At 36.5% G+C, this 72089-nt stretch overlaps 1 protein-coding gene and 1 pseudogene across 1 annotated transcript; both read right to left on the bottom strand.

Moving 5' to 3' along the window:
• Window positions 1-24856: 24856 nt before the first annotated feature.
• LOC149024410 (putative polygalacturonase) lies at window positions 24857-40068 on the bottom strand (annotated as a pseudogene).
• Window positions 40069-54260: 14192 nt separating this feature from the next.
• On the bottom strand, window positions 54261-56531 carry LOC149024409 (putative polygalacturonase). Its single transcript, XM_089143473.1, is given in 7 exon segments — window positions 54261-54698; window positions 54700-54947; window positions 55077-55147; window positions 55254-55428; window positions 55519-55645; window positions 55731-56074; window positions 56507-56531. Coding segments are annotated over 7 exon segments (1428 nt in total).
• Window positions 56532-72089: the final 15558 nt, after the last annotated feature.

Here is a 72089-nt window from a genome sequence, read left to right as displayed (position 1 = left end):
AGATTTTACAGCCATTGAATGTTAATGTTTGATAAAACTCATTTTTCTTGTTGGATTAGATTAGTTGTTCTTCACATTATTGTTCTAGGAATGTGATTTTAAAATATAGATATAATTATTTGAATGGAATGGATGAACACCAATGAGATCGAAACTCCCATGAAATTCTTCTCAGGGTTGGGAAGGTTCGCATTGGGGAATCTTCCCTTTTATTCATGCTTAGGACTCTATTAATAAATAACTATCATAAAATAGGAATAATAGGAATTATCTAAGAACTGCTTGTAGTTCCTTTTTTCATCAACATTGGGATTTGACGAAGACCAATTCCCTGTAGTATTTTCAAATCCACTCAAGCTCCTATTATGCAGTGAGTATAGACATCACATACTTAATGTAATGTTGATTTCATAAATTTGGCCGACCATAGGATAGATGAGCAGTATGAATCAATTGATTGTAGAGGACATGGCGATTGATTTGTGTATTCATCTAATCCATTTAGGCTTATTTTAGTCTGGTTCTTTTGTTATTAGTTGTTTATTTTTTGGCTCCTAGGTTAAATGAAATCATTTTATCATTCAAATATTGTAAAAAAGTGTGTCGTTGAATACTAATAAATTAGTAATCACAGTGGGAGTAGACTACAATTGTGAGAACACAAATATGTGTAGTGGCATAGAATCTAATTATAATTAATCCAATAGGTAATACTGCAAGTAGCAATGGAAGGAATAAATATATGTCATCTTGACCTTATACTTGAGGGAACACTTCTCATGATAGTACTAACTCTTATTATTTGAATGAGATGCATCAATGATGAAGTTATAGGGACTTATCTAGGAATGCATAATTATTGGATTTAAGTGGGGCTAGTTAAAAAATGCATGTCGCTCTTTGTGCAAATGTTGGAGCCATAAGAAAAGCATTTGAATGGGGGGGGGGGTTGGGGGTTAAAAGGTATCCTCCGGAGCTAGAAGAATTTGGAACACCTGAAATTAGTAAAGAAAAGGTTTAACATCTTGATCAATGGAAAAGTAACTTTGTGAATTCCACTTCAAACCAAATATAAAAAGACTCGAGTCTCTCACTGTGATCACTTCATATTGCGTCTGTACCTTAGGGACAATGCCATTAGAATAAATAGTTCATCTAAATAGAGTGTTTTTTGAGCCTTTCACCCCCCCTAATGTGTGCATGATAAGAAAAATGTCAAACATCACTAAGTTCCGTTTTTCAAATGAGAAAATAATTACATAGTAAGCCGTATCGGTGCCTGTAGAATTCCTAGGTACTAATTTGATTAGCATTTTTGTACTTCCAAGGAGGTAAGCTTGATCGGTCATTGCTGATCAAAACAAAAGAAGGAAGGGCGAACTCAGTGCCAAAGGCTTCATGAAAAGAAAAAAGTCAAAACCAATTTTTCATTGGAGGTTGTTTTGATGAATCAAACCTAGAGCGGTTAAAAAATATTGTCTCTATTTCTTCCAAGGTCTCATGAGTAATAGATTCATAACAATGACCAAAACAATATTGTTTCAAGTGGTAACTATATGAGCACATAACTTTTATTACAAGAGCAAAAAATCATAGTGAGTTTACTTTAGGGGGAAATTAATCTATGTTCTTACCTTCCCTTTGATGGATCTTCCGAGATAATCCATCCTAAGGGATTTACAATGCCATCTAAATCACAATAGGAATAGACAACTCCTAAATATCTACCCCAAGCTCTTCCCATTTAGATACTCCCCATCCCCTTAACATTTATGAAGAGAAAAACGTTGTCTCATTCTCAAAATTGTATTGCAAAGCTACAATGTCTCCAAATTGTTCAGCTGTTGAATGCAAAGCAAAATCCTAATCAAGAAATACAACATTATTGTATCAGAATCGTGATTAACTTAATAAGATAAACATGTTAGCTATATTAGTTTGAGGAGTTTGGAAATACGTTAAAACAATGTATAAAGAGATAGAGGAAGAGATGAAAAGGAAAAACAAAATTTAACATGGTTCAGTTGCTCAACACAACTTACATCCATGGTTGAATGATTTCATCTATGTGATTCTTGCAATAATATAATCCTTGAATAGGGATAATCTATTTGCTAATCAAAGGAATGGCTTCTGTATTTAAGGAAACAATTTCTTCAATAGTTGGTATCCTTATCAATATTTTTTGATTACGCAATGAACTACCTGTCGCAATATTCTTGGCTTTATCCAAAATCATCTCCTTATGAATATTCCCTTGATTATGCAATAACCTAGTTGTTGCATTATTCTTGGGATTATTAAAAATCTTCTCAACATGTTGTTCCGTGGTCAAACTAGCCGTTAGTGCAAGTTCCTCTTATATGCCTCATCAAACTCAAGGGGGGTGAAGCCACCTTAAGGTTGGATAACAAGGAATTGAACTAGATGATGGATAGTGGCTTGGTGAAGATGTTGGCTGGTTGGTCTTTTGTGGAGATGAAAAAACATGAGGACACCTTTTGAGACATCATCCTTGACAAAATGGAAGTTTATTTCAACATGTTTTGTTCAAGCATGGAAAGTCGGGTTGGCAGTTAGATATGTAGCCTCGATGTTGTCGCACGAAAAAATTGGAGCACTTCGTAGAAAAATATGCAATTCCTTGAGTAGTAACTGAAGCCATGTTATTTCAGCAGCTATATTGGCAAGGGCTCTATTTTCCAATTCTATACTTGATCGAGCAACAGTAGCTTGTTTGCAAGAGCTCCATGAGATCCAATTATTACCAACAAAGATTGCAACACCACTAGTTGACTTTCTATCATCTGGGCAACCTGCCCAATTTGCATCAGAATAGGTAGATAGATGCATATCATTTCTATGACTTTAAAGTAGACCAAGTGAAATGTACTTTTTAGATAACGTAGAATTCACTTAATAGCCAACCACTGCTCAACTGTTGGATTTTGCATAAATTGACAAACTTGTTAACAACAAATTGGATGTTTGGTCTAATCAATGTTGCTTATTGGAGAGCACCGATTGTGTTAAAAGTATAGAGTTGGATCTTCCATGGGAGTACCAACAAAATTTGCTTAGTTGAGTTGACACTGACATTAACGGTATTGAGATGGGCTCACATTCAACCATTTTAGTCATTGATGGTAGATCAATTATATATTGGCATTGGGAGAGATAGCGCCCTTGTTGCAATTGTGTAACACTAATTCCCAAAAAATAATGCGATGGCCCTAGATAAAAGAATGGCAAATGCAACACCAGTTTTGGTAAGAAAGCCAGTGAGTAGAGCATCATTGCTGCTGGTGATGATGATGTCATCCATGTAAATGAGTGTGTAGATAGTCCCATCCTCTTTGTGACATATAAACAAGGAGGTCTCCGTCACATCCATCCAGCTGGTATCCATCTACCCAAATACTTGAGGGAGTGATCTACAGTCACAAGATTAGGTTGCATGTATTCACACACACCACACCACATAATAACATAATCATAAGCAAGAATCAATAAAAGAATCAAGTGTTAAAACTATATTAAGAATCAAGAATATTCGCAGATCTCAGGTGCATCTCAAAATAATGCGGAAGCGAAGTCAAAACTAAAAAGGGAAAAAAGAAAATCATAGTCTATTTCTTCCAAAATTTAAATTTCTTCTTCAAGCGCTTATACACTCGCGTCTTTGAATCTATATCTAACTCATAAGCCCAATGGTGAACTAAGTGAGTCCTATCACTGTTGATCGGGGCTGTAAGAGTACTCCAGACTGGCACTTGGATTGTACCACGAGTCACAATCAGCTACCATCGATTCCTCAATTGTACAACCAAGGGGAAATATCTATGAACTCGGGGTCTCTTCTTCACCTTTGTAGACATTTCAAAAAAAAACAACATAGTATGAGGGATGATTTCAAAAGAACTCAATGATAAAATTCAAGCATATATATATTCACCATTCACAACATGAGAAACTTACAATAATATGATATGATATGCAATGCAGAGAGATAATGCTCCTATACTCTAACCAATGCAAGTCTCTATCTAGATAGACATGCATTAAGATACGACACTAGCCTCCTCTAGGAAGCTTCACACAAACCCCAAAGGCACCAAACCGACTGCGCATCACAATCGAGGTATATGGATAATAGTCTCTCATCAACCATGGTTGGGATCAGGGCCACACTCTCTCACCACAACCATTGGCATTAATACTAGTGCATGCCAAGGTAATACCTAGCATAATGCAAATCACCTACTTAATCATATCATTCTAGGTTTAGATACCTCACCCCTTACACCATACACTCGATTCAGTATCCTTAATGTATCTGATGAGCACATTTATGTGTGAAATCTTAGGGCATAAAGCATGCATTTTACACACTTTGAGTGGAGCTACCTTGGGTTTTATGTTGTTTTTGCAGATTTTATGAATTTGTAGGACTTAAGCGAATATCTGGAGTTTTGGGTATTCAACATGCGATTTTTACATGTCAAGAGGTCCGTTCAAATTCTCAAGTGTGCAAAAGTGGGCCTGATTTGGAGCATGATGGGCTAGAGATGCAATTATGGGCCAACTCCAGAATATCTTGTAAAATTAGAGATTATGATTTTCATTTATTTTTTTCTTTATTGTAATTGAGAGTTGTATGGGCCCACAAGTAGTCAAAGACTAGGATTTTCTATTTTTTTAGAAGATTTTATTTATTTCTCTAATTATTTTTTCTCTCTCTTCCCACTTTCTATTATTTTCACTATTTTATTTTATTCTTTTTCCTTAATTAACCCAAAATCTTTTTTCTATAAGTATATTTTTTTTTCCTTCTTCCACTCTTTCTCTTTCTTCTCCACCTTCTCTACGTGTAACTCAATCTTAAGTTTTATTTTTTTTAATTTATTCTTTTTCTCCACTTTCCCTCTTAACGTATTTCTATTTTTTTATTTTATTTTATTTCTCCCCACATTCTCTCTCTCTCTCTCTCTCTATTTCTAACGAATTTTGCTCTTTCTTTAATTTGTTTTGTTTTTCTATTTTACTCTTTTGTTATTATTATTATTAGTAGTATTATTATTAGTAGTATTATTATTAGGTATTATTATTTTATTTCTTTGTTTGTAAATTATTCTCCTTCTTCTATAAATATTACCTCCCTCTTAGGTCTAGGGAACACTTGATTTTTTCTTTAGTTTACTTTAGTTTTACACTTTACTTTCTCTTTAGTTTTACTTTAGTTTTGCACTTTCTATTCTCTTTAGTTTTCTCTAGGTTTTCTCTAGTTCTTTGATTAATTTGTGGGTTCTAGTTTTTTTAGATTGAATGTTTAGGAATATTGAAGTTGTGTAATTTTAACTTTGTGCAAGTGTAATTCCTTTAGTTTTATCAATGCAATTTCAAGTTCAAATTCAAGTTCAAGTTTCAAGAAGATTCGCTTTCTCTCTGGGTCTAGCAATTGCAGATCTAGTTATTCTAGATCTGGTTGTTAGGGTTGGTTGAGATTCGAATCGTTTATTCAAGTTTTGTTTGGAAGATGCAAGTAAGTAAGATTCTTCAATAATCTTCTCTCCCTCCTCCATTCCCGCTACTATCTACCCCTCCATATTCTTAATTTAGGATTTAAATTTCAGCATTTACTTACTGTTCTCCCTTCCCCTGGGTCCTTAATCAAAGATGCCTACAGTCGTGCCTCTCTTTGGTTAAGGTTTCCCTTTTGCTATTATTGCTTTGTTTATTGCTTTGTTATTTCTTTCTGCAATTTCTTTGTTCGCATTATTTTTCCTGTCTTTTATTTATGCATTGGTTATGTTTGCTTTATTTTTCGTTTCAATTCGATTGCATTAGATGTATGGATTAGGATCGTTTGTTTAGTTTAAGTAATTAGTTAACAAAAATTGAATCATTCCACTCTCGCATTACTATTAAGAAGTTGAATTCTAGGTGGCATATATCCCTGAGATCGACCCATTAGCTACACGATACTGTGCGCTTGCAGTTATTTTATTTTGCAAACATGTATCCTGCCAACCAACTTGGACTATGCCTTCTCTTAACCCTATTGGTCATCCACATATAATATGCAGGAAACTCTCATGTCCTCTTATGGGTTGGTTAACAATCTTGAGCGCCCATGAGCCCAAGCCTATTATATGCAACTCTACCAATGAATGCCCCCCACAATGTGGTTGTGTCCTCTCACAGGTTGGTTACCGGTCTTGAGTGCCCACCTGCCATGAGTCACTCGACATCAATTCCCTTGCCGATAGGGTAATGACATGATGGGGTTACCTAACCATGTTCATCTAGACATCCTAGAAGTGCATCTTAAGCTATATGTCCATACTAGGGTTCCTAGGGCAATGGTTGTACCACAACCCCAGGTCAAGTCCATTTTTATTTCTAACTTAACCACACCATTTACAAACCGACAAGATAATAATCAAACATGATTCTAGCAATTTCATATTAGAAAATGAATGTAAAAGTCATAAAACAGTAGCATACAAATCAATATGCAAGTTCGATATCATTCTATAATTTAAACCCAAACATATATAAACGAATGTCCTCACCTTTCAATTAGACTATAACATTTTCAAGGTGAAACAAAAGACGGCTTACTACATCCCAATGAGTCCTATTTAAATGTTGGTTCAATTTTAGAAAAACCCTAAAAGTCAAATATAGAAAGTATAATGGAAAACCAAAATAGTAGGGGGATGGGTTGTTTGAAGGGGGGTTGCTCAAGGGACCCTGCCAAGAGACTCATAGGGTAGGGTCGCTTGAACAGTACTAGCATGGGTCACTTAGGAGACCCATGCCAGGAAACCCATGGGGTAGGGTGTCACATCCACCCAGCCGGTATCCTATCTAGCATACCCGGGATGTGATCCACAGCCCGAAGATCTAGATTGAGCGGCCATGCCTCCCACATACACAATAACATAATCATGAACAATATAATCAATGTTTAAAGTAAGCAATAAACAGATCAAATGATTAAGAAAAGATAATCAATCAAAGTGCGGAATTATCAAGTATCAACTTCACATAAAAATATTCTCAAGGAGAAAGAGTGATCAGGAGTCACTCCTTCAATAATAGCGGAAAAGTGGTTAATTAAACTTAATTACAATCAGTATTAAGAGTAAATCCATAAGAGTTAAAGACAATATAACCAAGTGTTTACAGTCATCCAGAGAAATGGGGCACTATGCAAAGGTCTCTTCTATCCTAATGATTGTTTCTTCATAAGTGTGGATGAAGTGAACCCAGCGCGGCCGCTCCCTCACCAAGGTGGGGCTAACCCTGGTACGAACCATAATCCTCCTCGGCACAACAATCCTGACTCTCATCGTAGCCATCACCAGAAGGGTAGTATGCGGGATCATAGCTCGAGTCGTAGAGTGCGCCATCAGAGTCGTCTACACCTGTAGGATAATCTAACAAATTGTACGAAAGGAATGAGTTCAAAAGAACTCAGCAAGGCAAGTCGTTTCATAATACACAGTTCATCCGATACAAATCACGATATAATGCAATATGATATGAGACAATGATGATATATGATTCTAACCCTAAGTATGCTAGTCTCTAAGGTAGACATGCTTTAAGCCATAGCACCATACTTCTTTGGGTCGTCTGTCACTCCCCCTCAATCATACAAGATATCTTCGGTCTGCCGGGGTAATTGGGTAAGGTCCTCATCAAACCATGGCTGGGGGTTAAGTCACCACTCTCTCACATCACCATTGGTATAAGTATTGGCGCATGTCACAGTATAGCCTAGCCCAATGCAAGTCATCTACTCAGTTGTATCATGTCAGATCCGGATACTTTCCCTATGGCACCGACCAACTCGGACTACGGACTCATCAACCCTATTGGTCATCCACAAATGGTAAACGAGAAGCTCTCACGTCCTCTCACGGGTTGGTTACCGGTCTTGAGCGCCCGTGAGCCCAGGTCTATCCATTTGCAATCCTACCAATAAATGGCCCCTTTCGGGTATCCGCAGTATGGTTTAAGTCCTCTCGCGGAGTGGTTACCGGTCTTGAGCGCCCTTCAACCATACTCTACCACGGGTCATTCGGTCTCAATACCCTTCCGATTCATGTTTGATATGACAAGGAAATATCCTAACCATACACCTAGACAATCCTATGTATGTCATCCAATAACCCGGGAAAGCGTCGATGGACACCTTCGGAGAATATCCCATACTATTCCCTCCGATGTCCAAGGACAGAAGTGTCGGAAGGACACTCCTCAATCCCAAGTCATACGTAGTCATCCACAAGTTCAATCTCATCATATCATATCAATTCAACAATTCATCATATAATTAAAGACATGTCATAACATGATTAATCATATACATAATCATGAAGTATAATTAAGCATGATATTCCGAATGACATATAACATACTATTACTTGATAAGAATGTATATAAAAGTCATGCATGGTAAAGATGTACACATAGGAAATATATTTACTGAGTTCTTAAAGCATAAGCATGATTACATAATCAATGTACTTGAGTTAACGACCGTCCTTACCTTAATTGAGTCGTAAATAAAATCAATGATCACCAAGGATAGTCCCAAAAATCAGTGTTGGTACCCTAGACAACATACAAGTAACATCAAAGAAGGAAACAATCGAATCGGAGGTCAAACGAAGCAATTCGGCCAAGTACAGGGATGTTACCATCTCTTGGTTGGTGGCTTGGTCAATCGTCACCAACCAAGGCAGTCGACCAAGACTTGTTAACCTTGGGTAGAATTGAAGACTTGATCCAAAACTGACCTTCCGGTGCTCCGATCAACACGAAATTTGGAGGGCATGATTATAACAATATGAGGATACTACACACTAAATTTCATGACGATCCAACGGTCCAATTATGAATACCCAAATCGAAGCCTTATGTTCTATATGATAAATATCACAAATCGAATTGGAATTGATTGGAATTGTAAAGAATGATGGGAATCAATTAAGTGAATGGTAATAATCAAGTTAGAATCATGAATTCATAGTAATCTAAACCTAACATGTATTTACATATCAGTTTTGAATCAAGACAGGGTTGAAATGGAGAGAATCAAAGTAATGAAATGTAAGCAATTCTAATTGAATCATAACATAACAAGAATGGGGTGCTAATCATGGGATTGAATAGGGAAAACTCATGGTTAAGTGTTTACAAGGTTGCAGCACTTCAACCATGGTCTTAAGATCATAATTTGGTAGAAAATGAATAGATTAGAAGAAGAATAGAAGGAATCATACCTTGAGTTGATGATTGATGTGCAATACTAATGATTGGAGTCAAAGATCCTCACAAACATCAAGAAAAGCCCAAGAGAGTGTCTAACTTCGTGCTCTGGAGTGCAAATGATTAGTTTAGGTCCTCATTCACGAGTTCCAAAAAGGTAGGGGCAAATGGGAAGTGATTTTGTAAAATTTCAAAATCCATTACTACTGGTCGACTAGCTGGTCGACTGTCAGTAGACCAAGCAGTCGACCAAGGCATGACAGCAACTTCAGGAGTGGATTTGGAAGGCCAGACAGATCCGAATTGAGTTGGATTTTCTCCTACAAGTCAATCAACAAGTCTAGTTTCAAGAAACACCTTCGGATTGATCATGGGGGTCCAATAAGTGCTTCAACTAATTTAGTCTTCATCGATGCGCAGATTTTCACTCAACACTGACAATGTGCTCAAGTAAGGGACATCATTGTCAATGTCCATAGGTTCTGGATCAAGCATTGAATTCAACTACGAGGGCCCACAAGTCTCTTCTACCACCACTTCGGGTCTTCGGACCTGCAACGATATAAAATCCGGGCCGGGTCAGGGTTAGGATAAGGCCGGATTTTACATAGGGTCCCTTGGGTAAAGCGAGGGTGAGTCACTCGAGAGACCAGTGCAAGAAGATCCATGTCCGAGTACGAACAACAAACAATGAAAAACTCAGACAACTATGAATTTGGGTTCCAAACTACTTCCAAAATGAAGAAGATATTCTAAAAGCTTTGAAGGACAAGATCTACCACAACAAGCATTCAAAAACATGAATCTAAACAATAATCCATCAAATCATAATTTAGGTCTCTCTGAAATCGATCCCGTGAAGAAATCGGTTAATTAGAGTGATTGTGGAATCACTCTAGAAGTAATGTAAAATAGGGTTTAGGTTCGCCATAATTATAGCTTTCTCTACAAAGCTCTTCGAAACAAGCTATTACTAAAGGATGAAGCGACTAACCTTAAGATTCGCGATTGGAACACGAACAATTCTCCAGACGATCTCTACAAAGTTTTCATCCTTTGCAATGCTCTCACTGACGTGGTCTGACGTTCTTTGATGCCTTAAGGATCATAATAATGTGTTTTAGGTCGAAAACCTCATTAAATAGGGTCCGAAACATCAAATCCCAAAATTACCCTTTTATTTCTTGCGGGCACCAAGCTGGGTTGCTCGAGAGACCCATACCCAAGAGACCCCTAGGAAAATTTTCCCAAGAGTGAGTTTCAAGGGAGTTTTTTTGAGGTTCTTCTTCCACACTATTTTACATACTAGGGAGTTTTTACCTGTTCTTTAGGACCTTCCAAAAGTGCTGGCCATGAACTCTTAATCCATTTTCTTAGTTTGTCAGTGTTCGAGTCGGCTTCTTCTTTCAAAACTTTGCAAAGTTCCAAATTCACCATCTTCACCATCCACTTTCATTGGTTCATGTTCCAATCCAACGATCTCAATCCGGTGGTCCACAGTTGTCTTCTACTTGCATTGTGAGTTCTTGGACCTACAAAACAGGTTTTCGAGTTAGGATTATCGGGGATTTCATAGTATTGACTTTGGAGCTTTCAAAATCATGCTTAGGTAGGATTATAGGAAGGAACTCAAGTGTTCAAATCAAGCCTATGGTGCTTGCTTTAGCCCATATAAAGACATGAAATTTGCATACATGATGGGTAGTTGAGAATTAATGAACCCTTGAGGCTGTTCATAAATACTTCCTCTTTACACATTTGATGAAAAAAAACATTTTGAACGTCAAATTGCCTAATGGGCCATGATCAATTTAGTGCAATAGAGAAGATGAGATGTATCGTTGTGGGTTTCACAATTGGGCTGAAATTTTCATTATAATTAGGGCCCTCTTGCTGATTGAGACCTTTAGCAACAAGGCGAGCCATATATTATTTTATGGAGCCATCAGCCTTGCGCTTAATGCAGTATACCCATTTGCAACTGACCACATTTTGGGGTGGATCTGGTGGACAAGTGTCCAGGTCCCATTCTATTTTAAGGCTATGAATTCAGTATCCATTGTAGCTCGCCATAGTGAGAATTTGTTGGCCATTGTAAAATTATTAGGTTCACTAGTGGTTTGGAGTTTGAGGCAGTTTGAACATTGTAGGTTTTTGGGCGTCGTGTCCCATCTTTGGTTATGATTATCATTGGGTGGGTGTTTGTAGTAGGGACGGGAATAAGATGGCCAATACCAATGGGAACATGGACATCCACAATGGATGGTGATGGTGGAGGAGTTATATTAGATGTGGCAATGGGTGTGGTGGGTGAATCAATTGGATGTATAGAGGGTGAGAGGATAGTTGGGGTTGTATTAGGAATGGGAGATTGGGAATTAAGGAAGGTGATGATGGATTGTGGCATAGGTAGAATCCCATCTTGCCATTGTGGTGGAACCCAAGGGATAAGTTGTGGAGGTCCAAAGATTGAAGGAGAGGTTACTGGTGATTGGGAAGTGATGGGTTTGGGTTTTTTGTATGGAAATCTTTCTTCATCAAAGACAACACGTTTCCCAGTGGTTTCATGGTAACATTTGTATTCACAATGGCATGAACTATATCCCAAGAAGAATATGTGGAAACTAGACCTGCAGTCCAACTTGTGGTGATTGTATGGCTCTAATAGTGGGTAACAAGTTCATCCAAAAACCTTCAAATGATCATATGTCGGATGAGCCCATAAAGCTTAAAAATTGGTGAGACATTGTTGACAACCATTGTTGGCAACATATTTATGAGAAACATTGTTGTACCCAAAGCATGATTCTAAAATTGTTGGGGAACTGAAGCTTGAGCAATAAGTGATAACCCTATTCCTACAATATGGAAATGTCATCTTTCAACCATCCCATTTTGTTCATGGGTATGAGGACAAGAAATGCAATGCTCAATACCAGATTATTGGAAAAAAAAATTGAAACGAGGACAAGAAATGCAATGCTCAATACCAGATTATTGGAAAAAAAATTGAAACTGTTTGGTGATCACCACCCCAATCATTGTGAAGTCTTCTAATTTTATTGTCAAATAGATTTTCCACGAGAATTTTGAATTTCTAGAAAATAACCACCACCTCAGATTTAATAGTTAGTGGGGGTAATACTGCACAAATTTACTAAAGTCATCTACAAATATAACATAATAACAATAGCCTCACTAGACGGGATGGGGGATAGTCCCCAAACATTTGAAAATAGTAAATCCAATAGATTTTGAAATAGAATAACCATATGGAATTCTATGAATTTTTCCTTGTTGAAATGCATTACAATTTAAAAAAAAAAGAAAAAGAAAAAAAAAAGCTCTCTTTGTAGAAATTGGTAACTGAAAATCATGAGCTATGCAACGAACAATTCTAAGAGCAGGATGGCCAAGTCTATTATGCCAAGTGTTAATGGATGCCCTTTCACCATCGCTTTTGGAGAGTCCTTATTTGGAGATATAAATTTATTTAGATTCAACGAATAAAATCCTTCCTTAAGCTCGCCTTGAAGAAGACATTTCCCTGACGACCAATCCTTCACATAGAAAGTGTCAGACGAAACTCAAGAAATGTATTATTATCACAAGTAAACTGAGAAATAGAAAGTAGACTTTTAGATATATCAGGCACATGGAAAATATTTTTAAGATTTAATGGCAAAGATGAATTAGATAATGAAGTAGTACCAATGTTGGATATATGAAAACCTGTGAGATTTGGAGGTTCTCAATATTAGATGTAATGTTATTAGAAAGAGAGAGAGAGGAGGAGATGAAGAAGAAGAAAGGAAGATACACAATTTATCGTGGTCCACCTCGGGGATTCTTGCAATAGTACAATCCTTAAATAGGGATAATCTATTTGCTAAACAAAAGAGTGGATTTTGTATTAGGAAACATAATTTCTTCAATAGTTGGTATCCTTATCAATATTTCTTTGACTATGCAATGAACTAGTCATTGGAATAGTCTTGGCTTTATCCAAAATCCTTTCCTCATGAATATTCCCTTGACTATGCAATAAATTAGCGTTGCATTATTCTTGGGATTACTCAAAATCTTCTTAACATGCTGTTCTTTGGTTAAACTAGCCGTTAGTGCAAGATTTCCTCTTATACAAGTACATGATTCAAAAGTTAAGCTAAAATGTAGTCATGAATGAATTACTTGACTACCATGATTTTAAGCTAAAATGTAGTCCTTGTTCATCAAAAGTTTAGTACTAATGCATTCTTGTACAATTCTATTTATACAAGTACTGTTAAGTACTAGAGTTTTACATTAATTGTGTTTCTTGTGTGTTTGAGATAAGATATAATTCTGAAAATGCTTTGGTTTTTGAGATGATGGAGAACTCTAAAGACTCTTTTGTGTTTGAGATAATGTTGACTTCTAAAGCTCCAACTTTGTTTGAGATAATGTAGGACTTTCGAGGAACCTCTTATGTTTTAGATAAGATAAAACTCGAATATTATTTGCTATTGAGGATAAGTTTTCAGCCAGGGTTATTGTGCATCCATGTGTCTTTCGAAAAACACCCTTCATGGCTTAAGGTGATGTGGCGGCCAGGGTTGTTGGTGAAGTGCCAAAAAATTCCTTAATTCACACCCTCAAACTCAAGGGTAGAGATGAGACCATGAGGTTGGATAGTAAAGTGGTGAACTATTGATGTTAGAGGGGTTTTATGAAAATATCAGCAAGCTAGTCCTCGTAGATAAATATCGAACTTGAAGATCTCCTTCGCAACTTAATCTCAAATAAAATGTAAATCAATCTCAACATGTTTCGTGCGAGTATGAATACTGGATTTGTAGTGAGGTAAGTGGCATCAACATTATCACACTAGAGAAGTGGAGTTTCACGCAGATAAACATATAACTCCTTTAGCAGAGACTAAAGCCAGGTGAGTTTAGCTGTTGCATTTGCCAAAGCTTGATATTCAGACTTCGTACTAGATGGAGCAACATCATTCTATTTTCAGGAACTCCAAAAGATCGTTATATAACCCAAAAATATAGCATATCCACAAGTAGATTTTCGATCATTAGCGCAACTAGCCTAATCAACATCCGAAAAGGCTAGTAAAATTTATTGGAGATTGAAGATTAATGACAGTACCATGACAAGAAGACCCTTTTTAAAACCTGAAAAAATGTTTCATAGTAGACCAATAATCAATAGTAAGATGCATAAATTGACAGAACTTCGTTGACAACGAATTGAATATCTGGGTGTGTCATAGTACCATAATGAAGAGCCCCAACAATGCTATGGTAGAGTGTAGGATCAATCAATAATTCCCCTATAAGCTTACTTAGTTTGTCAGTAGTACATATAGGAGTAGAAACTAGCTTACAATTTGACATGTTTGCTCTTTTGAGTAAATCCTAGATATATTGATGCTAGGAAGATGAATATCATCATGTGTTTTGGAGACAGACATGCCAAGCAAATAGCATAGAGGACCCTAAATCATTGAGGAAAAAAAAAAAAAAAAAAACCAAAAAACCAAGTTTGCATAGGAATTGGGCCAAGAGAGTAAGAATTGCCAGTCAAGATAATATCTTCAACATAAACCAGAAAATAACTAAGTCTGTCAAACCATGCATGAGGAGCTTCTTTAAGACCATAAACAAAACGATGAAGTCTCAGAACATAATCATGATAATTTGGAACCATAGAGGAGCCAAATACAAGATGTGAATTTTTTTTGACCAAATTTGACTTAAACCAAACCTCAGGGGGTCCAAATAAAAACTATCCAAAAATCTATATTACTACTTTGGTGGGTTATGTATAATCCTATCATAATGTTACGTAGTCCTTTCTGTAGCCATATATGGTGGGATTGTTTCATATAATATAATGAAACAACTATGCACATTTATACAATTTTCTTTCATAATGTTACATAATCCTTTCCACCAACCCCATTGAATATAATTTTTTTTTTTAATTTTCCTTTCTCAAGTTCTAAGTTTCTCAAAAAATAATAATAATAAATTTATTTGAATTTTAACGATTTCGTTAAGAGTCGCTTTGATTTAGACCGTTTCTATTGCTTGGCCGAACTAGTTTAAAAAAAATCCAGAATACTATATGTTTAGTATTTTTTAATTTCTAAGCAATCCGTATGGAATTTTGGAGCATTCTCTTGAGGTTCTATATTTTGGACCCTTCCGAACGCAATGAAACCATTTTCAAGACCCATATTTGCCCCTATGTATGTGAAATATAATAAAACATGTTTATGGGTTTGAAACTTCGCCGTTAAATAAGTCTTTGACATGATTCTTTTATTTAGTTTCATAGTCATATATTGTGAGCATATTTTGTATGAGTTTTTGTGCAAATGTATGATGTATTTTACACATGCTTTGATTGCCATTTGGTAATCCTGAATATTTTCCAAACAATGTACTAGCATTATTTGTTGGTAACATAAAGTATATTTCAATATGAGAATTTCATGAGTTTGATTGTGAGTGACTGCCAAAGTGGCATTCATGGTTGGATTTATGGAATGTCAACCATGTATAGTAATGGGATGTCTCTCAGTGTTAATGCGTTTTTATACACCCATAAGTGGTAATTATGTATTAGCATTAAGAGGGAGACACGAACAATATTTGGTTGGGAGTTGACTAATCTAAGAAGTTTATACACCCAAAGGTGGTAAATTTTCGAAGGTTGGAATACTCTCATGGCCGTTGACGTGTAAGGGAGTTTCACAACTGTATGTCATGAATTCTGCCCAAAGGTGTTTACATGATGATATATGTATACTCTCTAATGATGTATTGATAACGTTATCCACATTGTGCTAATAAAGTATACATTGTTTGTTTTTTCAAGTCACCTTTTCTCATCAACAATAACATGGTTATTATTGAGGTTCTTACGGGGTCAAATTTTAAGAAATGGAAGGAGGATATATTGTTTTCTATGGAAATGAAAAATGTCCACATATCTTTAGTTACCGAAAAACCAAGCAGATTTGATCGATAACAAGACACAAGAAGAAAAATTACTTCATGCTCGCTCTGGTGAAGTAAATCGTATATGCATACTGTCAAGAAGAGGTCTATCGAGAACACTTGAAAAGTGGTTTGCCCACAGAGTGCACTACTAAGGAGTTGTTGGAAGTAAAAGGGCACGAGGTACCATGTCTCATCTAATGCTGAAGTTGGTACATTTCTGCATGGACTTTTTACTATGAAATATGATGATTCTGGAGGAGTTAGGGATTATGTCATTATCATTTGGAGGAGTTAGGGATTATGTCATTAGGATGGTTGATTTTCAAACCAAACTCAAAGCCCTTGGTGTTTCACTTCCTTATCGTGTTATTGTCCATCAGGCCTTTAATACCCTCCCACCTGAGTTTAGCATCATAAAGACAAATTACATTTCCCACGATGAAGCTTGGTCCATCAATGACTGAATCTCTAGGGTTGTATCTGAAGAAGAGAAATTTAAAAAAGACAAAACCCATGTAGCATTGTTTGCATCTAAACCCAACACCCATAAGGTAAAGAAGTTCAAAAAACCTACTCCTATGGTTGCTCAGGGTAAAGGTAAAGAAACCGGTTAGATTAACAATTTAGGACCCAAGAGAGCTCCTCTCAAAAAGGATGATGACGATTGTTTCTTTTGTAAGAAGAGAGGTCACAGGAAGGTTGACTGTACCAAATATAAAACTTGGTTAGCCAAACACGAGAATAAAGGTACTGACTCCTTGGCTCTTGTTTGTGAATCCAATATTTCTCTAGTTCCATCAACTTCTTGGTGGCTAGATAGTGGTGCAACTAATCATGTTACTTCCACTTTACAGGGGTTCATAAACAAGAGGAAGTCAAAGCTTGTTGTGGGGACACAACGAAGAAGACATAGAATTAGTGGGAGACATTATTTTAACATTAGACACTGGTTTTAAGTTACTGTTAATGAACACTTTTTATGTACCCACATTTAGAAGAAACTTGATTTCTATTTCAGTTTTAGACTTATGTGGTTATTCCCTTGAAGTGAAAGATAGTAAAATATCTTTGTTTTTTAATTCAAATAAAGTTGGATGTTGCACAATGTCATACGGATTATATAGAATCATAGATTATATCTGACTTCAAATGAAGATATCTATGTCTCCTCTAATGTTGAAACTGTTGCTCCTAAATGACCCTGCCTAAGGAACAATCTTACACGTTATGGCATAAAAGACTTGGCCACATATCTAAATAAAGAGTAGGAAGGTTGATAAATTCAAACATCCTGCCTACACTTGTTGGTGGCCTAGATTCTTGGGTAGACTTTTGTAGGGGTAAGTTGATCAAAACCAAAAAGAAATCTACACAATCCGTAGTTCTGACCTATTAGAAGTTATTCATACTGATATTAGTGGTCCCTACTGTAAAACCCACATTGTGTAGAAACTATTATTTTATCACATTTATAGATGATCATTCATGATATGGTTATCTGTACTTGATTAAAGAAAAGTCTGAATCTCTTGAGATGTTTAAGATTTTTAAGACCGAAGTTGAAAATCAGTTGGGAAAAATCATAAAAATTGTTAGATCGATCACGGGGAGGAGAGTACTATGGCAGACATGGGGATGCTGGACATCTTAAAGGCCCATTTTCCAAGTACTTAGAGGAATCTGGTATAGTTGGTCGCGGTTTACTATGCCCGGTAGTCCCGAGCAAAATGGTGTAGCTAAAAGGCGTAATCGCACCCTTATGGATATGGTTAGGAGCATGGTTAGTAGAACTAATTTACCTAATTTTTTATGGGGTGAAGCCTTGAAAATAACTTTTATATCCTTAATCGTGTCCCTTTCAAATCTGTTCTTTGACTCTTTTTGAGCTGTGGACTGGTCGTAAACCTAGCTTGAACCATCTTAAAGTTTGGGGTTGTCCCGCAGAAGTATGATTGTATAATCTAGCATTGGGAAAATTGGAACCTAGAACCACTCGTTGCTAATTTGTTTCCTACCCCGATCATTCTAAGGGATATCTTTTTTACAACCCTTGTGGAGGTACCAGAATTATTGATTCTCAAACAGCCAAGTTTCTGGAATTTGATGTAGCTGAGAAGGGTAGCTTGTGTTCCCAAAATGTGGAGGATAACAATGATATTGGAACATCTATATCTTTCTCTCTCCCCAATCAGATGGATATAGCATACTACATTAGATGTTGCACCCGTTGAGGTTTAGGAACTTGTTGTTGCCAATACTCCTATTCAGGATCCTCAAATTCATGATGCAGTTATTGAAGCTCCACCAAGGAGATCCACAAGAGAAAGGAGATCTGCTATACCACCAGACTACGTGGTTTACTTAGGTGAGCACGACTATGATATTGGTATTTTGATTGATCCAGCCACCTATCGTAGAAGCTCGTCTCTAGCCCACAAAGTGAGTTTTGTGGATGGATGCAATGAAGGATGAGATGCAGTCAATGAGACATAATGGGGTTTGGGAGCTTCTTGAGTTGCCCGAAGGTTGTAAACCCATTGGTTGCAAGTGGGTGTACAAAACTAAAAAGGACTCACAAGGAAAGATAGAGAGGTTCAAGGCTAGGCTAGTAGCTAAGGGATTTACTCAAAAAGAAGGAATTGACTATAATGAGACTTTCTCACCTATTTCCTTTAAAGAGTCTTTCAGGGTAATTATGGCATTAGTGGCTCATTTTGATATGGAATTTGCATCAGATGGATGTGAAAACTGCTTTTCTTAATGGGAACCTTGATGAGGAGGTCTATATGGTTCAGCTAGAGGGTTTTGCAATGGATGGTTCTGATCATCTTGTGTGTAAACTCAAGAAGTCTATTTATGGTCTCAAGCAAGCTTCTAGATAATGGTACTTAAAGTTTGATAATGTTGTCACTTCATTTGGTTTTGTTGAGAACCTAGTAGATCAGTGTATATATAGCAAGGTCAGTGGGAGGAATTTCATCTTCCTCATTCTTTATGTTGATGATATTTTGCTTGCTAGTAGTGACATTGGTTTACTGCATCAGACCAAGAAAATGTTGTTTGAGAACTTTGATATGAAGGACCTTGGTGAGGCAAGTTTTATCTTAGGCATTGAGATCCATTGTGATCGTTCGCGCCACTTATTGGGTCTCTCACGAGAGGGCATATGTTGATCGTGTTTTGAAGAGATACTACATTGTAAACCTAGGAATGTTCCAGCTTGTGAAGGGAGATAAACCGAGCCAACCACAATGTCCTAGAAATAATGCCGAGAGAGAACAAATGAAGAATGTACCATATTCTAGTGAACTTGGTAGCGCCATGTATGCCCAAGTCCAGTACTAGGCCAGATATTGCATTTGCTGTAGGACTTCTAGGCAGATATTAGATGAACCCTGGTTTCGATCATTGGGTTGTTGTAAAGAAGGTTTTGAGGTACTTGAAGAGGACAAGAGATTATATGTTGATCTATAGACGTGTTTCAGACCTACAACTAGTAGGGTATACAGATTCTGATTTTGCTGGTTGTGAGGATGATAGGAAGTCTACATCCGGATACATTTTCATGATGGCTGGAGGGGCAATATAATGGAATAGTTCAAAGCAAAGTATAATCACTTCTTCTACTATGTAGACAAAGTTTGTAGCTTGTTATGCTGTAGCTACTCAAGCTATTTGGTTAAGGAACTTCATTAGACAGCTTGATAATTTTTGATTTTGTGGATAAACCTTTCCAGCTTGTATTGTGATAGCAGCTTCATTGTATTGTTTATTTACAACAATAAGGGTATCACAAGGTCTAAACACATGGAAATTAAATATTTGAGTATTAAATAAAAGGTTAAAGGAGGTGACATCACAATAGCGCATATTGGTACAGATGATATGGTTGTAGATCCCGTAACTAAGGGTCTCTCCCCTAACGTCTTTGATATGGTAACTATGGGCTTGGAAGCATCCTTAGATGCGGTTGCTTTGTGGGAGTTTTTCATATTTTTCTCTATTGTGTAATAAATTTTTTTCATCTCGTACTGTTTTTTGACATTTTTTATGCACTAATAATTTATTATTTGAATTCAATAAAGTTCATTGGTGACATATTGATGTTCACATTATTATCATGTTGCATGTTATGAAAGTCTTAAGGTATGTATTAACCTTAAGCAAAGGCTAAGGCATTTCTATATTAGCCTTTAGGTGTGACATGTAACACATAATAAAGATAACAGGTTCATGGGAATCATAATGTACATACTTTTGTGGCATTGAGTCACAGGTTCTTGAGAACCATAATGTCATACTTTCATGGCATTGTCACAGGTTCGTGGGAACCATAATTTACATACTTTTGTGGCATTGAGTCATAGGTTCATGGGAATCGTTAAGTATATTCTCTTGTGGCATTGAGTCACATAAAGTGAGAGATTTGGACTGATAACAAAATGACACATGAGGATTTCTTTAAAGTGTCATTAGTTGTCACACTACCCTATTGCATCCATTTTCAGTAGAGTTAAGAGTATTTGTGACCATGGATAGTCCTGTGTCGCTTAAAAGATACAATCACTGCCCTGATTCGGTACTTAAGGCTCTATGTGAAGGGATTGAGTTTTATGATTATTCTCGGATCAATATAAAGTTGTGCACATAAAGGTCAAAACGTTTTTTAACTTTTTTTTTCAATTGTTTACTTAAAACTAAAGAGATGTTTTGTGGTGTTTTGTTTTGCTCGACTGTGTCACAAATAATATAGCCCAAGTGGAAGAATGTTAGAATATTAATAAAATATTCCACATAAGATGGGCTTCATTGATTGTGTTACACTTTGATTTAGTTTACTTATTGGTTTGATAGAGTAATACAAAGTTACTAAAACTCTTTTATGGGACTGGCTAGTGTGGGCTAATAGGGACCGTTAGATCTTGATGGACGATCTAATGGGGTTGCCTATATAAAGGATGTTAGGTCCCTCCTTCATTGATTAGCCCACACTAGCCAGTTCCATAAAAGAGTTTTAGTAACTTTATATTACCCTATCAGACCAATAAGGAAACAAAATCAAAGTGTAACATAATCAATGAAGCTCATCTTATGTGGAATATTTTATTCTCTGCGTTAGTTAGAGAGGTTATACCGTAGGGAGGAGTCTGGAGGAGAAGATCCAACATCAAGTTGATCATAGAATCAACTTCAAGTTCCATGCAAAAGCGTTTCATTTCATTTTAATTTGGAGACATTAAATTTCATTTGGGAGCATTTCATTTCATTGAGCTTAACTCTCATGTGGGTGAAGTGTTTCATTTCATTTCACTTGAGTTTAGCTCTCATGTAGAGCGTCTAACTCTCATTTCATTTCATTCAAATGTTTCTAGTTAGAGTTTATGAGGGCTTAGAGTTTACAAGAGCTCCACCCAGATGAGGGTTCCTGTTTTCTCTAGTCACTAGGGTTTTGGAGATTGATTATGCGGAGGTTTTAAGCACTTTTGAAAGTTTGTAACTTTAAGAGTAACATTGTTGTTGGCGTTCATCCATAGCAGCTGAAAAGCTCAGGATTTAGTCGCTTGTTCATTGTGGTTGCATTTGATGCTATCTGTTGCAGCGTTTTATGGAATGGGATCTAAGGAGGAGGTGAGATAGTTTGGTTTTAATTTTTTGTTAACAGGGTTTTGTGGGTTCATGCTTTGTTTCCGAATTTCCCTTCTCTGTTCTCTTTCATTGGCTTTTGAGGCTTTTGCTTCTCTCTTGTTCTTTGCAGTTTTCTCTCTCTTGTTGCTGGGTTACAAGGCCGTGTTGAATCATGGTTCATTTGCAAATTTGGGGATGTTTGATTGAGTTGTTAATAGATCCATCAATGTTGCTAATCTCTGGTCTTGAGCATTGCTCTCAAAATTGGATTTTCATTTTCATCTTCTTAGGCTCTTTTTGGTATCAATTCTCATTCTCTATTTATGTCTATTTAAAAGAAATAATTACAAGAATTCATTATTGGTCAAGAATGAAAAATGGTTCGGTGAATTTTGTCAAACATAAATTATGGAATAAAAAAAATAAGTTTGGTGTTAAAAAAAAAAAAATTGTTAGAAAATGATAGTGAGCAAGTGAGGAAAAAGGGGGGAAAAAATATGGTTTTTATAAAAGAATGTGTATTCACTATTTTACTCTCATTTTAACTATAAAATTTTAAGTAAATCTGTGCATAAATGAAGAGAATGAAATTCTCACCATAATCCATATTAGATAAAAAGTCTATTGCGAATTTTGAAGGTTTTTCTATTATTTTAAATAAAAATAAAAATGATAATAGATGCCAAATAATTTAAAAGAATAAAAATTCTCATAATTGAGAATGATAATTGATGCCAAAAAGAGCCTTAATCTAGTATTTTTCTATTTTTCTTCTTGTTTCTTGTCCCGATCTCTCTTCTTCAGCAATGGCTTTTGCAGACATTGAGTTTCTTTCTTGTCCTACACAGTTTTCTCATTCTTGTTGCCTAGTTTACAAGGCCCGTGTTGGATCATGGTTCATTTACAGATTCAGAGATGTTTGATTGAGTTGTTAATAGATCCATCAATGTTGCTACTCTCTCTTAATTGGTCTTGAGTGCTGTTCTCAACGTTGGATTATTGTTTTTATCTTCTTGATCTAGTTACTTTTATTTTTCTTCTTGTTTCTTGTTTCAACTCTCTTCTTCAGCAATGACTTTTGTAGATGTTAAGTTTTGATACTTCGTTGGTGGTCTTGCTTGGGGTTTTGTTGTTTCATGAACTGTTTCTCGATTTCCTGTCTTCTCTTTCAATTGTTTTTAGGAGGGTTTATTGGAGGTGAGCAATAATCCGAGCTAGCTTAAGCACACCTCGACTACATTCTTAGGAGAGCTTTTATATAATTAATACAGACGGAGCTTTTATGCCAAAATAAACTATATTTCACACGAAATGGATTATTTTACAATATCATTATTTTTGTTTTGTTATCAAATTAAAACCATACTACCTAATAGTCTTAAAGACATGGGTATTGAATATGCATGTATTCGGCTACCATTGTCTCTCTACACCAATTTATGGGTTTTGTAACTATTGGTTATGCTTGTTATGGTGCATGAGACTTGTTGGTTGGATCCTTACAAAGGTGAGATCTACATTTGCCTAAGTTCACATAGTGCACACAAAGCTTGGTGGTGCTTACTTTGGTAGACATGACCCAAATAAAATGATCATAAGCTTTATGAGTTTCATGACCCAATTTTATGAGCTTGGTAGTTGAAAAATGTTCTTTTATGCATAAGCTTATATGGACATTAAATTAGAACTTCAAAAACTCTTTATTAAGATTAAGGTGAACACAAGTTTTTTATATGAATTATCGATTACTTTGAAAAATGGTATATATACTTAATGAGATAATTATATTCGTGATACTTTAAAAAATAAATTAGAATATCTTGCTCCATACGAAATTAAGTGACACTTAACATAAGCGTCTTGGTTTTCAAGTCGATTGTGAGTCTAATATGGGTAGAGTTGAGAGTCTATGGGCATAAACAAGATTTTCCAAGGAAAAAAGGAGTATTAGTGCTAATTAGGCTATCAATACTTTTCATGGTTCTATTCAAAAAAATAGAAAAGAAAAAAGGAACTCTAATAGTCACATGGAGTGTCGAATATGCACATATTAATGCATTATCCATAAGCACATCAATGAAGATATAAGGAGTTTTAAAGTCCAAAATCTATGGAAGATAAGGAGAATATATATAATCGCATTGAATACTTCCATTCTTGAATTTTTCTTTGGGAAGGTAGCAAGACATCAAGATGTTTGTAATTTCAACCATTGGTAAATGAGACGTTCGTAAATAATGAGGAAGGCGTAGGAGAACTGGTAAATGATACGGTACTAGTGAATATACAAAGGGAAAGATCAAAAGCCGGGGGGGGGGGAGCCATCTATGCCTGGGCTCTTTGTTGGTTTCATAGCGAACAATGCAACTTTAATTTCCTCTTTGCTTGGTTGTTCAGCTGTCACCATAGGATCAATATCATGAAGTACTTTATCAAGGTCTCCATTAGTAACATCATCGGAGGCAAACAATGTAGCATAATAGTCTGAGAAGGTGTCCTAAATCTCTGCTTCTGACGAGCTCCATTCCCTTGCTGTGTTATGAATTTTTAGCCCTTCGTTTCTTCTCCTTCGCATCAACAACGATGCACGAAAAAAAGAAGTGTTCCTCTCCCCTTCCCGCAGCCATTGTACTATGGATTTCTGTTTTTAGAAGTCCTCTTCACACCTCGCAATTGTGCAAATTTTCAAATGGAAAAGAGCAAAGTAAGAAGGATTCCGTGTACTTTTCCTCAATTATGTTTTATAGAAAATCTTTGTATTACCAATGATTAAATGTGTTAACAAAGAAATTTTAGTAGAATTACAAGTAATATGCTTGCTATTTCTTATTATTTTCAACTCTTTGGTCTTAATTAGGACCAATAATGCCCTCGACAGCAGACTTCAAAACTAGATAAACTAACACACATAAACAGTAAAAGACTACAGATCAACTGTTGACTTAGACATTACAAGTTTGGAATTTGACATTCTCTATTGGTAGCTTGTCAGTTGGGAATGGGCAAGGGTAAGCGCCTTGATCCGGCAACAAAGCACAAGCGTGGAGGGCTCACATTACTCGTTACTCCGCTGATATCGTGCAGCTCCACCGGATTTTCTTGGGTTTTGGCGATGGCTTAACTCGTGACGTTAGAGATGCAAATTCCGTAATAAATATCATCATTAATACCAGCTAAATTTGCTGCCATGGTGACATTCTCGGCAACCATATCACCGTAATTGATATCTTTAACAACAGAAGTGCTTTAGGATCCCAACCATCATCCGGGTGAGACCCATATGCTCCCGTCATCCGTAAGACATACTTCATGGTATGCATAACAAACCTTCTTGCAAAGATGTTTTTCACATATCCACCTCGCCCGGAGCGCTTTTGATCCCGATTACGCACTCGAGTTAATGGCAAGAACATCCTCAGCCCCCGACATTCTCGATGCCACCGGACATCTCACTCCCAAGAGCGATAACAAATCGTGTCTGGGGAAATGCAGGTGAACCTTCCGATTATGACATTCTTTGTGGGCATCCCAAATTTTATCCCGTATTGATCCCAACCACTTTTCACCGCAATGCAGCCATCCCCGTAAACTACATAACAGCCTTCAATTCTAACATTTGTGCATGAATCGAATAGCAGAGGAGAACCCAAGAGAGAGAGAGAGAGAGAGGGGAAAAAAAAGAAGAAGCTCAATTTAGTTTCTAGCTGTTCACTAAAATGAATCAATAATTGAATTCCTCTATATTTCTAGACAAACCTGGGTCAATCCCATCGTTGTTCGGGGAATCAATTGGTGCGAGGATGGTCGTGCCTAATACCAACACGTCATCGGAATTGAAGACAACAGCTTTGATCACAAACCAGAAATCTTCTTCACGAGGAAGATGAGGAAGATGGAGAATGGTGTAGTGTTTATGAATGGGAAGGGACGAACCTGCAAGGAAGTAGGATGAACGAACCAACTTGGAGAATTGAGTAGAGTCGGATTGGAAATCTGGACCTTGTCGGAGAACAAGATTTCAATCATGTAAGGTCGGGTATGGTTGGTCTGGTTATTGTGAAATTTATCCCACCAAGAGACACCTTGCCCATCAATCGTCCCATTGTTACCCGAGATCCAAGAACCCATCAAAGTCGATCAACGAGACAAGAGAACCCCGAAATAGAGAACCTTGAAATTGCAACCGATGAATAGAAATACCCGTAATGACCACATCAGTTAGGTTTGTGCCATAAATGAGCGCTTGATATCTTGGACCCTTGTCTACATTATCTCTTCCTTTCCCATAGGAAGGCAAAGGAGGGATAAGTGGATACTCACTTCATCCTATCAAGTTCATATCAAGTTAAGCTAATCACATACAGTAACCAAAGAATTGAAGGTCAAGAACCAAATAGAATTAAATAGAAACCCGAGAACCGAGAATAATGGCATCTTTGGGTAGAAAGAGAGTGAAATTGCTTGTGAGATTGAAGCTCCCGGTAAGCCATTTTCCTGGAGGAACGATCAACACGGAACCACCGTCACTTGAGAATTTGCTTAGATGTGTGATAGCCTCGCGGAAGGCATTGGTATTTGACGTTTCCCCATCTCCCACACCTCCAAAATCCGTGATGGATGCAATGTGTTTTCTGCAAGTTACGGCTTCATAGCTAAATCCGGCGTTCAGGTGCGAAACATTGAAGCATTCGGCCTCCCTTAAGCCCACCAATCCAAGCAATACTATCACGGCAACTAACTCAATTATCTGTGAATTTTCAGTTTTAGAGGCATAAAAAGGTAAGATATTAGACACAAAGGGAACAAACCCAAATACAAATTCAACATAAAAACGAAAAATAGGAGACTGAGTACGAAGAACGAATCTGAAAGTGACGATCGAAGTTACCATATATGTGATGTTATGGATTTATGTTTGTGAATGATTAAATATGGTTTGGAAAGGAGAGGTGTCCTTTTGACACTTCTGTCCTTGGACAACTACGGGAATATTATGGGATGTTTCCGGAAATGCCCTTTGGACACCTTCCTAAACTGTTGGATGACATATTTAGGGTTGTCTAGTAGTGTTTGGCTAGGGTGTCCCGTTATGTCAGACCCTAATCGGAGGGGTATTGAGACCGAATGACCCGTGGTAGCAATGGGGATTCATGGGCGCTCAAGACCGGTAACCAACCCGTGAGAGGACAGGAATCACATTGTGGGGGCCATTTATCGGTAGGGTTGCATATGGATAGACTTGGGCTCACGGGCGCTCAAGACCGGTAACCAACCCGTGAGGGGACGTGAGAGCTTCCCGTTTACCATATGTGGATGACCTATAGGGTTGATGAGTCCGTAGTCAGGGACTATGAGGACTCTAGTGTGAAGGATGCCGGAAAGGATCGCCGGGGGCGAGGAATGGACGTATCTGGATCCGACTTGATGTAACTAAGTAGGAGACTTGTATTTGGCTAGGCTTTGACCCTGACATGCGCCGGTACTTAGACCAATGGTGATTTGAGTGAGCGGTGACTCAACCCCCAGCCATGGAATGTTCCGAGGGATGCCGGACCCACTACCAAAAGGCGTTGTGTGATGAGACCTTCCTAAAGAGGTACGGTGTTATGACTTAAAGCATGTCTCGCCAATAGAGACCAAAGCATACATAGAGTTAGAATTATATTACATCATGTGTTTCATATCATATAGCATTTTACTCTGTTTTGAAATCCTGCTATTTATGTTATTATGGATTAACCGCCTTCTTTGGGTTTCTTTGAAACTCATTCCTTTTGTGCAAGAAGCGCAAGGAGAAGAGGCATATCTCTAGGAAGGTGATTGCGGTTACAACAATTACAATGAATATTCTGCGGGTGGTTATGTTGCGTACGATGCTTAGCCCGACCATAGAGTGGAAGCTCCCTTGCGCCATTTTTGAGATTTATACTTATAGAGATGTTGTCTATAAGATTGAAAACAATTTAGTTACTTATTGTACCTGCACTCTGGGATTAGTTTTCATCCCTTTTCCTTTTCTTTTTAGAACTACTTTTCCGCTATTTGTGGAGTGAGATTCCGCCTCACTTTACTTATTGATTTAGACATTTTGATTGTCTTTCGTATTCGATGATATATGATTTATTCTTTCCTTATTTGGATTTTTTGGATTATACTTTGTACATTGATTATTTATGTTCATGATTATGTTATTGTTTATGTGGGAGGTTGATTACCTTGATACTTGATCTTCGGGCTGTGGATCACACACTAAGGTATGCCGGGTAGGGTACCGCCGGGTGGGTGTGACACCATCACTTATCAAATTCATTTTTTTTTCCAAAAAAAAAAAAATACCAAACAAATTTCATTGGAAATCTAATGTCGGCAGATAGAGGAGATGACCTGTTTGGTTATTTGAATCTAGTGATTGTTATATAAAACTATAAGCCAACTTCCCCCTGCTATGATTGCTGTGGAATAATGAAAGATATTTTGGACCTCCAATAATACTTTTCCTTTTTGGGTGTGGGAGTGGGGAGATGACAATAATAATAACCTTAGATTCAGGGGTGTTTCTCAGTCCATTGTGAAAGATAACTTTCTCTCAAAATTAATGTCTTTTTTATTTTTATTTTTTTAATTATTTTATCTATTATAAAGAGGCCTTAAGATTTTACAGCCATTGAATGTTAATGTTTGATAAAACTCATTTTTCTTGTTGGATTAGATTAGTTGTTCTTCACATTATTGTTCTAGGAATGTGATTTTAAAATATAGATATAATTATTTGAAGGAATAATTACTATTGCCCCCTTGTACTTTGGTTTTATTACTAATCAAACCTCTTTCTTTATGAAATTACTATTGCCCCCCTCACTTCTAACGGTGTTAAGTGGTTGTTAACATCAAATATGTAATGTCTATTTTGCCCTTCATTAAAATTAAGAAATTAAAAATATGACATTACCCTCATTTTTAGAAACTATATTGAATATCAATTATATCTTTAAAATCTTATATTTTACAATAAATTTTAGCTTTGGTGGGACCACATACTTTGTACAATGGTTAGCATATATTAGGAGATTTTCAAATTTCAACTTTCAAATACATTTGATATTTCCTAATATTTTAGTTTCTATTTTAAGTTTTACTTAATCACATATTTTCTTTATTCGGTGAATTCTTTTTAGAGAAGAAAAATCAAGTCTTTTCTTTATTCGGTAGTTTCTTTTTAGAAAAGAAAAATTAATTTAAAGTTAATTTTTCTCCATAGTTAATTAGGCAGAGTATTATAACTTGCAAAAGAGTAAATAAGTAAAGAGATAATTGTAGGGTTATTTTTGGGTTTTTTAAAAAATATATAGATGCCACATCATCAGTAAACTAACTGAACTTAACGGAAGGGGGCATTAGTAATTTTAAACAAAGTTAAAGGTTGGATTAGTAATTTTAAAAAGTAGAGGGGTTAAATTAGTAATAAAATCAAAGTACAAGGGGGCAACAATAATTATCCCTTATTTGAATGGAATGGATGAACACCAATGAGATCGAAATTCCCATGAAATTCTTCTCTGACTGTGTTGCAGGTTCGCATTGGGGAATCTTCCCTTTTATTCATGCTTAGGACTCTATTAATAAATAACTATCATAAAATAGGAATAATAGGAATTATCTAAGAACTGCTTGTAGTTCCTTTTTTCATCAACATTGGGATTTGACGAAGACCAATTCCCTGTAGTATTTTCAAATCCACTCAAGCTCCTATTATGCAGTGAGTATAGACATCACATACTTAATGTAATGTTGATTTCATAAATTTGGCCGACCATAGGATAGATGAGCAGTATGAATCAATTGATTGTAGGGGACATGGCGATTGATTTGTGTATTCATCTAATCCATTTAGGCTTATTTTAGTCTGGTTCTTTTGTTATTAGTTGTTTATTTTTTGGCTCCTAGGTTAAATGAAATCATTTTATCATTCAAATATTGTAAAAAAGTGTGTCGTTGAATACTAATAAATTAGTAATCACAGTGGGAGTAGACTACAATTGTGAGAACACAAATATGTGTAGTGGCATAGAATCTAATTATAATTAATCCAATAGGTAATACTGCAAGTAGCAATGGAAGGAATAAATATATGTCATCTTGACCTTATACTTGAGGGAACACTTCTCATGATAGTACTAACTCTTATTATTTGAATGAGATGCATCAATGATGAAGTTATAGGGACTTATCTAGGAATGCATAATTATTGGATTTAAGTGGGGCTAGTTAAAAAGCATGCATGTCCCTCTTTGTGCAAATGTTGGAGCCATAAGAAAAAGCATTTGAATGGGGGGGGGGTTGGGGGTTAAAAGGTATCCTCCGGAGCTAGAAGAATTTGGAACACCTGAAATTAGTAAAGAAAAGGTATAACATCTTGATCAATGGAAAAGTAACTTTGTGAATTCCACTTCAAACCAAATATAAAAAGACTCACTTCTCACCAACAAATCACTTCATATTGCGTCGTACCTTAGGGACAATGCCATTAGAATAAATAGTTCATCTAAATAGAGTGTTTTTTGAGCCTTTCACCCCCCCCCTAATGTGTGCATGATAAGAAAAATGTCAAACATCACTAAGTTCCGTTTTTCAAATGAGAAAATAATTACATAGTAAGCCGATCGGTGTGCAGTAGAATTCCTAGGTACTAATTTGATTAGCATTTTTGTACTTCCAAGGAGGTAAGCTTGATCGGTCATTGCTGATCAAAACAAAAGAAGGAAGGGCGAACTCAGTGCCAAAGGCTTCATGAAAAGAAAAAGTCAAAACCAATTTTTCATTGGAGGTTGTTTTGATGAATCAAACCTAGAGCGGTTAAAAAATATTGTCTCTATTTCTTCCAAGGTCTCATGAGTAATAGATTCATAACAATGACCAAAACAATATTGTTTCAAGTGGTAACTATATGAGCACATAACTTTTATTACAAGAGCAAAAAATCATAGTGAGTTTACTTTAGGGGGAAATTAATCTATGTTCTTACCTTCCCTTTGATGGATCTTCCGAGATAATCCATCCTAAGGGATTTACAATGCCATCTAAATCACAATAGGAATAGACAACTCCTAAATATCTACCCCAAGCTCTTCCCATTTAGATACTCCCCATCCCCTTAACATTTATGAAGAGAAAAACGTTGTCTCATTCTCAAAATTGTATTGCAAAGCTACAATGTCTCCAAATTGTTCAGCTGTTGAATGCAAAGCAAAGTCCTAATCAAGAAATACAACATTATTGTATCAGAATCGTGATTAACTTAATAAGATAAACATGTTAGCTATATTAGTTTGAGGAGTTTGGAAATACGTTAAAACAATGTATAAAGAGATAGAGGAAGAGATGAAAAGGAAAAACAAAATTTAACATGGTTCAGCTTGCTCAACACAACTTACATCCATGGTTGAATGATTTCATCTATGTGATTCTTGCAATAATATAATCCTTGAATAGGGATAATCTATTTGCTAATCAAAGGAATGGCTTCGTATTTAAGGAAACAATTTCTTCAATAGTTGGTATCCTTATCAATATTTTTTGATTACGCAATGAACTACCTGTCGCAATATTCTTGGCTTTATCCAAAATCATCTCCTTATGAATATTCCCCTGATTATGCAATAACCTAGTTGTTGCATTATTCTTGGGATTATTAAAAATCTTCTCAACATGTTGTTCCGTGGTCAAACTAGCCGTTAGTGCAAGTTCCTCTTATATGCCTCATCAAACTCAAGGAGGGTGAAGCCACCTTAAGGTTGGATAACAAGGAATTGAACTAGATGATGGATAGTGGCTTGGTGAAGATGTTGGCTGGTTGGTCTTTTGTGGAGATGAAAAAACATGAGGACACCTTTTGAGACATCATCCTTGACAAAATGGAAGTTTATTTCAACATGTTTTGTTCAAGCATGGAAAGTCGGGTTGGCAGTTAGATATGTAGCCTCGATGTTGTCGCACGACAAAATTGGAGCACTTCGTAGAAAAATATGCAATTCCCTGAGTAGTAACTGAAGCCATGTTATTTCAGCAGCTATATTGGCAAGGGCTCTATTTTCCAATTCTATACTTGATCGAGCAACAGTAGCTTGTTTGCAAGAGCTCCATGAGATCCAATTATTACCAACAAAGATTGCAACACCACTAGTTGACTTTCTATCATCTGGGCAACCTGCCCAATTTGCATCAGAATAGGTAGATAGATGCATATCATTTCTATGACTTTAAAGTAGACCAAGTGAAATGTACTTTTTAGATAACTTAGAATTCACTTAATAGCCAACCACTGCTCAACTGTTGGATTTTGCATAAATTGACAAACTTGTTAACAACAAATTGGATGTTTGGTCTAATCAATGTTGCTTATTGGAGAGCACCGATTGTGTTGCAGTATAGAGTTGGATCTTCCATGGGAGTACCAACAAAATTTGCTTAGTTGAGTTGACACTGACATTAACGGTATTGAGATGGGCTCACATTCAACCATTTTAGTCATTGATGGTAGATCAATTATATATTGGCATTGGGAGAGATAGCGCCCTTGTTGCAATTGTGTAACACTAATTCCCAAAAAATAATGCGATGGCCCTAGATAAAAGAATGGCAAATGCAACACCAGTTTTGGTAAGAAAGCCAATGAGTAGAGCATCATTGCTGCTGGTGATGATGATGTCATCCATGTAAATGAGTGTGTAGATAGTCCCATCCTCTTTGTGACATATAAACAAGGAGGTCTCCGTCACATCCATCCAGCTGGTATCCATCTACCCAAATACTTGAGGGAGTGATCTACAGTCACAAGATTAGGTTGCATGTATTCACACACACCACACCACATAATAACATAATCATAAGCAAGAATCAATAAAAGAATCAAGTGTTAAAACTATATTAAGAATCAAGAATATTCGCAGATCTCAGGTGCATCTCAAAATAATGCGGAAGCGAAGTCAAAACTAAAAAGGGAAAAAAGAAAATCATAGTCTATTTCTTCCAAAATTTAAATTTCTTCTTCAAGCGCTTATACACTCGCGTCTTTGAATCTATATCTAACTCATAAGCCCAATGGTGAACTAAGTGAGTCCTATCACTGTTGATCGGGGCTGTAAGAGTACTCCAGACTGGCACTTGGATTGTACCACGAGTCACAATCAGCTACCATCGATTCCTCAATTGTACAACCAAGGGGAAATATCTCCGAACTCGGGGTCTCTTCTTCACCTTTGTAGACATTTAAAAAAAAACAACATAGTATGAGGGATGATTTCAAAAGAACTCAATGATAAAATTCAAGCATATATATATTCACCATTCACAACATGAGAAACTTACAATAATATGATATGATATGCAATGCAGAGAGATAATGCTCCTATACTCTAACCAATGCAAGTCTCTATCTAGATAGACATGCATTAAGATACGACACTAGCCTCCTCTAGGAAGCTTCACACAAACCCCAAAGGCACCAAACCGACTGCGCATCACAATCGAGGTATATGGATAATAGTCTCTCATCAACCATGGTTGGGATCAGGGCCACACTCTCTCACCACAACCATTGGCATTAATACTAGTGCATGCCAAGGTAATACCTAGCATAATGCAAATCACCTACTTAATCATATCATTCTAGGTTTAGATACCTCACCCCTTACACCATACACTCGATTCAGTATCCTTAATGTATCTGATGAGCACATTTATGTGTGAAATCTTAGGGCATAAAGCATGCATTTTACACACTTTGAGTGGAGCTACCTTGGGTTTTATGTTGTTTTTGCAGATTTTATGAATTTGTAGGACTTAAGCGAATATCTGGAGTTTTGGGTATTCAACATGCGATTTTTACATGTCAAGAGGTCCGTTCAAATTCTCAAGTGCAAAAGTGGGCCTGATTTGGAGCATGATGGGCTAGAGATGCAATTATGGGCCAACTCCAGAATATCTTGTAAAATTAGAGATTATGATTTTCATTTATTTTTTTCTTTATTGTAATTGAGAGTTGTATGGGCCCACAAGTAGTCAAAGACTAGGATTTTCTATTTTTTTAGAAGATTTTATTTATTTCTCTAATTATTTTTTCTCTCTCTTCCCACTTTCTATTATTTTCACTATTTTATTTTATTCTTTTTCCTTAATTAACCCAAAATCTTTTTTCTATAAGTATATTTTTTTTTCCTTCTTCCACTCTTTCTCTTTCTTCTCCACCTTCTCTACGTGTAACTCAATCTTAAGTTTTATTTTTTTTAATTTATTCTTTTTCTCCACTTTCCCTCTTAACGTATTTCTATTTTTTTATTTTATTTTATTTCTCCCCACATTTCTCTTCTCTCTCTCTCTCTCTCTCTCTCTCTCTCTCTCTCTCTCTCTCTCTCTCTCTCTTTATTTCTAACGAATTTTGCTCTTTCTTTAATTTGTTTTGTTTTTCTATTTTACTCTTTTGTTATTATTATTATTAGTAGTATTATTATTAGTAGTATTATTATTAGGTATTATTATTTTATTTCTTTGTTTGTAAATTATTCTCCTTCTTCTATAAATATTACCTCCCTCTTAGGTCTAGGGAACACTTGATTTTTTCTTTAGTTTACTTTAGTTTTACACTTTACTTTCTCTTTAGTTTTACTTTAGTTTTGCACTTTCTATTCTCTTTAGTTTTCTCTAGGTTTTCTCTAGTTCTTTGATTAATTTGTGGGTTCTAGTTTTTTTAGATTGAATGTTTAGGAATATTGAAGTTGTGTAATTTTAACTTTGTGCAAGTGTAATTCCTTTAGTTTTATCAATGCAATTTCAAGTTCAAGTTTCAAGAAGATTCGCTTTCTCTCTGGGTCTAGCAATTGCAGATCTAGTTATTCTAGATCTGGTTGTTAGGGTTGGTTGAGATTCGAATCGTTTATTCAAGTTTTGTTTGGAAGATGCAAGTAAGTAAGATTCTTCAATAATCTTCTCTCCCTCCTCCATTCCCGCTACTATCTACCCCTCCATATTCTTAATTTAGGATTTAAATTTCAGCATTTACTTACTGTTCTCCCTTCCCCTGGGTCCTTAATCAAAGATGCCTACAGTCGTGCCTCTCTTTGGTTAAGGTTTCCCTTTTGCTATTATTGCTTTGTTTATTGCTTTGTTATTTCTTTCTGCAATTTCTTTGTTCGCATTATTTTTCCTGTCTTTTATTTATGCATTGGTTATGTTTGCTTTATTTTTCGTTTCAATTCGATTGCATTAGATGTATGGATTAGGATCGTTTGTTTAGTTTAAGTAATTAGTTAACAAAAATTGAATCATTCCACTCTCGCATTACTATTAAGAAGTTGAATTCTAGGTGGCATATATCCCTGAGATCGACCCATTAGCTACACGATACTGTGCGCTTGCAGTTATTTTATTTTGCAAACATGTATCCTGCCAACCAACTTGGACTATGCCTTCTCTTAACCCTATTGGTCATCCACATATAATATGCAGGAAACTCTCATGTCCTCTCATGGGTTGGTTAACAATCTTGAGCGCCCATGAGCCCAAGCCTATTATATGCAACTCTACCAATGAATGCCCCCCACAATGTGGTTGTGTCCTCTCACAGGTTGGTTACCGGTCTTGAGTGCCCACCTGCCATGAGTCACTCGACATCAATTCCCTTGCCGATAGGGTAATGACATGATGGGGTTACCTAACCATGTTCATCTAGACATCCTAGAAGTGCATCTTAAGCTATATGTCCATACTAGGGTTCCTAGGGCAATGGTTGTACCACAACCCCAGGTCAAGTCCATTTTTATTTCTAACTTAACCACACCATTTACAAACCGACAAGATAATAATCAAACATGATTCTAGCAATTTCATATTAGAAAATGAATGTAAAAGTCATAAAACAGTAGCATACAAATCAATATGCAAGTTCGATATCATTCTATAATTTAAACCCAAACATATATAAATGAATGTCCTCACCTTTCAATTAGACTATAACATTTTCAAGGTGAAACAAAAGACGGCTTACTACATCCCAATGAGTCCTATTTAAATGTTGGTTCAATTTTAGAAAACCCTAAAAGTCAAATATAGAAAGTATAATGGAAAACCAAAATAGTAGGGGGATGGGTTGTTTGAAGGGGGGTTGCTCAAGGGACCCCGCCAAGAGACTCATAGGGTAGGGTCGCTTGAACAGACTAGCATGGGTCACTTAGGAGACCCATGCCGGAAAACCCATGGGGTAGGGTGTCACATCCACCCAGCCGGTATCCTATCTAGCATACCCGGGATGTGATCCACAGCCCGAAGATCTAGATTGAGCAGCCATGCCTCCCACATACACAATAACATAATCATGAACAATATAATCAATGTTTAAAGTAAGCAATAAACAGATCAAATGATTAAGAAAAGATAATCAATCGAGTGCGGAATTATCAAGTATCAACTTCACATAAAAATATTCTCAAGGAGAAAGAGTGATCAGGGGAGTCACTCCTTCAATAATAGCGGAAAAGTGGTTAATTAAACTTAATTACAATCAGTATTAAGAGTAAATCCATAAGAGTTAAAGACAATATAACCAAGTGTTTACAAGTCATCCGGAGAAATGGGGCACTACGCAAAGGTCTCTTCTATCCTAATGATTGTTTCTTCATAAGTGTGGATGAAGTGAACCCAGCGCGGCCGCTCCCTCACCAAGGTGGGGCTAACCCGGTACGAACCATAATCCTCCTCGGCACAACAATCCCGACTCTCATCGTAGCCATCACCAGAAGGGTAGTATGCGGGATCATAGCTCGAGTCGTAGAGTGCGCCATCAGAGTTGTCTACACCTGTAGGATAATCTAACAAATTGTACGAAAGGAATGAGTTCAAAAGAACTCAGCAAGGCAAGTCGTTTCATAATACACAGCTCATCCGATACAAATCACGATATAATGCAATATGATATGAGACAATGATGATATATGATTCTAACCCTAAGTATGATAGTCTCTAAGGTAGACATGCTTTAAGCCATAGCACCATACTTCTTTGGGTCGTCCGTCACTCCCCCTCAATCATACAAGATATCTTCGGTCTGCCGGGGTAATTGGGTAAGGTCCTCATCGAACCATGGCTGGGGGTTAAGTCACCACTCTCTCACATCACCATTGGTATAAGTATTGGCGCATGTCACAGATAGCCTAGCCCAATGCAAGTCATCTACTCGGTTGTATCATGTCGGATCCGGATACTTTCCCTATGGCACCGCACCAACTCGGACTACGGACTCATCAACCCTATTGGTCATCCACAAATGGTAAACGGAAGCTCTCACGTCCTCTCACGGGTTGGTTACCGGTCTTGAGCGCCCGTGAGCCCGGGTCTATCCATTTGCAATCCTACCAATAAATGGCCCCTTTCGGGTATCCGCAGTATGGTTTAAGTCCTCTCGCGGAGTGGTTACCGGTCTTGAGCGCCCTTCAACCATACTCTACCACGGGTCATTCGGTCTCAATACCCTTCCGATTCATGTTTGATATGACAAGGAAATATCCTAACCATACACCTAGACAATCCTATGTATGTCATCTAATAACCCGGGAAAGCGTCGATGGACACCTTCGGAGAATATCCCATACTATTCCCTCCGATGTCCAAGGACGAAGTGTCGGAAGGACACTCCTCAATCCCAAGTCATACGTAGTCATCCACAAGTTCAATCTCATCATATCATATCAATTCAACAATTCATCATATAATTAAAGACATGTCATAACATGATTAATCATATACATAATCATGAAGTATAATTAAGCATGATATTCCGAATGACATATAACATACTATTACTTGATAAGAATGTATATAAAAGTCATGCATGGTAAAGATGTACACATAGGAAATATATTTACTGAGTTCTTAAAGCATAAGCATGATTACATAATCAATGTACTTGAGTTAACGACCGTCCTTACCTTAATTGAGTCGTAAATAAAATCAATGATCACCAAGGATAGTCCCAAAAATCAGTGTTGGTACCCTAGACAACATACAAGTACCATCAAAGAAGGAAACAATCGAATCGGAGGTCAAACGAAGCAATTCGGCCAAGTACAGGGATGTTACCATCTCTTGGTTGACTGGCTTGGTCAACTGTCAGCCAACCAAGGCAGTCGACCAAGACTTGTTAACCTTGGGTAGAATTGAAGACTTGATCCAAAACTGACCTTCCGGTGCTCCGATCAACACGAAATTTGGAGGGCATGATTATAACAATATGAGGATACTACACACTAAATTTCATGACGATCCAACGGTCCAATTATGAATACCCAAATCGAAGCCTTATGTTCTATATGATAAATATCACAAATCGAATTGGAATTGATTGGAATTGTAAAGAATGATGGGAATCAATTAAGTGAATGGTAATAATCAAGTTAGAATCATGAATTCATAGTAATCTAAACCTAACATGTATTTACATATCAGTTTTGAATCAAGACAGGGTTGAAATGGAGAGAATCAAAGTAATGAAATGTAAGCAATTCTAATTGAATCATAACATAACAAGAATGGGGTGCTAATCATGGGATTGAATAGGGAAAACTCATGGTTAAGTGTTTACAAGGTTGCAGCACTTCAACCATGGTCTTAAGATCATAATTTGGTAGAAAATGAATAGATTAGAAGAAGAATAGAAGGAATCATACCTTGAGTTGATGATTGATGTGCAATACTAATGATTGGAGTCAAAGATCCTCACAAACATCAAGAAAAGCCCAAGAGAGTGTCTAACTTCGTGCTCTGGAGTGCAAATGATTAGTTTAGGTCCTCATTCACGAGTTCCAAAAAGGTAGGGGCAAAATGGGAAGTGATTTTGTAAAATTTCAAAATCCATTACTACTGGTCGACTAGCTGGTCGACTGTCAGTAGACCAAGCAGTCGACCAAGGCATGACAGCAACTTCAGGAGTGGATTTGGAAGGCCAGACAAATCCGAATTGAGTTGGATTTTCTCCTACAAGTCAATCAACAAGTCTAGTTTCAAGAAACACCTTCGGATTGATCATGGGGGTCCAATAAGTGCTTCAACTAATTTAGTCTTCATCGATGCGCAGATTTTCACTCAACACTGACAATATGCTCAAGTAAGGGACATCATTGTCAATGTCCATAGGTTCTGGATCAAGCATTGAATTCAACTACGAGGGCCCACAAGTCTCTTCTACCACCACTTCGGGTCTTCGGACCTGCAACAGTATAAAATCCGGGCCGGGTCAGGGTTAGGATAAGGCCGGATTTTACATAGGGTCCCTTGGGTAAAGCGAGGGTGAGTCACTCGAGAGACCAGTGCAAGAAGATCCATGTCCGAGTACGAACAACAAACAATGAAAAACTCAGACAACTATGAATTTGGGTTCCAAACTACTTCCAAAATGAAGAAGATATTCTAAAAGCTTTGAAGGACAAGATCTACCACAACAAGCATTCAAAAACATGAATCTAAACAATAATCCATCAAATCATAATTTAGGTCTCTCTGAAATCGATCCCGTGAAGAAATCGGTTAATTAGAGTGATTGTGGAATCACTCTAGAAGTAATGTAAAATAGGGTTTAGGTTCGCCATAATTATAGCTTTCTCTACAAAGCTCTTCGAAACAAGCTATTACTAAAGGATGAAGCGACTAACCTTAAGATTCGCGATTGGAACACGAACAATTCTCCAGACGATCTCTACAAAGTTTTCATCCTTTGCAATGCTCTCACTGACGTGGTCCGACGTTCTTTGATGCCTTAAGGATCATAATAATGTGTTTTAGGTCGAAAACCTCATTAAATAGGGTCCGAAACATCAAATCCCAAAATTACCCTTTTATTTCTTGCGGGCACCAAGTCGGGTTGCTCGAGAGACCCATACCCAAGAGACCCCTAGGAAAATTTTCCCAAGAGTGAGTTTCAAGGGAGTTTTTTTGAGGTTCTTCTTCCACACTATTTTACATACTAGGGAGTTTTTACCTGTTCTTTAGGACCTTCCAAAAGTGCTGGCCATGAACTCTTAATCCATTTTCTTAGTTTGTCAGTGTTCGAGTCAGTTCTTCTTTCAAAACTTTGCAAAGTTCCAAATTCACCATCTTCACCATCCACTTTCATTGGTTCATGTTCCAATCCAACGATCTCAATCCGGTGGTCCACAGTTGTCTTCTACTTGCATTGTGAGTTCTTGGACCTACAAAACAGGTTTTCAGGTTAGGATTATCGGGGATTTCATAGTATTGACTTTGGAGCTTTCAAAATCATGCTTAGGTAGGATTATAGGAAGGAACTCAAGTGTTCAAATCAAGCCTATGGTGCTTGCTTTAGCCCATATAAAGACATGAAATTTGCATACATGATGGGTAGTTGAGAATTAATGAACCCTTGAGGCTGTTCATAAATACTTCCTCTTTACACATTTGATGAAAAAAAACATTTTGAACGTCAAATTGCCTAATGGGCCATGATCAATTTAGTGCAATAGAGAAGATGAGATGTATCGTTGTGGGTTTCACAATTGGGCTGAAATTTTCATTATAATTAGGGCCCTCTTGCTGATTGAGACCTTTAGCAACAAGGCGAGCCATATATTATTTTATGGAGCCATCAGCCTTGCGCTTAATGCAGTATACCCATTTGCAACTGACCACATTTTGGGGTGGATCTGGTGGACAAGTGTCCAGGTCCCATTCTATTTTAAGGCTATGAATTCAGTATCCATTGTAGCTCGCCATAGTGAGAATTTGTTGGCCATTGTAAAATTATTAGGTTCACTAGTGGTTTGGAGTTTGAGGCAGTTTGAACATTGTAGGTTTTTGGGCGTCGTGTCCCATCTTTGGTTATGATTATCATTGGGTGGGTGTTTGTAGTAGGGACGGGAATAAGATGGCCAATACCAATGGGAACATGGACATCCACAATGGATGGTGATGGTGGAGGAGTTATATTAGATGTGGCAATGGGTGTGGTGGGTGAATCAATTGGATGTATAGAGGGTGAGAGGATAGTTGGGGTTGTATTAGGAATGGGAGATTGGGAATTAAGGAAGGTGATGATGGATTGTGGCATAGGTAGAATCCCATCTTGCCATTGTGGTGGAACCCAAGGGATAAGTTGTGGAGGTCCAAAGATTGAAGGAGAGGTTACTTGGTGATTGGGAAGTGATGGGTTTGGGTTTTTGTATGGAAATCTTTCTTCATCAAAGACAACACGTTTTCCCAGTGGTTTCATGGTAACATTTGTATTCACAATGGCATGAACTATATCCCAAGAAGAATATGTGGAAACTAGACCTGCAGTCCAACTTGTGGTGATTGTATGGCTCTAATAGTGGGTAACAAGTTCATCCAAAAACCTTCAAATGATCATATGTCGGATGAGCCCATAAAGCTTAAAAATTGGTGAGACATTGTTGACAACCATTGTTGGCAACATATTTATGAGAAACATTGTTGTACCCAAAGCATGATTCTAAAATTGTTGGGGAACCGAAGCTTGAGCAATAAGTGATAACCCTATTCCTACAATATGGAAATGTCATCTTTCAACCATCCCATTTTGTTCATGGGTATGAGGACAAGAAATGCAATGCTCAATACCAGATTATTGGAAAAAAATTGAAACGAGGACAAGAAATGCAATGCTCAATACCAGATTATTGGAAAAAAATTGAAACTGTTTGGTGATCACCACCCCAATCATTGTGAAGTCTTCTAATTTTATTGTCAAATAGATTTTCTACGAGAATTTTGAATTTCTAGAAAATAACCACCACCTCAGATTTAATAGTTAGTGGGGGTAATACCAGACAAATTTACTAAAGTCATCTACAAATATAACATAATAACAATAGCCTCACTAGACGGGATGGGGGATAGTCCCCAAACATTTGAAAATAGTAAATCCAATAGATTTTGAAATAGAATAACCATATGGAATTCTATGAATTTTTCCTTGTTGAAATGCATTACAATTTAAAAAAAAAAAGGGAGAAAAAAAAAGCTCTCTTTGTAGAAATTGGTAACTGAAAATCATGAGCTATGCAACGAACAATTCTAAGAGCGGGATGGCCAAGTCTATTATGCCAAGTGTTAATGGATGCCCTTTCACCATCGCTTTTGGAGAGTCCTTATTTGGAGATATAAATTTATTTAGATTCAACGAATAAAATCCTTCCTTAAGCTCGCCTTGAAGAAGACATTTCCCGACGACCAATCCTTCACATAGAAAGTGTCGAGACGAAACTCAAGAAATGTATTATTATCACAAGTAAACTGAGAAATAGAAAGTAGACTTTTAGATATATCAGGCACATGGAAAATATTTTTAAGATTTAATGGCAAAGATGAATTAGATAATGAAGTAGTACCAATGTTGGATATATGAAAACCTGTGAGATTTGGAGGTTCTCAATATTAGATGTAATGTTATTAGAAAGAGAGAGAGAGGAGGAGATGAAGAAGAAGAAAGGAAGATACACAATTTATCGTGGTCCACACTCGGGATTCTTGCAATAGTACAATCCTTAAATAGGGATAATCTATTTGCTAAACAAAAGAGTGGATTTTGTATTAGGAAACATAATTTCTTCAATAGTTGGTATCCTTATCAATATTTCTTTGACTATGCAATGAACTAGTCATTGGAATAGTCTTGGCTTTATCCAAAATCCTTTCCTCATGAATATTCCCTTGACTATGCAATAAATTAGCGTTGCATTATTCTTGGGATTACTCAAAATCTTCTTAACATGCTGTTCTTTGGTTAAACTAGCCGTTAGTGCAAGATTTCCTCTTATACAAGTACATGATTCAAAAGTTAAGCTAAAATGTAGTCATGAATGAATTACTTGACTACCATGATTTTAAGCTAAAATGTAGTCCTTGTTCATCAAAAGTTTAGTACTAATGCATTCTTGTACAATTCTATTTATACAAGTCTTGTTAAGTACTAGAGTTTTACATTAATTGTGTTTCTTGTGTGTTTGAGATAAGATATAATTCTGAAAATGCTTTGGTTTTTGAGATGATGGAGAACTCTAAAGACTCTTTTGTGTTTGAGATAATGTTGACTTCTAAAGCTCCAACTTTGTTTGAGATAATGTAGGACTTCTGAGGAACCTCTTATGTTTTAGATAAGATAAAACTCTGAATATTATTTGCTATTGAGGATAAGTTTTCAGCCAGGGTTATTGTGCATCCATGTGTCTTTCGAAAAACACCCTTCATGGCTTAAGGTGATGTGGCGGCCAGGGTTGTTGGTGAAGTGCCAAAAAATTCCTTAATTCACACCCTCAAACTCAAGGGTAGAGATGAGACCATGAGGTTGGATAGTAAAGTGGTGAACTATTGATGTTAGAGGGGTTTTATGAAAATATCAGCAAGCTAGTCCTCAGTAGATAAATATCGAACTTGAAGATCTCCTTCTGCAACTTAATCTCAAATAAAATGTAAATCAATCTCAACATGTTTCGTGCGAGTATGAATACTGGATTTGTAGTGAGGTAAGTGGCATCAACATTATCACACTAGAGAAGTGGAGTTTCACGCAGATAAACATATAACTCCTTTAGCAGAGACTAAAGCCGTGGTGAGTTTAGCTGTTGCATTTGCCAAAGCTTGATATTCGGACTTCGTACTAGATGGAGCAACATCATTCTATTTTCAGGAACTCCAAAAGATCGTTATATAACCCAAAAATATAGCATATCCACAAGTAGATTTTCGATCATTAGCGCAACTAGCCTAATCAACATCCGAAAAGGCTAGTAAAATTTATTGGAGATTGAAGATTAATGACAGTACCATGACAAGAAGACCCTTTTTAAAACCTGAAAAAATGTTTCATAGTAGACCAATAATCAATAGTAAGATGCATAAATTGACAGAACTTCGTTGACAACGAATTGAATATCTGGGTGTGTCATAGTACCATAATGAAGAGCCCCAACAATGCTATGGTAGAGTGTAGGATCAATCAATAATTCCCCTATAAGCTTACTTAGTTTGTCAGTAGTACATATAGGAGTAGAAACTAGCTTACAATTTGACATGTTTGCTCTTTTGAGTAAATCCTAGATATATTGATGCTAGGAAGATGAATATCATCATGTGTTTTGGAGACAGACATGCCAAGCAAATAGCATAGAGGACCCTAAATCATTGAGGAAAAAAAAAAAAAAAAACCAAAAAACCAAGTTTGCATAGGAATTGGGCCAAGAGAGTAAGAATTGCAGTCAAGATAATATCTTCAACATAAACCAGAATATACATAGTGCCAGTAGATCCATAAAAAATAAATAATGATGTGTCAATGTTGGAGCTAATAAATTCATATTTAATAAGAAAATAACTAAGTCTGTCAAACCATGCATGAGGAGCTTCTTTAAGACCATAAACAAAACGATGAAGTCTGTAAACATAATCATGATAATTTGGAACCATAGAGGAGCCAAATACAAGATGTGAATTTTTTTTGACCAAATTTGACTTAAACCAAACCTCAGGGGGTCCAAATAAAAACTATCCAAAAATCTATATTACTACTTTGGTGGGTTATGTATAATCCTATCATAATGTTACGTAGTCCTTTCTACAGCCATATATGGTGGGATTGTTTCATATAATATAATGAAACAACTATGCACATTTATACAATTTTCTTTCATAATGTTACATAATCCTTTCCACCAACCCCATTGAATATAATTTTTTTTTTATTTTCCTTTCTCAAGTTCTAAGTTTCTCAAAAAATAATAATAATAAATTTATTTGAATTTTAACGATTTCGTTAAGAGTCAGTTTTGATTTAGACCGTTTCTATTGCTGGCCGAACTAGTTTAAAAAAAATCCAGAATACTATATGTTTAGTATTTTTTAATTTCTAAGCAATCCGTATGGAATTTTGGAGCATTCTCTTGAGGTTCTATATTTTGGACCCTTCCGAACGCAATGAAACCATTTTCAAGACCCATATTTGCCCCTATGTATGTGAAATATAATAAAACATGTTTATGGGTTTGAAACTTCGCCGTTAAATAAGTCTTTGACATGATTCTTTTATTTAGTTTCATAGTCATATATTGTGAGCATATTTTGTATGAGTTTTTGTGCAAATGTATGATGTATTTTACACATGCTTTGATTGCCATTTGGTAATCCTGAATATTTTCCAAACAATGTACTAGCATTATTTGTTGGTAACATAAAGTATATTTCAATATGAGAATTTCATGAGTTTGATTGTGAGTGACTGCCAAAGTGGCATTCATGGTTGGATTTATGGAATGTCAACCATGTATAGTAATGGGATGTCTCTCAGTGTTAATGCGTTTTTATACACCCATAAGTGGTAATTATGTATTAGCATTAAGAGGGAGACACGAACAATATTTGGTTGGGAGTTGACTAATCTAAGAAGTTTATACACCCAAAGGTGGTAAATTTTCGAAGGTTGGAATACTCTCATGGCCGTTGACGTGTAAGGGAGTTTCACAACTGTATGTTATGAATTCTGCCCAAAGGTGTTTACATGATGATATATGTATACTCTCTAATGATGTATTGATAACGTTATCCACATTGTGCTAATAAAGTATACATTGTTTGTTTTTTCAGTCACCTTTTACTGTCAACAATAACATGGTTATTATTGAGGTTCTTACGGGGTCAAATTTTAAGAAATGGAAGGAGGATATATTGTTTTCTATGGAAATGACAAATGTCCACATATCTTTAGTTCTTGAAAAACCAGCAGATTTGATGTGATAACAAGTACACAAGAAGAAAAATTACTTCATCTTTGCTGGGTGAAGTAATCGTATATGCATCTTTGTCAAGAAGAGGTCTATCAGAGAACACTTGAAAAGTGGTTTGCCCACAGAGTGCACTACTAAGGAGTTGTTGGAAGCAGTGGCACAGAGGTACCATGTCTCATCTAATGCTGAAGTTGGTACATTTCTGCATGGACTTTTTACTATGAAATATGATGATTTTGGAGGAGTTAGGGATTATGTCATTATCATTTGGAGGAGTTAGGGATTATGTCATTAGGATGGTTGATTTTCAAACCAAACTCAAAGCCCTTGGTGTTTCACTTCCTTATCGTGTTATTGTCCATCAGGCCTTTAATACCCTCCCACCTGAGTTTAGCATCATAAAGACAAATTACATTTCCCACGATGAAGCTTGGTCCATCAATGACTGAATCTCTAGGGTTGTATCTGAAGAAGAGAAATTTAAAAAAGACAAAACCCATGTAGCATTGTTTGCATCTAAACCCAACACCCATAAGGTAAAGAAGTTCAAAAAACCTACTCCTATGGTTGCTCAGGGTAAAGGTAAAGAAACCGGTTAGATTAACAATTTAGGACCCAAGAGAGCTCCTCTCAAAAAGGATGATGACGATTGTTTCTTTTGTAAGAAGAGAGGTCACGGGAAGGTTGATTGTACCAAATATAAAACTTGGTTAGCCAAACACGAGAATAAAGGTGCGACTCCTTGGCTCTTGTTTGTGAATCCAATATTTCTCTAGTTCCATCAACTTCTTGGTGGCTAGATAGTGGTGCAACTAATCATGTTACTTCCACTTTACGGGGGTTCATAAACAAGAGGAAGTCAAAGCTTGTTGTGGGGACACAACGAAGAAGACATAGAATTAGTGGGAGACATTATTTTAACATTAGACACTTTGGTTTTAAGTTCTTGTTAATGAACACTTTTTATGTACCCACATTTAGAAGAAAGTTGATTTCTATTTCAGTTTTAGACTTATGTGGTTATTCCCTTGAAGTGAAAGATAGTAAAATATCTTTGTTTTTTAATTCAAATAAAGTTGGATGTTGCACAATGTCATACGGATTATATAGAATCATAGATTATATCTGACTTCAAATGAAGATATCTATGTCTCCTCTAATGTTGAAACTGTTGCTCCTAAATGACCTGCCTAAGGAACAATCTTACACGTTATGGCATAAAAGACTTGGCCACATATCTAAATAAAGAGTAGGAAGGTTGATAAATTCAAACATCCTGCCTACACTTGTTGGTGGCCTAGATTCTTGGGTAGACTTTTGTAGGGGTAAGTTGATAAAAACCAAAAAGAAATCTACAGTCCGTAGTTCTGACCTATTAGAAGTTATTCATACTGATATTAGTGGTCCCTACTAAAACCCACATTGTGTAGAAACTATTATTTTATCACATTTATAGATGATCATTCATGATATGGTTATCTGTACTTGATTAAAGAAAAGTCTGAATCTCTTGAGATGTTTAAGATTTTTAAGACCGAAGTTGAAAATCAGTTGGGAAAAATCATAAAAATTGTTAGATCGACCGGGGAGGAGAGTACTATGGCGGACATGGGGATGCTTTGGACATCTTAAAGGCCCATTTTCCAAGTACTTAGAGGAATCGGTATAGTTGGTCGATTTACTATGCCCGGTAGTCCTGAGCAAAATGGTGTAGCTAAAAGGCGTAATCGCACCCTTATGGATATGGTTAGGAGCATGGTTAGTAGAACTAATTTACCTAATTTTTTATGGGGTGAAGCCTTGAAAATAACTTTTATATCCTTAATCGTGTCCCTTTCAAATCTGTTCTTTGACTCTTTTTGAGTGTGTGGATTGGTCGTAAACCTAGCTTGAACCATCTTAAAGTTTGGGGTTGTCCCCATGAAGTATGATTGTATAATCTAGCATTGGGAAAATTGGAACCTAGAACCACTCGTTGCTAATTTGTTTCCTACCCTGATCATTCTAAGGGATATCTTTTTTACAACCCTTGTGGAGGTACCAGAATTATTGATTCTCAAACAGCCAAGTTTCTGGAATTTGATGTAGCTGAGAAGGGTAGCTTGTGTTCCCAAAATGTGGAGGATAACAATGATATTGGAACATCTATATCTTTCTCTCTCCCCAATCAGATGGATATAGCATACTACATTAGATGTTGCACCCGTTGAGGTTTAGGAACTTGTTGTTGCCAATACTCCTATTCAGGATCCTCAAATTCATGATGCAGTTATTGAAGCTCCACCAAGGAGATCCACAAGAGAAAGGAGATCTGCTATACCACCAGACTACGTGGTTTACTTAGGTGAGCACGACTATGATATTGGTATTTTGATTGATCCAGCCACCTATCGGGAAGGCAGCTGTCTCTAGCCCACAGTGAGTTTTGTGGATGGATGCAATGAAGGATGAGATGCAGTCAATGAGACATAATGGGGTTTGGGAGCTTCTTGAGTTGCCCGAAGGTTGTAAACCCATTGGTTGCAAGTGGGTGTACAAAACTAAAAAGGACTCACAAGGAAAGATAGAGAGGTTCAAGGCTAGGCTAGTAGCTAAGGGATTTACTCAAAAAGAAGGAATTGACTATAATGAGACTTTCTCACCTATTTCCTTTAAAGAGTCTTTCAGGGTAATTATGGCATTAGTGGCTCATTTTGATATGGAATTTGCATCGGATGGATGTGAAAGCTGCTTTTCTTAATGGGAACCTTGATGAGGAGGTCTATATGGTTCAGCTAGAGGGTTTTGCAATGGATGGTTCTGATCATCTTGTGTGTAAACTCAAGAAGTCTATTTATGGTCTCAAGCAAGCTTCTAGATAATGGTACTTAAAGTTTGATAATGTTGTCACTTCATTTGGTTTTGTTGAGAACCTAGTAGATCAGTGTATATATAGCAAGGTCGGTGGGAGGAATTTCATCTTCCTCATTCTTTATGTTGATGATATTTTGCTTGCTAGTAGTGACATTGGTTTCTTGCATCGGACCAAGAAAATGTTGTTTGAGAACTTTGATATGAAGGACCTTGGTGAGGCAAGTTTTATCTTAGGCATTGAGATCCATTGTGATCGTTCGCGCCACTTATTGGGTCTCTCACGGAGGGCATATGTTGATCGTGTTTTGAAGAGATACTACATTGTAAACCTAGGAATGTTCCGTTGTGAAGGGAGATAAACCGAGCCAGTCACAATGTCCTAGAAATAATGCTTGAGAGAGAACAAATGAAGAATGTACCATATTCTAGTGAACTTGGTAGCGTCATGTATGCCCAAGTCTGTACTAGGCCAGATATTGCATTTTCTGTAGGACTTCTAGGCGGATATTAGATGAACCCTGGTTTCGATCATTGGGTTGTTGTAAAGAAGGTTTTGAGGTACTTGAAGAGGACAAGAGATTATATGTTGATCTATAGACGTGTTTTAGGACCTACAACTAGTAGGGTATCTGATTCTGATTTTTGCTGGTTGTGAGGATGATAGGAAGTCTACATCCGGATACATTTTCATGATGGCTGGAGGGGTAGTATAATGGAATAGTTCAAAGCAAAGTATAATCACTTCTTCTACTATGTAGACAAAGTTTGTAGCTTGTTATGCTGTAGCTACTCAAGCTATTTGGTTAAGGAACTTCATTAGACAGTTGATAATTTTTGATTTTGTGGATAAACCTTTCCAGTTGTATTGTGATAGCAGTTCTGTTGTATTGTTTATTTACAACAATAAGGGTATCACAAGGTCTAAACACATGGAAATTAAATATTTGAGTATTAAATAAAAGGTTAAAGGAGGTGACATCACAATAGCGCATATTGGTACAGATGATATGGTTGTAGATCCCGTAACTAAGGGTCTCTGCCCTAACGTCTTTGATATGGTAACTATGGGCTTGGAAGCATCCTTAGATGCGGTTGCTTTGTGGGAGTTTTTCATATTTTTCTCTATTGTGTAATAAATTTTTTTCATCTCGTACTCGTTTTTTGACATTTTTTATGCACTAATAATTTATTATTTGAATTCAATAAAGTTCATTGGTGACATATTGATGTTCACATTATTATCATGTTGCATGTTATGAAAGTCTTAAGGTATGTATTAACCTTAAGCAAAGGCTAAGGCATTTCTATATTAGCCTTTAGGTGTGACATGTAACACATAAAGTTAAACTTGAGTTATAAAGATAACATACAGGTTCATGGGAATCATAATGTACATACTTTTGTGGCATTGAGTCACAGGTTCTTGAGAACCATAATGTCATACTTTCATGGCATTGTCACAGGTTCGTGGGAACCATAATTTACATACTTTTGTGGCATTGAGTCATAGGTTCATGGGAATCGTTAAGTATATTCTCTTGTGGCATTGAGTCACATAAAGTGAGAGATTTGGACTGATAACAAAATGACACATGAGGATTTCTTTAAAGTGTCATTAGTTGTCACACTACCCTATTGCATCCATTTTCAGTAGAGTTAAGAGTATTTGTGACCATGGATAGTCTGTGTCGCTTAAAAGATACAATCAACGCCCGATTCGGTACTTAAGGCTCTATGTGAAGGGATTGAGTTTTATGATTATTCTCAGATCAATATAAAGTTGTGCACATAAAGGTCAAAACGTTTTTTAACTTTTTTTTTCAATTGTTTACTTAAAACTAAAGAGATGTTTTGTTTTGCTCGACTGTGTCACAAATAATATAGCCCAAGTGGAAGAATGTTAGAATATTAATAAAATATTCCACATAAGATGGGCTTCATTGATTGTGTTACACTTTGATTTAGTTTACTTATTGGTTTGATAGAGTAATACAAAGTTACTAAAACTCTTTTATGGGATTGGCTAGTGTGGGCTAATAGGGACCGTTAGATCTTGATGGACGATCTAATGGGGTTGCCTATATAAAGGATGTTAGGTCCCTCCTTCATTGATTAGCCCACACTAGCCAGTTTCATAAAAGAGTTTTAGTAACTTTATATTACCCTATCAGACCAATAAGGAAACAAAATCAAAGTGTAACATAATCAATGAAGCTCATCTTATGTGGAATATTTTATTCTCTGCGTTAGTTAGAGAGGTTATACCGTAGGGAGGAGTCTGGAGGAGAAGATCCAACATCAAGTTGATCATAGAATCAACTTCAAGTTCCATGCAAAAGCGTTTCATTTCATTTTAATTTGGAGACATTAAATTTCATTTGGGAGCATTTCATTTCATTGAGCTTAACTCTCATGTGGGTGAAGTGTTTCATTTCATTTCACTTGAGTTTAGCTCTCATGTAGAGCGTCTAACTCTCATTTCATTTCATTCAAATGTTTCTAGATTTATGAGGGCTTAGAGTTTACAAGAGCTCCACCCGGATGAGGGTTCTGTTTTCTCTAGTCACTAGGGTTTTGGAGATTGATTATGCGGAGGTTTTAAGCACTTTTGAAAGTTTGTAACTTTAAGAGTAACATTGTTGTTGGCGTTCATCCATAGCAGCTGAAAAGCTCGAGGATTTAGTCGGTTGTTCATTGTGGTTGCATTTGATGCTACTCTGTTGCAGCGTTTTATGGAATGGGATCTAAGGAGGAGGTGAGATAGTTTGGTTTTAATTTTTTGTTAACGGGGTTTTGTGGGTTCATGCTTTGTTTCCGAATTTCCCTTCTCTGTTCTCTTTCATTGGCTTTTGAGGCTTTTGCTTCTCTCTTGTTCTTTGCAGTTTTCTCTCTCTTGTTGCTGGGTTACAAGGCCGTGTTGAATCATGGTTCATTTGCAAATTTGGGGATGTTTGATTGAGTTGTTAATAGATCCATCAATGTTGCTAATCTCTGGTCTTGAGCATTGCTCTCAAAATTGGATTTTCATTTTCATCTTCTTAGGCTCTTTTTGGTATCAATTCTCATTCTCTATTTATGTCTATTTAAAAGAAATAATTACAAGAATTCATTATTGGTCAAGAATGAAAAATGGTTCGGTGAATTTTGTCAAACATAAATTATGGAATAAAAAAAATAAGTTTGGTGTTAAAATAAAAAAAAAAATTGTTAGAAAATGATAGTGAGCAAGTGAGGAAAAAGGGGGGAAAAATATGGTTTTTATAAAAGAATGTGTATTCACTATTTTACTCTCATTTTAACTATAAAATTTTAAGTAAATCTGTGCATAAATGAAGAGAATGAAATTCTCACCATAATCCATATTAGATAAAAAGTCTATTGCGAATTTTGAAGGTTTTTCTATTATTTTAAATAAAAATAAAAATGATAATAGATGCCAAATAATTTAAAAGAATAAAAATTCTCATAATTGAGAATGATAATTGATGCCAAAAAGAGCCTTAATCTAGTATTTTTCTATTTTTCTTCTTGTTTCTTGTCCCGATCTCTCTTCTTCAAGCAATGGCTTTTGCAGACATTGAGTTTCTTTCTTGTCCTACAGTTTTCTCATTCTTGTTGCCTAGTTTACAAGGCCCGTGTTGGATCATGGTTCATTTCTGATTCAGAGATGTTTGATTGAGTTGTTAATAGATCCATCAATGTTGCTACTCTCTCTTAATTGGTCTTGAGTCTTTGTTCTCAACGTTGGATTATTGTTTTTATCTTCTTGATCTAGTTACTTTTTATTTTTCTTCTTGTTTCTTGTTTCAATCTCTCTTCTTCAGCAATGACTTTTGTAGATGTTAAGTTTTGATACTTCGTTGGTGGTCTTGCTTGGGGTTTTGTTGTTTCATGAACTGTTTCTCGATTTCTGTCTTCTCTTTCAATTGTTTTTAGGAGGGTTTATTGGAGGTGAGCAATAATCCGAGCCAGCTTAAGCACACCTCGACTACATTCTTAGGAGAGCTTTTATATAATTAATACTAGACGGAGCTTTTATGCCAAAATAAACTATATTTCATACGAAATGGATTATTTTACAATATCATTATTTTTGTTTTGTTATCAAATTAAAACCATACTACCTAATAGTCTTAAGGACATGGGTATTGAATATGCATGTATTCGGCTACCATTGTCTCTCTACACCAATTTATGGGTTTTGTAACTATTGGTTATGCTTGTTATGGTGCATGAGACTTGTTGGTTGGATCCTTACAAAGGTGAGATCTACATTTGCCTAAGTTCACATAGTGCACACAAAGCTTGGTGGTGCTTACTTTGGTAGACATGACCCAAATAAAATGATCATAAGCTTTATGAGTTTCATGACCCAATTTTATGAGCTTGGTAGTTGAAAAATGTTCTTTTATGCATAAGCTTATATGGACATTAAATTAGAACTTCAAAAACTCTTTATTAAGATTAAGGTGAACACAAGTTTTTTATATGAATTATCGATTACTTTGAAAAATGGTATATATACTTAATGAGATAATTATATTCGTGATACTTTAAAAAATAAATTAGAATATCTTGCTCCATACGAAATTAAGTGACACTTAACATAAGCGTCTTGGTTTTCAAGTCGATTGTGAGTCTAATATGGGTAGAGTTGAGAGTCTATGGGCATAAACAAGATTTTCCAAGGAAAAAAGGAGTATTAGTGCTAATTAGGCTATCAATACTTTTCATGGTTCTATTCAAAAAAATAGAAAAGAAAAAAGGAACTCTAATAGTCACATGGAGTGTCGAATATGCACATATTAATGCATTATCCATAAGCACATCAATGAAGATATAAGGAGTTTTAAAGTCCAAAATCTATGGAAGATAAGCAGAATATATATAACTGCATTGAATACTTCCATTCTTGAATTTTTCTTTGGGAAGGTAGCAAGACATCAAGATGTTTGTAATTTCAACCATTGGTAAATGAGACGTTACGTAAATAATGAGGAAGGCGTAGGAGAACTGGTAAATGATACGGTACTAGTGAATATACAAAGGGAAAGATCAAAAGCGGGGGGGGGGGGGAGCCATCTATGCCTGGGCTCTTTGTTGGTTTCATAGCGAACAATGCAACTTTAATTTCCTCTTTGCTTGGTTGTTCAGCTGTCACCATAGGATCAATATCATGAAGTACTTTATCAAGGTCTCCATTAGTAACATCATCGAGAGGCAAACAATGTAGCATAATAGTCGAGAAGGTGTCCTAAATCTCTCGCTTCGACGAGCTCCATTCCCTTGTTGTGTTATGAATTTTTAGCCCTTCGTTTCTTCTCCTTCGCATCACAGACGATGCACGAAAAAAAAGAAGTGTTCCTCTCCCCTTCCCTGCAGCCATTGTACTATGGATTTCTGTTTTTAGAAGTCCTCTTCACACCTTAGTAATTGTGCAAATTTTCAAATGGAAAAGAGCAAAGTAAGAAGGATTCCAGGTACTTTTCCTCAATTATGTTTTATAGAAAATCTTTGTATTACCAATGATTAAATGTGTTAACAAAGAAATTTTAGTAGAATTACAGTAATATGCTTGCTATTTCTTATTATTTTCAACTCTTTGGTCTTAATTAGGACCAATAATGCCCTCGACAGCAGGCTTCAAAACTAGATAAACTAACACACATAAACAGAAAAGACTACAGTATCAACTGTTGACTTAGACATTACAAGTTTGGAATTTGACATTCTCTATTGGTAGCTTGTCAGTTGGGAATGGGCAAGGGTAAGCGCCTTGATCTGGCAACAAAGCACAAGCAGGAGGGCTCACATTACTCGTTACTCCGCTGATATCAGTGCAGTTCCACTGGATTTTCTTGGGTTTTGGCGATGGCTTAACGGTGACGTTAGAGATGCAAATTCCAGAATAAATATCATCATTAATACCAGCTAAATTTGCTGCCATGGTGACATTCTCGGCAACCATATCACTGTAATTGATATCTTTAACAACAGGAAGTGCTTTAGGATCCCAACCATCATCCGGGTGAGACCCATATGCTCCTGTCATCCAGAAGACATACTTCATGGTATGCATAACAAACCTTCTTGCAAAGATGTTTTTCACATATCCACCTCGCCCTGGAGCGCTTTTGATCCCGATTCTGAGACTACGAGTTAATGGCAAGAACATCCTCAGCCCTGACATTCTCGATGCCACCGGACATCTCACTCCCAAGAGCGATAATAGCGCTGTCTGGGGAAATGCAGGTGAACCTTCTGATTATGACATTCTTTGTGGGCATCCCAAATTTTATCCCGTATTGATCCCAACCACTTTTCACTGCAATGCAGTCATCCCCAGAAACTACATAACAGTCTTCAATTCTAACATTTGTGCATGAATCTGAATAGCAGAGGAGAACCCAAGAGAGAGAGAGAGAGAGAGGGGAAAAAAAAGAAGAAGCTCAATTTAGTTTCTAGCTGTTCACTAAAATGAATCAATAATTGAATTCCTCTATATTTCTAGACAAACCTGGGTCAATCCCATCAGTGTTCGGGGAATCAATTGGTGCGAGGATGGTCAGGCCTAATACCAACACGTTACTGCAATTGAAGACAACAGTTTTGATCACAAACCAGAAATCTTCTTCACGAGGAAGATGAGGAAGATGGAGAATGGTGTAGTGTTTATGAATGGGAAGGGACGAACCTGCAGTAAGTAGGATGAACGAACCAACTTGGAGAATTGAGTAGAGTCAGATTGGAAATCTGGACCTTGTCGGAGAACAAGATTTCAATCATGTAAGGTCGGGTATGGTTGGTCTGGTTATTGTGAAATTTATCCCACCAAGAGACACCTTGCCCATCAATCGTCCCATTGTTACCTGAGATCCAAGAACCCATCAAAGTCGATCAACGAGACAGAGAACCCTGAAATAGAGAACCTTGAAATTGCAACTGATGAATAGAAATACCTGTAATGACCACATCAGTTAGGTTTGTGCCATAAATGAGCGCTTGATATCTTGGACCCTTGTCTACATTATCTCTTCCTTTCCCATAGGAAGGCAAAGGAGGGATAAGTGGATACTCAGCTTCATCCTATCAAGTTCATATCAAGTTAAGCTAATCACATACACGAACCAAAGAATTGAAGGTCAAGAACCAAATAGAATTAAATAGAAACACGAGAACCGAGAATGATGGCATCTTTGGGTAGAAAGAGAGTGAAATTGCTTGTGAGATTGAAGCTCCCGGTAAGCCATTTTCCTGGAGGAACGATCAACACGGAACCACCGTCACTTGAGAATTTGCTTAGATGTGTGATAGCCTCGCGGAAGGCATTGGTATTTGACGTTTCCCCATCTCCCACACCTCCAAAATCCGTGATGGATGCAATGTGTTTTCTGCAAGTTACGGCTTCATAGCTAAATCCGGCGTTCAGGTGCGAAACATTGAAGCATTCGGCCTCCCTTAAGCCCACCAATCCAAGCAATACTATCACGGCAACTAACTCAATTATCTGTGAATTTTCAGTTTTAGAGGCATAAAAAGGTAAGATATTAGACACAAAGGGAACAAACCCAAATACAAATTCAACATAAAAACGAAAAATAGGAGGCGAGTACGAAGAACGAATCTGAAAGTGACGATCGAACGTTTGAAATTTAGGATTAAAAGAATTAGAGAAATGCCCATAAACGAGAGGGTGGTGAAGGAAGGGAAGAACAATAAAAATAAAAATAAAAAGATGGTTGCTAAAGGTTTGATATTCAGGAATTCAATTTAGATGCATGAATGTAGAAAATAACCAGTCTAGTAACCAAAACGAGTGGAAGAGAAAAACATATAATATAAAAGATTTTTGTAAGAAAAATAAATATAAACGAGAGAAAACAAAAAGGCATGGAAGTGGGTCATCGGGGATAACATAGAAGATGATGTAGAAGAGTTACGTTTGTTATTCGGGATTTCTGGAAGAAGCCATTGCTTAGAAAACCTCTGCAAGGACAAAAAGACTTGTGGGTTGCGAGAGCTGATTAGACTTGGTGTTTATATAGAGGGAAATCCTATATTTGTGAGGAAAACCCTTTAAAAATCTTTGACCAATACTTTCTAAAAATGGTCGGAAAATCTGGTCATCCCGTTAGACATTGATGGCAAATGCAATCTCTAGTATTCCCTTCCTTCTTCTTCTCGAGATATATTTTTGAAATGGGATAAATGCCGTACATCGACAATGTAAAACTATTTTAACGGCTATAATACACGCTTTCAAGTCTAGTGATTCTCTTTGTAGGCTTAGAGTATGGATTTCTTCCCTGTGACGGGAAGAACAATTGCTTGATGTATTTCTACGAATCCTATCTTCTTCTTTTGTAAAAATTTGAGGGACATCCCAAAATGAATGGTGAAGAGTATAGACTCCCCAAGAATTTATCAAATTAGTAGGGACAGTCCAAAATGTCTCTTAAATTAGCATAATGGTATACTTTGTTAACAAATTTTGTTAAGTTATGGTTAGATAATCTCATAATTCCTAGATCGCCCTTAATGTCATGTAATTTTACAGATGTGCCCTTAACCCTTTGTCTATACAAAAAAATTTCCTTGATAAATTTCCTTGATCTACCGTATTTAAATTTTTTTTGTATAAGGTTGTTTAAATTTTTTTTACCTTGATGGGTTTTTATTTTTGAAAATATTTACTTCTACTACCTATTTTAATACTTTTTGCTCCCTCCTAATAAAGATTTCATTGTAGCCCGAACCGTTAAGAATGAATTGAACCGACCAAAGCTTATTGAATGGGGTATGAGTTGAGGACAAAAAACTGTTAGGTTTGGGGCCGGTGCTTTGGATTGGTTTTCTTATTTGTTGTTTTTTTTATAAGTTAAAAGAATTGTAACATAATAAATTTTTAATTTTATTTGTGCTTTATGAATCTATTTTGTTAGAAAAACCAACTAAAAATGGTTGGAGGGATTTGGTTGTATTGTCTAACTTCGCAATATGCTATACAGCTTCAAATTGATAATGTTGAAGATAATAATAGTTGAAGGGGGGGGGGGGAGAGAGAGAGAGAGAGAGAGAGAGAGAGAGAGAGAGAGAGAGTGTGTGTATGAAAGAGCACAAAAAATAATAATTACCTTAATTTACAATAAATTAGTACATAGTTTTATATAAAAATAGAATCCTTCTTCATAGTGTTCTTGGAGTCCTTCTTTGTATAGTTCTAGGAGTCTTGTGGCTTTGGTGCTAGGACTCTAATGTTTTAGATTACACAAAATATTGATTAGGAGTTTGTATCAATCAGTATCTCTTTTGGGTTGCCTAGTGTCTTCGTGAGTACCAATTGTAGAGTTCTTCTTGTATGTAATAACTAGTGTTTGATCAGCTATGAGATTTCTAACATCAGTAGAACTCTTGGAAGTTTGATCAGTTGTGGAATTTCTAACAGTAGTAGAACTCTTGGAAGCAATCCTAGCCGCATATGCTTGAGATGAAGTGGCGACTAGGATGTTGGTTGATTTTCCAGGTATATCCTTAATAGATAAGAATACTTAAAAGTGGGAAGCCATTAGAGAATAACTTGCAACTTTGATAAACTATTCTACCTTAAAAATTGTTTGGTTGTTACTTAATTTTGGATGAGGGTCATATTTATTTTGAAGTTAGCTATAGAATATAATGTTATAGAAATGAGGTCATGTAGATTACCGCCATGAGGCTGAAGGTACATGATGTTGAAAGGAGAAACTAATTAGAAATTATGTTTCTTACTACATTGTAGGTGCCTATATTTTTTTTTCATGCCTTCTAGAGATGCCTTCTAGACTCTATTATAGGAGTGCTTGCTTCTCTTTCGGAAGAGAGTTCAAAGAGTGAACCTAGAGCTCTTAAGGTCAATCTTATTTTCTAGTAGTCCATTCAGGTCCTATTTAGCCTATGATCCCTGTCAAATTTACAAGTCAAAATTGACCTCAAACATTTGTCTTTTTAGTCATATGGCTATACTTCTCTATAACTAATTTTGGCATTTAGCTCACCAAGCCCCAAAGATACCAATATTCTATCCAAAGATCAAGCATTTAGCTCCTTAAATCCATATGATGTTGTTACTTTGATCGCAACCTATCCTTTCTATGAAATATCACCATCTTCATCTCTTACAACTCTCAATGACACAATCCCTCCCTCTCCAACAAAGTAAAAAGTTCTTACAATCTCCCTTTTGTTCATTGAATTCCTTATGTACTGATTTTTTTCTTTTAAAGTTCTATAGAATGAGATATTCTTTCTCAGTGTCCATCTGTGAAACCCAGCCCTAACCTTGACCCGGAAACACTGTTGTTTGTAGGTCCGACAACCCGAAGTAAAGCAAGAAGTCAGCTATGGGCCATCCCAGTGGAAGACTTGGTGTTTGGCTTAAAATCCATGAGTGTTGATGCACGGTGTTCCATTTATGGAAGGCGCACCCCGAGGAAGATGGAATTAGTTGATGGACTTGGAGTACTCTCTGACTTGGTTCGAAGGCATTTCTACCCACTAGTTAAGTCACATGGTGTGTGTGCAAAACCCCTTTATGTTTGGATTTGATTAGAGCCTTCAATTCCCTATTTTGGACTTGCTGTCCTAATTGGTCGACTCATTGGTCGACTGGGCCAGTCGACCAATCAATCGACCAATGAGATCTGATTTTGCTAATTAGGTCTTTGCTTGCTCTATTTAAGTCCAATCTCGAGTCTACTTCTTATTTTCTGCCTCCAAACTCTTTGGAACGAACCAGAGCCCTCTGCAAGTCATCTCCCTTGCATCTTTAGTGATTCTCTTGACGGATCTTCGTCAAATCTCTTGCATTTACACAAAATGGTATGTGATCATCCTCTTCTATGTTTCGTCTTTGATTCTCCATTACTTTTCTTTCCTTTTCTGATTGAGGACAGTAGAGATGATGTTGTATCTCTGTTGCAACTATCTCTTTACTCATTCCCTCTCTTTTCCTAAGGATCTAAAGCTTGGTGGATGATCTTCATCAAGATCATCACTCGCTTTTAAAGGAAAACATGCATCTATTCTCTTTCCATATTTAGATTGATGTTCTTCAGCCTTAGCTCTATTTCCCTTAAGAATCTATGCATGCTAATCATGAATTCTCTGTCATATTAGTAATCCATCATCCTATTGTTCTTGTCCATGATTTTTACTAAGAATTCTTCAAGAACCATGATTGATCTAATTATGGTAACTTTTTGTTTCCTAATTTGTAACTTGAAGACTTGATATGATTAGTGTTTTGAAGTCCTCTATATACTAGCATACTACCCTTGTAGTTTCCCCCTTGTTTGGTACCCTTTTGAACCACCAAATTCGGTTTTATATTCTAAAATTTCTGATTTTGAAGGCCACTGTCTCTGTTGGTCGACTGAGGCAGTAGACCAATCAATCGACCAATGAGGACAACAACCTCATGTTTGGTCTGTTTTGGATGATTTGATTTCTTTCCTTCTAGGTATCTTTCCTAATATATTACATATACTTGTTTAGAACTTTCTTTCCAAGTTTAGACAAGGTCTTACTTGATCCCCAAGATCCTTTGCGAGTTATATAAGGTAAGGATGATTATTTCCTTAATTACATAGATTGCATGTTCTAGTTTCTATATTTGAATCTTTGGTTTATTTCCTTAATTAGATTCTTACACTAATATACTACTGATGCAATTACCTTGATTATAGTAGCATTACTTGTTTATGCTAAGTTGATTCATGTATGATTTACTTACCAAATATATGCAAGTTGGATGTTATTATTGATTTCTTTCCATATAAGAAGTTACCATATATGTGATGTTATGGATTTATGTTTGTGAATGATTAAATATGGTTTGGAAAGGAGAGGTGTCCTTTTGACACTTCTGTCCTTGGACAACTACGGGAATATTATGGGATGTTTCCGGAAATGCCCTTTGGACACCTTCCTAAACTGTTGGATGACATATTTAGGGTTGTCTAGTAGTGTTTGGCTAGGGTGTCCCGTTATGTCAGACCCTAATCGGAGGGGTATTGAGACCGAATGACCCGTGGTAGCAATGGGGATTCATGGGCGCTCAAGACCGGTAACCAACCCGTGAGAGGACAGGAATCACATTGTGGGGGCCATTTATCGGTAGGGTTGCATATGGATAGACTTGGGCTCACGGGCGCTCAAGACCGGTAACCAACCCGTGAGGGGACGTGAGAGCTTCCCGTTTACCATATGTGGATGACCTATAGGGTTGATGAGTCCGTAGTCAGGGACTATGAGGACTCTAGTGTGAAGGATGCCGGAAAGGATCGCCAGGGGCGAGGAATGGACGTATCTGGATCTGACTTGATGTAACTAAGTAGGAGACTTGTATTTGGCTAGGCTTTGACCCTGACATGCGCCGGTACTTAGACCAATGGTGATTTGAGTGAGCGGTGACTCAACCCCCAGCCATGGAATGTTCCGAGGGATGCCGGACCCACTACCAAAAGGCGTTGTGTGATGAGACCTTCCTAAAGAGGTACGGTGTTATGACTTAAAGCATGTCTGCCAATAGAGACCAGCATACATAGAGTTAGAATTATATTACATCATGTGTTTCATATCATATAGCATTTTACTCTGTTTTGAAATCCTGCTATTTATGTTATTATGGATTAACTGCCTTACTGGGTTTCTTTGAAACTCATTCCTTTTGTGCAAGAAGCGCAAGGAGAAGAGGCATATCTCTAGGAAGGTGATTGCGGTTACAACAATTACAATGAATATTCTGCGGGTGGTTATGTTGCGTACGATGCTTAGCCCGACCATAGAGTGGAAGCTCCCTTGCGCCATTTTTGAGATTTATACTTATAGAGATGTTGTCTATAAGATTGAAAACAATTTAGTTACTTATTGTACCTGCTCTTTGGGATTAGTTTTCATCCCTTTTCCTTTTCTTTTTAGAACTACTTTTCCGCTATTTGTGGAGTGAGATTCCGCCTCACTTTACTTATTGATTTAGACATTTTGATTGTCTTTCGTACTCTGATGATATATGATTTATTCTTTCCTTATTTGGATTTTTTGGATTATACTTTGTACATTGATTATTTATGTTCATGATTATGTTATTGTTTATGTGGGAGGTTGATTACCTTGATACTTGATCTTCGGGGCTGTGGATCACACACTAAGGTATGCCAGGTAGGGTACCGGCTGGGTGGGTGTGACACCATCACTTATCAAATTCATTTTTTTTCCAAAAAGAAAAAAAAATACCAAACAAATTTCATTGGAAATCTAATGTCAGCGTATAGAGGAGATGACCTGTTTGGTTATTTGAATCTAGTGATTGTTATATAAAACTATAAGCCAACTTCCCCCTGCTATGATTGCTGTGGAATAATGAAAGATATTTTGGACCTCCAATAATACTTTTCCTTTTTGGGTGTGGGAGTGGGGAGATGACAATAATAATAACCTTAGATTCAGGGGTGTTTCTCAGTCCATTGTGAAAGATAACTTTCTCTCAAAATTAATGTCTTTTTTATTTTTATTTTTTTAATTCTTTTATCTATTATAAAGAGGCCTTAAGATTTTACAGCCATTGAATGTTAATGTTTGATAAAACTCATTTTTCTTGTTGGATTAGATTAGTTGTTCTTCACATTATTGTTCTAGGAATGTGATTTTAAAATATAGATATAATTATTTGAAGGAATAATTACTATTGCCCCCTTGTACTTTGGTTTTATTACTAATCAAACCTCTTTCTTTATGAAATTACTATTGCCCCCCTCACTTCTAACGGTGTTAAGTGGTTGTTAACATCAAATATGTAATGTCTATTTTGCCCTTCATTAAAATTAAGAAATTAAAAATATGACATTACCCTCATTTTTAGAAACTATATTGAATATCAATTATATCTTTAAAATCTTATATTTTACAATAAATTTTAGCTTTGGTGGGACCACATACTTTGTACAATGGTTAGCATATATTAGGAGATTTTCAAATTTCAACTTTGAAATACATTTGATATTTCCTAATATTTTAGTTTCTATTTTAAGTTTTATTTAATCACATATTTTCTTTATTCGGTGAATTCTTTTTAGAGAAGAAAAATCAAGTCTTTTCTTTATTCGGTAGTTTCTTTTTAGAAAAGAAAAATTAATTTAAAGTTAATTTTTCTCCATAGTTAATTAGGCAGAGTATTATAACTTGCAAAAGAGTAAATAAGTAAAGAGATAATTGTAGGGTTATTTTTGGGTTTTTTAAAAAATATATAGATGCCACATCATCAGTAAACTAACTGAACTTAACGGAAGGGGGCATTAGTAATTTTAAACAAAGTTAAAGGTTGGATTAGTAATTTTAAAAAGTAGAGGGGTTAAATTAGTAATAAAATCAAAGTACAAGGGGGCAACAATAATTATCCCTTATTTGAATGGAATGGATGAACACCAATGAGATCGAAATTCCCATGAAATTCTTCTCTGACTGTGTTGCAGGTTCGCATTGGGGAATCTTCCCTTTTATTCATGCTTAGGACTCTATTAATAAATAACTATCATAAAATAGGAATAATAGGAATTATCTAAGAACTGCTTGTAGTTCCTTTTTTCATCAACATTGGGATTTGACGAAGACCAATTCCCTGTAGTATTTTCAAATCCACTCAAGCTCCTATTATGCAGTGAGTATAGACATCACATACTTAATGTAATGTTGATTTCATAAATTTGGCCGACCATAGGATAGATGAGCAGTATGAATCAATTGATTGTAGGGGACATGGCGATTGATTTGTGTATTCATCTAATCCATTTAGGCTTATTTTAGTCTGGTTCTTTTGTTATTAGTTGTTTATTTTTTGGCTCCTAGGTTAAATGAAATCATTTTATCATTCAAATATTGTAAAAAAGTGTGTCGTTGAATACTAATAAATTAGTAATCACAGTGGGAGTAGACTACAATTGTGAGAACACAAATATGTGTAGTGGCATAGAATCTAATTATAATTAATCCAATAGGTAATACTGCAAGTAGCAATGGAAGGAATAAATATATGTCATCTTGACCTTATACTTGAGGGAACACTTCTCATGATAGTACTAACTCTTATTATTTGAATGAGATGCATCAATGATGAAGTTATAGGGACTTATCTAGGAATGCATAATTATTGGATTTAAGTGGGGCTAGTTAAAAAATGCATGTCGCTCTTTGTGCAAATGTTGGAGCCATAAGAAAAAGCATTTGAATGGGGGGGGGGGGGGTTGGGGGGTTAAAAGGTATCCTCCGGAGCTAGAAGAATTTGGAACACCTGAAATTAGTAAAGAAAAGGTTTAACATCTTGATCAATGGAAAAGTAACTTTGTGAATTCCACTTCAAACCAAATATAAAAAGACTCAGTCTCTCACCAACAGTCACTTCATATTGCGTCTGTACCTTAGGGACAATGCCATTAGAATAAATAGTTCATCTAAATAGAGTGTTTTTTGAGCCTTTCACCCCCCCCTAATGTGTGCATGATAAGAAAAATGTCAAACATCACTAAGTTCCGTTTTTCAAATGAGAAAATAATTACATAGTAAGCCGTATCGGTGCTTGTAGAATTCCTAGGTACTAATTTGATTAGCATTTTTGTACTTCCAAGGAGGTAAGCTTGATCGGTCATTGCTGATCAAAACAAAAGAAGGAAGGGCGAACTCAGTGCCAAAGGCTTCATGAAAAGAAAAAAGTCAAAACCAATTTTTCATTGGAGGTTGTTTTGATGAATCAAACCTAGAGCGGTTAAAAAATATTGTCTCTATTTCTTCCAAGGTCTCATGAGTAATAGATTCATAACAATGACCAAAACAATATTGTTTCAAGTGGTAACTATATGAGCACATAACTTTTATTACAAGAGCAAAAAATCATAGTGAGTTTACTTTAGGGGGAAATTAATCTATGTTCTTACCTTCCCTTTGATGGATCTTCCGAGATAATCCATCCTAAGGGATTTACAATGCCATCTAAATCACAATAGGAATAGACAACTCCTAAATATCTACCCCAAGCTCTTCCCATTTAGATACTCCCCATCCCCTTAACATTTATGAAGAGAAAAACGTTGTCTCATTCTCAAAATTGTATTGCAAAGCTACAATGTCTCCAAATTGTTCAGCTGTTGAATGCAAAGCAAAGTCCTAATCAAGAAATACAACATTATTGTATCAGAATCGTGATTAACTTAATAAGATAAACATGTTAGCTATATTAGTTTGAGGAGTTTGGAAATACGTTAAAACAATGTATAAAGAGATAGAGGAAGAGATGAAAAGGAAAAACAAAATTTAACATGGTTCAGGTTGCTCAACACAACTTACATCCATGGTTGAATGATTTCATCTATGTGATTCTTGCAATAATATAATCCTTGAATAGGGATAATCTATTTGCTAATCAAAGGAATGGCTTCTGTATTTAAGGAAACAATTTCTTCAATAGTTGGTATCCTTATCAATATTTTTTGATTACGCAATGAACTACCTGTCGCAATATTCTTGGCTTTATCCAAAATCATCTCCTTATGAATATTCCCTTGATTATGCAATAACCTAGTTGTTGCATTATTCTTGGGATTATTAAAAATCTTCTCAACATGTTGTTCCGTGGTCAAACTAGCCGTTAGTGCAAGTTCCTCTTATATGCCTCATCAAACTCAAGGAGGGTGAAGCCACCTTAAGGTTGGATAACAAGGAATTGAACTAGATGATGGATAGTGGCTTGGTGAAGATGTTGGCTGGTTGGTCTTTTGTGGAGATGAAAAAACATGAGGACACCTTTTGAGACATCATCCTTGACAAAATGGAAGTTTATTTCAACATGTTTTGTTCAAGCATGGAAAGTCGGGTTGGCAGTTAGATATGTAGCCTCGATGTTGTCGCACGACAAAATTGGAGCACTTCGTAGAAAAATATGCAATTCCTTGAGTAGTAACTGAAGCCATGTTATTTCAGCAGCTATATTGGCAAGGGCTCTATTTTCCAATTCTATACTTGATCGAGCAACAGTAGCTTGTTTGCAAGAGCTCCATGAGATCCAATTATTACCAACAAAGATTGCAACACCACTAGTTGACTTTCTATCATCGGGCAACCCCTGCCCAATTTGCATCGAGAATAGGTAGATAGATGCATATCATTTCTATGACTTTAAAGTAGACCAAGTGAAATGTACTTTTTAGATAACTTAGAATTCACTTAATAGCCAACCACTGCTCAACTGTTGGATTTTGCATAAATTGACAAACTTGTTAACAACAAATTGGATGTTTGGTCTAATCAATGTTGCTTATTGGAGAGCACCGATTGTGTTGCAGTATAGAGTTGGATCTTCCATGGGAGTACCAACAAAATTTGCTTAGTTGAGTTGACACTGACATTAACGGTATTGAGATGGGCTCACATTCAACCATTTTAGTCATTGATGGTAGATCAATTATATATTGGCATTGGGAGAGATAGCGCCCTTGTTGCAATTGTGTAACACTAATTCCCAAAAAATAATGCGATGGCCCTAGATAAAAGAATGGCAAATGCAACACCAGTTTTGGTAAGAAAGCCAATGAGTAGAGCATCATTGCTGCTGGTGATGATGATGTCATCCATGTAAATGAGTGTGTAGATAGTCCCATCCTCTTTGTGACATATAAACAAGGAGGTCTCCGTCACATCCATCCAGCTGGTATCCATCTACCCAAATACTTGAGGGAGTGATCTACAGTCACAAGATTAGGTTGCATGTATTCACACACACCACACCACATAATAACATAATCATAAGCAAGAATCAATAAAAGAATCAAGTGTTAAAACTATATTAAGAATCAAGAATATTCGCAGATCTCAGGTGCATCTCAAAATAATGCGGAAGCGAAGTCAAAACTAAAAAGGGAAAAAAGAAAATCATAGTCTATTTCTTCCAAAATTTCAATTTCTTCTTCAAGCGCTTATACACTCGCGTCTTTGAATCTATATCTAACTCATAAGCCCAATGGTGAACTAAGTGAGTCCTATCACTGTTGATCGGGGCTGTAAGAGTACTCAGATCGGCACTTGGATTGTACCACGAGTCACAATCAGCTACCATCGATTCCTCAATTGTACAACCAAGGGGAAATATCTCCGAACTCGGGGTCTCTTCTTCACCTTTGTAGACATTTAAAAAAAAACAACATAGTATGAGGGATGATTTCAAAAGAACTCAATGATAAAATTCAAGCATATATATATTCACCATTCACAACATGAGAAACTTACAATAATATGATATGATATGCAATGCAGAGAGATAATGCTCCTATACTCTAACCAATGCAAGTCTCTATCTAGATAGACATGCATTAAGATACGACACTAGCCTCCTCTAGGAAGCTTCACACAAACCCCAAAGGCACCAAACCGATGCGCATCACAATCGAGGTATATGGATAATAGTCTCTCATCAACCATGGTTGGGATCAGGGCCACACTCTCTCACCACAACCATTGGCATTAATACTAGTGCATGCCAAGGTAATACCTAGCATAATGCAAATCACCTACTTAATCATATCATTCTAGGTTTAGATACCTCACCCCTTACACCATACACTCGATTCAGTATCCTTAATGTATCTGATGAGCACATTTATGTGTGAAATCTTAGGGCATAAAGCATGCATTTTACACACTTTGAGTGGAGCTACCTTGGGTTTTATGTTGTTTTTGCAGATTTTATGAATTTGTAGGACTTAAGCGAATATCTGGAGTTTTGGGTATTCAACATGCGATTTTTACATGTCAAGAGGTCCGTTCAAATTCTCAAGTGCAAAAGTGGGCCTGATTTGGAGCATGATGGGCTAGAGATGCAATTATGGGCCAACTCCAGAATATCTTGTAAAATTAGAGATTATGATTTTCATTTATTTTTTTCTTTATTGTAATTGAGAGTTGTATGGGCCCACAAGTAGTCAAAGACTAGGATTTTCTATTTTTTTAGAAGATTTTATTTATTTCTCTAATTATTTTTTCTCTCTCTTCCCACTTTCTATTATTTTCACTATTTTATTTTATTCTTTTTCCTTAATTAACCCAAAATCTTTTTTCTATAAGTATATATTTTTTTCCTTCTTCCACTCTTTCTCTTTCTTCTCCACCTTCTCTACGTGTAACTCAATCTTAAGTTTTATTTTTTTTAATTTATTCTTTTTCTCCACTTTCCCTCTTAACGTATTTCTATTTTTTTATTTTATTTTATTTCTCCCCACATTCTCTCTCTCTCTCTCTCTCTCTCTCTCTCTCTCTCTCTCTCTCTCTCTCTCTCTCTCTCTTTATTTCTATCGAATTTTGCTCTTTCTTTAATTTGTTTTGTTTTTCTATTTTACTCTTTTGTTATTATTATTATTAGTAGTATTATTATTAGTAGTATTATTATTAGGTATTATTATTTTATTTCTTTGTTTGTAAATTATTCTCCTTCTTCTATAAATATTACCTCCCTCTTAGGTCTAGGGAACACTTGATTTTTTCTTTAGTTTACTTTAGTTTTACACTTTACTTTCTCTTTAGTTTTACTTTAGTTTTGCACTTTCTATTCTCTTTAGTTTTCTCTAGGTTTTCTCTAGTTCTTTGATTAATTTGTGGGTTCTAGTTTTTTTAGATTGAATGTTTAGGAATATTGAAGTTGTGTAATTTTAACTTTGTGCAAGTGTAATTCCTTTAGTTTTATCAATGCAATTTCAAGTTCAAGTTTCAAGAAGATTCGCTTTCTCTCTGGGTCTAGCAATTGCAGATCTAGTTATTCTAGATCTGGTTGTTAGGGTTGGTTGAGATTCGAATCGTTTATTCAAGTTTTGTTTGGAAGATGCAAGTAAGTAAGATTCTTCAATAATCTTCTCTCCCTCCTCCATTCCCGCTACTATCTACCCCTCCATATTCTTAATTTAGGATTTAAATTTCAGCATTTACTTACTGTTTTCCCCTTCCCCGGGTCCTTAATCAAAGATGCCTACAGTCGTGCCTCTCTTTGGTTAAGGTTTCCCTTTTGCTATTATTGCTTTGTTTATTGCTTTGTTATTTCTTTCTGCAATTTCTTTGTTCGCATTATTTTTCCTGTCTTTTATTTATGCATTGGTTATGTTTGCTTTATTTTTCGTTTCAATTCGATTGCATTAGATGTATGGATTAGGATCGTTTGTTTAGTTTAAGTAATTAGTTAACAAAAATTGAATCATTCCACTCTCGCATTACTATTAAGAAGTTGAATTCTAGGTGGCATATATCCACGAGATCGACCCATTAGCTACACGATATCGTGCGCTTGCAGTTATTTTATTTTGCAAACATGTATCCTGCCAACCAACTTGGACTATGCCTTCTCTTAACCCTATTGGTCATCCACATATAATATGCAGGAAACTCTCATGTCCTCTCATGGGTTGGTTAACAATCTTGAGCGCCCATGAGCCCAAGCCTATTATATGCAACTCTACCAATGAATGCCCCCCACAATGTGGTTGTGTCCTCTCACAGGTTGGTTACCGGTCTTGAGTGCCCACCTGCCATGAGTCACTCGACATCAATTCCCTTGCCGATAGGATAATGACATGATGGGGTTACCTAACCATGTTCATCTAGACATCCTAGAAGTGCATCTTAAGCTATATGTCCATACTAGGGTTCCTAGGGCAATGGTTGTACCACAACCCCAGGTCAAGTCCATTTTTATTTCTAACTTAACCACACCATTTACAAACCGACAAGATAATAATCAAACATGATTCTAGCAATTTCATATTAGAAAATGAATGTAAAAGTCATAAAACAGTAGCATACAAATCAATATGCAAGTTCGATATCATTCTATAATTTAAACCCAAACATATATAAATGAATGTCCTCACCTTTCAATTAGACTATAACATTTTCAAGGTGAAACAAAAGACGGCTTACTACATCCCAATGAGTCCTATTTAAATGTTGGTTCAATTTTAGAAAAACCCTAAAAGTCAAATATAGAAAGTATAATGGAAAACCAAAATAGTAGGGGGATGGGTTGTTTGAAGGGGGGGTTGCTCAAGGGACCCTGCCAAGAGACTCATAGGGTAGGGTCGCTTGAACAGTACTAGCATGGGTCACTTAGGAGACCCATGCCAGGAAACCCATGGGGTAGGGTGTCACATCCACCCAGCCGGTATCCTATCTAGCATACCCGGGATGTGATCCACAGCCCGAAGATCTAGATTGAGCAGCCATGCCTCCCACATACACAATAACATAATCATGAACAATATAATCAATGTTTAAAGTAAGCAATAAACAGATCAAATGATTAAGAAAAGATAATCAATCAGAGTGCGGAATTATCAAGTATCAACTTCACATAAAAATATTCTCAAGGAGAAAGAGTGATCAGGAGTCACTCCTTCAATAATAGCGGAAAAGTGGTTAATTAAACTTAATTACAATCAGTATTAAGAGTAAATCCATAAGAGTTAAAGACAATATAACCAAGTGTTTACAGTCATCCAGAGAAATGGGGCACTACGCAAAGGTCTCTTCTATCCTAATGATTGTTTCTTCATAAGTGTGGATGAAGTGAACCCAGCGCGGCCGCTCCCTCACCAAGGTGGGGCTAACCCTGGTACGAACCATAATCCTCCTCGGCACAACAATCCTGACTCTCATCGTAGCCATCACCAGAAGGGTAGTATGCGGGATCATAGCTCGAGTCGTAGAGTGCGCCATCAGAGTTGTCTACACCTGTAGGATAATCTAACAAATTGTACGAAAGGAATGAGTTCAAAAGAACTCAGCAAGGCAAGTCGTTTCATAATACACAGTTCATCCGATACAAATCACGATATAATGCAATATGATATGAGACAATGATGATATATGATTCTAACCCTAAGTATGATAGTCTCTAAGGTAGACATGCTTTAAGCCATAGCACCATACTTCTTTGGGTCGTCTGTCACTCCCCCTCAATCATACAAGATATCTTCGGTCTGCCGGGGTAATTGGGTAAGGTCCTCATCGAACCATGGCTGGGGGTTAAGTCACCACTCTCTCACATCACCATTGGTATAAGTATTGGCGCATGTCACAGTATAGCCTAGCCCAATGCAAGTCATCTACTCAGTTGTATCATGTCAGATCCGGATACTTTCCCTATGGCACCGACCAACTCGGACTACGGACTCATCAACCCTATTGGTCATCCACAAATGGTAAACGAGAAGCTCTCACGTCCTCTCACGGGTTGGTTACCGGTCTTGAGCGCCCGTGAGCCCAGGTCTATCCATTTGCAATCCTACCAATAAATGGCCCCTTTCGGGTATCCGCAGTATGGTTTAAGTCCTCTCGCGGAGTGGTTACCGGTCTTGAGCGCCCTTCAACCATACTCTACCACGGGTCATTCGGTCTCAATACCCTTCCGATTCATGTTTGATATGACAAGGAAATATCCTAACCATACACCTAGACAATCCTATGTATGTCATCTAATAACCCGGGAAAGCGTCGATGGACACCTTCGGAGAATATCCCATACTATTCCCTCCGATGTCCAAGGACAGAAGTGTCGGAAGGACACTCCTCAATCCCAAGTCATACGTAGTCATCCACAAGTTCAATCTCATCATATCATATCAATTCAACAATTCATCATATAATTAAAGACATGTCATAACATGATTAATCATATACATAATCATGAAGTATAATTAAGCATGATATTCCGAATGACATATAACATACTATTACTTGATAAGAATGTATATAAAAGTCATGCATGGTAAAGATGTACACATAGGAAATATATTTACTGAGTTCTTAAAGCATAAGCATGATTACATAATCAATGTACTTGAGTTAACGACCGTCCTTACCTTAATTGAGTCGTAAATAAAATCAATGATCACCAAGGATAGTCCCAAAAATCAGTGTTGGTACCCTAGACAACATACAAGTACCATCAAAGAAGGAAACAATCGAATCGGAGGTCAAACGAAGCAATTCGGCCAAGTACAGGGATGTTACCATCTCTTGGTTGAGTGGCTTGGTCAACTGTCAGTCAACCAAGGCAGTCGACCAAGACTTGTTAACCTTGGGTAGAATTGAAGACTTGATCCAAAACTGACCTTCCGGTGCTCCGATCAACACGAAATTTGGAGGGCATGATTATAACAATATGAGGATACTACAAACTAAATTTCACGACGATCCAACGGTCCAATTATGAATACCCAAATCGAAGCCTTATGTTCTATATGATAAATATCACAAATCGAATTGGAATTGATTGGAATTGTAAAGAATGATGGGAATCAATTAAGTGAATGGTAATAATCAAGTTAGAATCATGAATTCATAGTAATCTAAACCTAACATGTATTTACATATCAGTTTTGAATCAAGACGAGGGGTTGAAATGGAGAGAATCAAAGTAATGAAATGTAAGCAATTCTAATTGAATCATAACATAACAAGAATGGGGTGC

This window comes from Hakea prostrata, chromosome 2 (genome assembly GCF_041222555.1).
Source record: "Hakea prostrata isolate BN-2017 chromosome 2, UWA_Hpros_2, whole genome shotgun sequence".
NCBI classification, from domain to species: Eukaryota; Viridiplantae; Streptophyta; class Magnoliopsida; order Proteales; family Proteaceae; genus Hakea; species Hakea prostrata.
The sequence above is the reverse complement of the archived record's forward strand: the minus strand, read 5'-3'. Positions and strand labels throughout refer to the sequence as shown.